This window comes from Lactuca sativa, chromosome 2, assembly GCF_002870075.4.
Source record: "Lactuca sativa cultivar Salinas chromosome 2, Lsat_Salinas_v11, whole genome shotgun sequence".
Classification (NCBI taxonomy): domain Eukaryota; kingdom Viridiplantae; phylum Streptophyta; class Magnoliopsida; order Asterales; family Asteraceae; genus Lactuca; species Lactuca sativa.
The window spans coordinates 186706766-186778854 of NC_056624.2; the positions used below are offsets into that span (position 1 = coordinate 186706766).

Below are 72089 nucleotides of genomic sequence, written 5' to 3' on the forward strand. Positions count from 1 at the left end.
CATAATAATCATATATTATTACATCTCTTGTAATCACATGTGATTATATTCACATAGCAATACAAATATATTTGTACAATATTTTTTTTAAGAACATATGATTACTCAATCATATATGATTGTTAAAAAGTAACTTTTTACAATTACATGTTGAAAGGTGTTGAAAATAAAAAAGGTAGTGATAATAAAGAAAACATGTTAAAGGAGAAGGTATACAACAATATATATTAATAAAGTAATCACATGTAATTATAATTTATATAAGCACATGTGATTTCATTCACAAATTATTAACAGTTTCTTCAAACACATGTGATTAATCACATATCTTATAATTAACAAAACAATGTTATTAAATACGTTATAATCACATGTGATTATAAATGTTATTACATACCTTATAATCACATGTGATTATAATCACATATAAATATAATATCTTTGTGTAATTAATTCTTTTAATCATATATGATTAATAATTTTTTATAAATATATATCAGGTGTAGAGGGGAAAATATGGAGGGGAAAATTGGTGAAAAGAAAGAAGGAAAAAGTATATATTTCTATATATATAAAGTTATGAAAAAATATATTTTTACAATCATATATGATAACTAACATAATTTACTTATATGCAGAATTGATAGGAACAAATGTTGTTCGAGGAGAAGGTACCAATCATATTTATCTGATAAAAATATTATATTGAATGATAATTACTTTTTATGTATATGTATTGATTAATTTAAATTCTATTGTATGTAATTTGAAGTTTTTAAAAATTATTGATTAATTTAAATTCTATTGTATGTAATTTGAAAATTTTAAAAATATTTTGATGTAATTGATTAAATATTATGAAACTATTCCTTAATAATTATCTATAATGTTGATATGTTTTAGTAAAACATATCAATATTTATCTATAATCACATGTGAACATAATCAATAAAAAGTATATTGTACCTATATAACTAATCACATATGATTATAATCAACAAAAACTATTTTGTTTTACTATAACCATACACAATTGATTACAATACATAAAAAGACAGTCAATAACGATCAAGGTTTTGATGACATGAATTTGCATGATGAAGGTGTTGAAAATGAAAAAGGTGGTGATAATGAAGAAGAACAAAATGTTGAAGGAAAAGGTAAACAACAATATATTTTACTTATAATCACAAGTGATTTTTCTACTAACTTATTTTGTTTATGTGGTTTTTGAAGAAGATGTGAACAAAACAATAACAAACGTTATTGAAAGTATTTTTGAAAACACATCAGAGTTTGGCAGTACTGAAATGTTAAATGATGATGAATTCAATTATGTTTATGAAAAGACCATGAAAGAATACCAAGATAAAAAGAAGAGAGTATGATGCCCTCATATGATCTCAAGATAAGTCAGATGACACCTCCAGAGATGACAGAGGTAAATATTATTTTGTCTGTTCGTACAAAATCATATCTTTATGAATGTAATCACATATAATTTTATTATTTCTTAAACGTACAATCATATGTGATTAAATATTATTTTGTCTGTTCATTTAAAATCATATCTTTATGGATGTAATCACATATGATTTTATTATTTCTTAAACGTATAATCATATGTGATTAAATATTATTTTGTCTGTTCGTACAATATAATATCTTTATGAATGTAATCACATATGATTTTATTATTTCTTAAACATACAATCATATGTGATTAAATATTATTTTGTCTGTTCATATAAAATCATATCTTTATGAATGTAATCACATATGATTTTATTATTTCTTAAACGTACAATCATACGTGATTAAATATTATTTTGTCTATTCGTACAATATCATATCTTTATGAATGTAATCATATATGATTTTATTATGAGAAAATACCGTAAATAGTCAAAAAATGGGGGGTGTTTTCAAAAAATAGACATAAAAATGGACTTTTCCAGCTATAGGCATGCATTCCGCGGAAGTAGCTCCGCGGAGCTCCGCGGAAAGACGTCATCTCCGCGGAATGGATCTTGAGGGTTTTTTTTTTCACATCGATTCTTCGGGGGTTATATTAATTCTCCAACTAATTATTTTCAAGTAAAGATTATAAGAGTATGATAATCTTTTCTTAAAAATAATTAGTTTGGGAAATGAATATAAACCCCGAAGAATCGATGTGAAAAAAAACAGTAGAGATCCATTCCTCGGAGCTACCTCCGCGGAATGAGTTCATTCCTCGGAGGTAGCTCCGCGGAATGGATCTTTAGTGATTTTTTATACATTGATTTATTTACGATTTTGCCATTCCGCGGAGCTACAGTGGATTCCGCGGAGCTCCGCGAAGCTACCTCCGCGGAATGCATGTCTATATCCGGAAAAGTCCATTTTTATGTCTATGTTTTGAAAACACCCCCCTTTTTTTTGACTATTTACGGTATTTTCTCTTTTATTATTTCTTAAACGTACAATCATATGTGATTAAATATTATTTTGTCTGTTCGTAGAAAATCATATCTTTATGAATGTAATCACATGTGATTTTATTATTTCTTAAACGTACAATCATATATGATTAAATATTATTTTGTCTGTTCGTACAATATCATATCTTTATGAATGTAATCGCATATGATTTTATTATTTCTTAAACGTACAATTATATGTGATTAAATATTATTTTGTCTGTTCGTACAATATCATATCTTTAGGAATGTAATCACATATGATTTTATTATTTCTTAAATGTACAATCATATGTAATTAAAACTAATTATCACATTATTTAAACTTACAATCATATGTGATTAACAGTAATTATTAAAATTTTAAATTTATGATTCTAATATTTTTCTAACTGTTATAACCATATATCAATTGCAGAATACTGCTGAACAAAAAAAAAAGATGAAGGTGAAAAAGAAAATCTGGTGAAAGATGCGCTAGATCCAAAAGTGAAGATCCACCCAAAACAAAATGTAACTTTGGAACATCAAAAACAAAGAAAGAAAAAACCAGCCGAAGTAAGGTGATCTCCATATAAAGAGAGAGCAATTTGCTTGAAAAAATTAACAAAAGAAGAGGAAATGCTTGGTGAATGGTTGTTCCATTTGCAAGGAACTGTATAGTAAGTTATTAATATTTGATTAGCATTTACACTAAATAAACTTTAACATACTTGTTTAATATTCGTAAATCACATGTGATTATACATTCTAATATTTGATTAATCATATGTGATTAAAAAAATATGTTAAATATACTTGTTCAACATTATATTTACAGTGAAATTACATTTTTTTTTTATATTTACAGTGATCAGCTGTTATTCACAATAAACAAAAGAGTCGTATTCCGATATGTATTTGAAAGTTTTTTTTTTCAAAGAATATCTATTTTCAGATGTCATAGACTCATGGTCTGAACTGCTGAACTACAATGAGAAAGACTGAGACATTAATAATTCTCCATACAGAGTTTTCTTGTCTGTCCAAATGACTGTAAGTGAAACATATATGATTCTATCACTAAAATAATATTATCTATTTCAATTCATATATGATTATACACTAAAATCACAAATCATTTAACATATAGACAAAGTATATTGAGGATGAGCAACTTCCTAAACCAAAAAAAATGACAAAAAAGTAAAAGAACAAATGGAAAATGAAGCAAAGGAGAAAGACGATTACAGATACAATCTATTCAGAAAATAATTTGTAGATTGGTTCAATGGACATGAAGAAAAAATAAAATTGAAAGATGTTTATTTGGTAAGTTATTCAATATCAAATTATTCTTTATACATACATATATATATATATATATATATATATGTGTGTGTGTGTGTGTGTGTGTGTATATATATGTATGTATTCATAAATATGACAATAAATATTTAAATGCAGATATTATTCCCTGTTTGTCGAGAAGAACACATGTTTCTCTACATTTTCAACATAAAAAAATCCAAACATTGTCATCTTGGATAACAACAGATCAGACGCAACTGCTGAAGGAAAGTACATGCCTGTACTTAAAAACCTGGTATGTAAAAATCAACTGTGATTAAATAAGAAAATCATATAATTAGATAAAATAAATCATATATGAATAAATCACACGTGATTATATAAATTGTGATTATATAAATAAATCACATGTGATTATACATTTGAATAAACATTTCAAATCATATCTGATTATACATTTGAATTAAAAAATAATCAAAACATTATTTCATATTTGTAATAACATGTGATTATGTAGATATTAATAATAACTTTTTATGTTTAATTTTATGTGGTTAACGTTCTTATTTTTTTTTTAATTTTCGGAAAAAATACTTCTTGAGATATCTGCATGAAATAAATCATCCAAGATGTTATGCCCTTCAAGACCGAAATATCAAACCACAAATACCAAATCTGTTATGTAAAACTAAACATAACAAAAAGAGACTATGGAATATTTGTGATGAGATACATGGAAACGTATATGGCTCAACCAGAATACAAAACTGGATTCCCAATGGAAGGAGCTCAAGATGCACTGCTTGATTTGGTGAGAACCAAATATGCTCATGCATTGATAAATTCTGAGATTAATTTCATGAAGGATGATGTCATGGAACTTGTATGTGAGTACAACAAACAAAATAAAGAGAAGAAAGAAAGAGATCAAAGAAATGCTTGTGCAGAAGTCCATCAAAGGTTGAGTGATTGCCAATAAGGATAATGAAAGTCAAAGTGGTGAATGAGAAGATGAAGATGTGGGAAGAGGTTTGATGCGAAGGTCAAGATTCAAATACTGAAGTTTGAAAGATTGTCTGTAAATGGATGATTTGATTGTTTGTTTGTTTAGACAATGTTTAGTTTTCAATTAGATGGATGCTTGCTAGTTTATTAAGACAATAATTTGGTTTTAATTAGATAAATGTTTGAACATATATATGATATCATGGATTTGTGAAAATTAATATAGATAAGTATTTTAACTATAAATTAAAGTTTACAGAATGTTTCACTTTAAATCACATATGACTTTGATATTTCTAACAGTTATAAAATACCTTGTTCTTTGTACAATAAGATGTGATATCGACAATCACATGTGATTATATACGTAATCACATGTGATTAGAAAAATAATAAAATATGATCATTGTATGGTTTATACTTCAACCACATATGATTATTATGTGCAATATATACATACAAAAAAAGAAAAATCACATATGATTAAACATGTACACATTATAAAAATAATACTTATATTATCATATGTAATATAGTTAGATTATCATGTGCAAATATGGTATTATAAAATCACATGTGATTATATACATAATCACGTGTGATTAGAAAAATAATCACATGTGATTAGAAAAATAATCAAATATGATCATTGTATATTTTATACTTCAACCACATATGATTATCATGTGATTAGAAAAATAATATCATATGTGCAATATACACACCAACGACGTATGTGCATTATCTTTATAATCACATGTGATTGATCAGAACATTATCATATATAAACATATATAAATGATATAAATAAAAAAATAAAATACTTTATATGTTGCTTTTACTTCGTGTTTTTGGTTCTTGTGAATAACTTTAAAATTTTCCCATCCATCTCCCTCCCCAAAATCTTTAAACTCACAAAACCACCCTCCTTTATAAATCTCCTTTTGAACTTCAAAAAAAAACTTTGCTAGTATACACCTTTGCTGCATGGTGTTCTATCATACGTGGTGACCTCCAAGAATACTTTGCTCCCTTGGTCTTACGATCAAGTTCACGTTGTGTATAACGTTGTTTTTTTAACGGCAACGTCATAATTCATCTTGAAATTTAGAAAGAAATTTTCAGTTTTTGAATATGTATTGAAGAATGAATTGATACTCCCAGACCTTGATGTTGTCTTCATCAACCCACACCTTGGAAAATCATTGAAATATGCAGGTACCCATGCTTCCTTATTTTCAAAAATATCTTTAAACCATTTCTCATCTTTAAGATTAAATTCTTTCATCAAAAGTTCCTAACTCCTCTCGAAAATATGACGCTCGATATAAATGTCGCAAACAAGTTTATTGAACATTTCTTGAAATTCGTGCTTTTAAGAAATTCCACAGATAGCTGTAATAATCACATGTGATTTAAATATTATAAATTAATATTAAAATATAAAGGTAAAAATCACACGACATAACTTTAAATCCTTTAATCATATGTGATTATAAATGTAATTACATATGATTTCGAATAACCATGTGTTTTTATACTCATAATCATTTATGATAGAATAAACATATGATTTAGACAATCACATCTGATTACAATATTGAAACAAAATCACATATGATTTAAATATGTAAACATTAGAAAACAAATCACATATGATTCAAATCTGTTCAAACTGAAAAATCATATGTGATTTAAAAATATATGTTATGTAAAATCACATAGATTTTAAAAAATGTACTTTTTTTTGGCAGTTTCTTCATGATATGCCACATGCACAATCTATGCTTGGATTGAGAAAAACAGACTCAACTGCTTGCTTTAATGTTGCATCTTGATCAGTTAAAACAAGTAATGATTGTTTATTTGAATGAACCTTCATAAATTGCTCAAGAAGCCATTTATACGAATCCACATCCTCCGTGCTTGACAACCCGACTCCAACAGTAACAGATGATTTATGATGATTAATGACAGTGAATGGAACAAACACCAATGAATACCTATTTCATGTAATAATCAAAATAAGATTAAACATATTTATAACATAAAAATAAATCACATAAGAATACTTTATAATAAATGATAAATCACATATGATTATAATCAAAATCACATTACAAATACTTGATGAGAAATTATTCAATCACATATGATTACAATCATCATCACATCAGTATACTTCAGAGTACTTATTAAGCATTGATAAATAATATGTGATTTGAAAATAACTACATCAGACTAGTTGTAAAGCATTAATCAATCATCAATCTCATATGATTGTATATGATCAATTAGATATGATTATAATCATAATCAAAATACCATACATGTTCAACATTAGTCAATCATATAGCATTACAATAATAATCACATCAGTATAATTATTGAAAAAATATAAATCACATCTGATTATAAACATAAATACATAAAAAAAACTTACTTATTTGTACGAAATGTTGCATCAAGTGATAACATCTCCAAATTCACTGTAGTATGCTTTATCTGTTTCATCGGCCCAAACCACTGCATTTAATACATTATTCTCATCACATCTATAAAAAACGAATAATTCGGATAGTTGTTTTTCCGATCATTCATCTTGTTCACAATAAGTTGAGCATCTTTGAATTCAATAATAGAGCCCATATCCCTCTTAAAATTTATGTAATCTACAACCTTGCCCCTTACATATTGAAAACCACCTTTCAAAGTTGATTTCAGTTTGTAAGCTTTTATAGCACCCACTTTTGCAGTAGACTCCCGAACAATGAACTCCTTGTCAGAGTATGAAAGAGTCCTTGTACTTTTCAAATGAAATGTATCTTCAAGCTCGTGGTTGTGATTTTCTTGAAACTTATCAAACTTACACTCACTTGTTCCTTTGACACGTTTCACAATAATTTTAGCTTTACAATCTGTAACCCTGTAGATTGTATTACGTTCTGTTGGATTCAATTTTGGTTTACCCATCCTGTTACAAACCAAAAACCTATGCTTTATTATATCACCAACTTTCCTTAATGTGTTCAAACGAACATCAAAACCAACTTTCTTTGCATATCTTTTATAAAAATTAATTCCCTCATCCACATCTTTGAAGCTCATTTCCTTAGTAGGTTTAAACTCTTCAGGAACATCTGGTTTGATATCATGTAGAGCCTCTAACATATAAAACTCTGATACACAACTTGAGCTAGTCCTACTATTTGAATTTCCATCATTAAAAGAATTAGAACAGTCACCTGTATGATCAAATATAGAAAACATTTTAATAATATATTATTATAAAAGAAAATTTTGAATATACATAAATCAAAACAATATAAAATCACATGTGATTAATAATGAATTTGTTATATAATTATATATGATTAAAATAAATAATTGAACATATATAAACTACAAATATGTCAATATTTATTCAGATATAAAATAATGGATAATCAGATATGATTAACACTATGTTAAACATAATTATAAAAAGACTAATTGATAATAACAAAAGATTAACAAAACATATTAAATCAACAATAATTAATTACTTGTAATCACATCTGATTGTATAAGGAATTTATTATTAATCAAATGTGATTGTATAAGGAATTCATTATCAATCACATGTGATTGTACATTACATACATTGATATATATTCAATTCTAAAAAACATTAATAATGAAATACTAATTAATAATCACATCAGATTAACAAAAAAGATTAAATTAACAATAATGAATTACTTATAATCACATCATATTATATAACAAATTCATTATCAATCACATGTGATTGTACATTACATACATTGATATATATTCAATTCTAAAAAATATTAATAATTAAAAAAAACTTGACATATAATAATAATAAAATAAATAAGTATTTAAATTTTTTTACCTGAAACACTAAAGTTTTGGATTTCATGACTTGATTGTTCAAAATCTTCATCCATATAGTTTGTGATTTGATGACTTAGAATGTTCAAGATCTTCATTAACTTCTTCATTACTAATTTCGTTTTCATTTCTGAATAAATTAACATTAGCGCTTGTAAAAGACATTATGAAACAATAGAACCTGTCATTAACAACATAAATAATTATTATTACAAAATATATTAATAATATATGATTTAAAAAACTATAACATATAATGTAAATATTCAAAAAAAAAATTATGATTATAACATATATAACTCATAGGCGATTTTAAAAATATATGACTAAAACATTTATAATTATAATATATTAATCAAATATGATTGAAAGAATTATATTATACTTTATAACAAATACAAGATTTCGCACTTTTTTAAACAGATCCTTGCAAAGCTTTTTGTCATCGTCAAATCAGCCCCTACTTATTAAAAAATTCTAAGAGGAATTTCATCAAACAATTGGTGTGCAAAACAAAAAACTCCAAATCTGTCACACCCCAAAACCGAGAACGATGGAATACGTTCTGGGATGGAAGACATCATGTCAAGTATCACAACATATGCAGTATAGTAATCAAAGTACAACAACCATTGCATTAATAGTAATAATTTTTACATAGGTTACATTCCATAGCAACATCAAAGTAAATACAGAGAATAACATAGATGCAGCTTGGTACTAGGTTGTCTTTGCAAAAGCTCCCGGGATGTACCTGTCTATCGATGACCTGAGAATACAAGTTATTTTGAAAGCGAGTATCAACATATTTAAATGCTCGTGAGTTCATAAGTATTTAATGACATTAGTATAAATACACATTTTTATTCAAGATAACCTCATGAAAGATAATGGTATAGAATCTACAAAGTATTAGAATTCTTTCCAGAAAATCCTATATTTTCTAAATAAAAGCAGTCTTCTACCAAGACCCAATTGTTTATGTTTAAGGAGTAATTTCCCCAAAAGTACTATCATTATCAAAATATAGTTTTTTTTTTTTTTTTTTTAAGGAGTTATGAGAAAACCCTCAAGTAAAAATAATAAGGGGATAATCATATTTTTCCTCAGCAGGAACACTGCTGGCTTAAAAGTAAATAAAACTTAAACTCCAAGAGGATATTGAAAGGACAATACACCAAGCTTAGTCTAAGACAAGACAACACAGACTCCAGACAGTATCAAATGAACGATACAACTAGCAAAGTCTATAACAAAGAAACACAGACTCCATACAACATCAAATGAACGATATAGATAGCAAAGTCTAAAACAAAGAAACACAGAATCCATATAACATCGAATGAATGATACAGCTAGCAAAGTCTAAAACAAAGAAACACAGACTCCAGACAGCATCGAATGAACGATACATCTAGCAAAGTCTAAAACAAGGAAAAACATAGACTCTAGGAGGGTATCGAATGAACGATACGCCTGACTCAGTCTAAATAAAAGGGTGGATAAAAGGGTGAATGTGAACTCGTATCTAACCATGTTGATTGACGATCGAATCCTTGATGACCCTCCAGGTTATGCGATGTATAGTGACATCTGTCACCCATTGGGCCTTACCGGCTCAGACTGTAGCTAGCAGTCAAGGTGTGGGAGTGTCTGTCCTGCATAGATCTATACACATGATGCCCGCTCTCCCTCTAGGAGACTCTGGTTACACGGAGATGACGCTTGGAAGCGGCGTATCGAGAAATAGTACGTCACATTCTATTTAAAGTAGTATAGTAATAGTATAAACTCACGGATGAACTGACTCTTGTGGAATTCTTCATACTAGAATGAGTAAATATAATCTCCTAACTATTCCTATAATAGTTACTAATGTTTCAGGTATATGAATGATGAATGGAAGGATGCCCTTGCTACCCAAAGGAAATGAACTGGTTTATGGGAACCTTTATGTCTATACAGGTATACATGATATATAATTAATATTTAAACGACCTTCGGATGGATAGTCGATACCCACCAGACCACATCCCAACGAGGAAAAGGAAATAAGTCGAGCTAGCCGTGATAATTCCTTTAAATATTATTTATATAACTATACAAATATAGGCATGCATTTAACTAAATAAAAGTCAAGAAGAAAACTTTGGTAAAACCTTTGGAAAATCTTTACAAATAGGAATTTACGACGTGATGTCAGTTTATAAAACAAGATTTGAAAAACCTTTGAAAAACCTTTGGAATACCTTTGATAACCTAAAAGAGAAATTCATACTTTAAGCAAGATTTGAAAATGAGATTGGAAAACCTTTTGTTGGATGAAGCAGATTAACATGTAAAAATCCATTTTCTATACAGTTATTAATCAAATGATTGATCTAATAACTCTATATTTTAACTTGTATCCCCCCCATAAAAGCATTTAAAATCATTTAAAAGGTTGATTCAGGGGTATGAACTCACCTGCAGCGAGTGGATCGGATGGAAGTGTCGGTTGAGTGCTCGGTGTCAAGTGAAGACTTGAACACACTTAATGACCCTAGTAACATATGAAGACATATGTTTACATATAATTAGTGATTATAACACTAATTAAACACGTATAAACATCCTAATGCGAAGAAAAACACTTTGGTCAAGTGCTAGGAGGCTATTGGGTTGCAATAAAGGAGTGTAAGGCCTTATACGGGAGTGTAGGGTCAAATGACCATGTTTGTTGGAGTTTGCGGCCCAGGGGAGTTTACTCCTGGCCGTAAAATCTCAATTGGGTCACCAAACAAGTCTTAAAACTATTATAACTTAAGTAGTTAAGTGTTCCAAGGCCTAAATAAGAGATTGGGTGTGTTTAAGGTCCAAGAGTGGCCTTGTATAGGGTTTACGGCCTAGGGACCACTTCCCCATGAGTTTACGGCCGTAAACTCATGGTGTGAAGTGCCAATTCGTTGATTGAAGTCCCTAACTCATCGAGGTATAATTCTAGGTTAAGGTCCTATGCTAGGTAAGGTGATTAGGGAACACTTTGCACCATTTGAGGGAGTTTACGGCCTAAGAAGATCTTGGGCCGTAAACCCTCATTCAACCCTCCAAAACTTGATGTTTAAGGTCCTTAATGTGTAACAGCCCGGAATCTCAGGTATTATTAAAATTATGTTTTTGGGGTGATTTAAGAGGGGACTCGGCGAGTTGGAGCCTAGACTCGCCGAGTAGGATCGCGGACTTGGTCGCGGGATCACGACGGGACTCGACGAGTCCAGGTATGGACTCGGCGAGTCGACGCTGTTCAGCAGAAACCCTAACCGTTCAGTTTGAATCGTATATAACGCCTCTTAGGCCGTCATTTTCAGTCTTTTGGTCGATTGAGAAGAACCCTAATCGCTGTGGACGTCTAGAGCAGGAGAGAAAGCTTTTGGAACTTGGAAGAATTGGTTAGACAAGAAGAAGAAGAAATTGGTCAAAGGAATATCAAGGAGGATCGAGTCCTGAGGTTTGGGGGACACAGAGAGAACGTCCTCAGGTAATACTCGGATCAATTATGTTAGTTAATGTGCCTATGAACCTAGGGTTTATGAAAAACCCATTTAGTGATTAGATGGGTTATTATGTTATTACCCAGATGTTATACCCACAGTAAAGAGATGTTTAGACGTCCAGAGGGTCCCATGGTTGTATATCTTGGGACCATACGTAATTCAGGAAGCAGTTACTCGTCTGCATGGCATGGACTCGCCGAGTAGCTTGAAGATTTACTGGGACTCGCCGAGTTGTTCTTCAGACTCGGCGAGTGGAGTCGGGGTGGCCCCGCGATTCTTCCAGGAGTAACTCGTCGGGTCGATGAGGGTACTCGACGAGTAGATAAGGAATCTCAGAAAGTTGGAAGACGTCTAGACTCGCCGAGTCGCCATGGTACTCGCCGAGTCCGGTTGAGCTGACCGTTGACCGTTGACCAGAGTTGACCTAAGTCTGACTTCTTAGGGATAGTCACACTTAGAAGAGATAAGTATTAATGAGTTACGTAATGTTATAGGGAGGTTGTAGCTCGTCGGTTGTGCACGAGTCATTTCAGGAGTTGCTAGCTTTCAGCATATACGAGGTGAGTCTTCTCACTATACTGTACCCGGAAGGGTTTGACTGTGTGACCGGAAGGTCGAATATGTTATGTGATATGTATGCTATATGTGGTAAGTTAATTGTTATATGTGCTATGTATGATATGTGGGCCGGAAGGCAATATGTTATGGGCTGGAAGGCGATTATGTTATGGGCCGGAAGGCGTTGTATTGAGGACCGGAAGGTCAGGGCCTGGAAAGGCGTATGTGTGTAAGTGTATATTGGGGAACTCACTAAGCATTTATGCTTACAGTTGTTGTGTATGTATTTCAGGTACTAGCGAGGACCGTGGGAAGGCGCCGGCATGATCGATACACACTGAAGATTGTTTTATGATCTTGGGAGTTTGAATAATTGTATTGACCGAATAATTAAACTATTTATGCCTTGTTTTTAATGGAAACAATTATGTTTTAAAAATGAAAAAATTTGTTTGAAAAATTTGAGTTGTTACAATTGGTATCAGAGCCTTGGTTTGAGGGATTCGGGTGCACCTTAGGGGGGTATCTGAACTCAAACCGAGGATTTGAGGAAGCTTTTCAAATAAAGGCATAACTTTTGTAAATGGTTTTGTGGTAAGCAAGAAAGAAGCAGTGTGTACGATCAGTCAGCGCCCGAACGGTAAAGATCCCCAAAATACCTTACAATATTATATGATATGAATTGTTATGCATGCTAGAAGACTAGGTATTCATGATAGGACTAGAGTGGCCTGAATTGTGATGCCTTAGTCTAGGGAAGTTGCCTATATGAGATGCTTTGCTAGTATGCGGGTAGATAGAGCGTATCAGAAGTAGAGTACTCACTATCTGGAGTTTGGGGAGGAGGACTTGGGATGAACATTGATGCGGTGTGGTCGGTAGTATTGGGCCCGTACTACCGAGGACACCGGGTCAGTGGGAGGCCCAAGTAAGAATCCCTGAATATCTGGGACTGAGTAGGGTTGCGTGACGAGTATGATTATACTCGGTAGAATCTCTGATAGTTTTATGTTGTATTTCAGAGATATCATGGTTAGACCGCGGCACGGGGCAAGTACGAGCGGTGTGAGTGACGAGGATATTCGTCAGATGATCCACGAGGAGGTGGCGGCGGCGATCCGGGCTGAGATCCCGGAGATGTTTGGGTCTATCAAGACCACCCTGATGGAGACGTTCGACGAGCGGTACGCCGCATTGACTGAGGCTGCAACCGCTGCAGCTACCGCAGCTGTGGCCGCTGCTAGGCCACAGGGGGGTGATTCATTGCTGTTCCGAGAGTTCAGCAACACGAAGCCACCAGAGTTCGATGGGACGCAGGATCCGATTGCTGCGATGAGGTGGATCGCAGATATAGAGGGGTGCTTCTACACTTGTTCATGCCCGGAGCACCTGAGGGTACGGTTTGCTTTGAACCAGCTCCGTCTGGGAGCCAAGGACTGGTGGAAGTTCGTGACGGCGAACTTCACTTTAGCAGAGACTGCGGCAGTGACATGGGAGGGGTTCACTACCATGTTCAGGGATGAGTACGTTCCCCCGGTGGAGCGGGAACGATTGGTTCAGGAGTTCTTAACCCTCAAGCAGGGTACTGATTCGGTGGCGGCGATCACGCGGAAGTTCCATAAGAGGGCGATGTTTTGCCCCGAGCTAGTGGCCACAGAGCAGGCTCGGATGAGCCGGTACTTAGGTGTTCTGAGGAGGGAGATCCGGGAGTTTGTGTCAAACTCCACTTACCATACTTTTACTGAGCTTCAGGCGAATGCCAGGAAGCGTGAGATCGAGTTAGAGACTCAGGCCAGGGAGGAGGCCGAGTCTCAGCAGGCAGACCGGCGACCGGCTCAGTCTCAGCCGGCAGCCAAGCGGATCAAGTCCGCCGATTCGAGGACGGGAGGTTTGAAGAACCGCACTTGCGTAAAGTGCGGTAAGGGTCACGATGGGGCGTGTCGAGCCGGTGCTTGCTACAAGTGTGGCAAGGAGGGACACATTGCTAGGGAGTGTCCCAAGGGATTTACGGTTTGCTTTCATTGCAACCAGACCGGCCATCGGAAGGCCGAGTGCCCTCAGCTTCGTCAGGGATCTGCACCTGTTGCCAGGACTACTGAGACTCGACCGGTGAAGGTCGAGGCCCCGAGGGCTCGTGGGAGAGCCTTTCAGCTGACTGCGGAGGAGGTCCGCGCTGCGCCCGATGTTGTGGCAGGTATGTTGTAATTCATGTATTTATTTTAATGTCAAGATGTTATGCTTATGTTATTATATGCGTAGGTACTTTCCTTGTGAACTCTGTGCCTGCCTTAGTGTTATTTGACTCGGGTGCGAGTAGGTCCTTTGTGTCCTTAGCCTTTAGTCAGCATATCGGCGTTAGTCGTGAGTCGTTGAGTCGACCTTTGAGAGTTTCTATAGCTGACGAGAAGGTGATTTGTGCTACGGAGGTTCTTCGGGGATGTGTACTAGAGATTTTCGGGATTGGATTCCCAATTGATCTGATTCCTATCGTGATGGGGGATGTCTGTGTCATCGTGGGCATGGACTGGCTGAGCCGGTTCGGCGCTGTCATCGACTGTGAGCGTCAGTTGGTGACTATACGAGACCCTAGAGGGGGAGTCCTTTCGGTGTACGGCGAGGGTACCCGTTCGGGATCAGCTTTTTGTTCGGCCGCTAGGGCGAGGCAGTGTCTACGGCAGGGCTGTAAAGGTTTTGTGGCGTATGTGATGGATACGCGGGAGGTTTCCGAGAAACCGAAGTCAGTTGAGGAAGTTCCGGTGGTGCGCGAATTTTCAGATGTCTTTCCCGAGGAGTTGCCGGGAGTACCGCCTGTGAGGCAAGTAGAGTTTAGTATTGATCTGGTTCCGGGGGCAGCACCTATTGCTAAAGTGCCCTATCGTCTTGCACCTCCAGAGATGCAAGAGTTGTCCTCGCAACTCCAGGAGTTGCTGGGGAAGGGATTCATTCGGCCGAGCAGCTCGCCATGGGGAGCACCTATTCTGTTCGTCAAAAAGAAGGATGGTTCACACCGGATGTGCATTGATTACCGGGAGTTGAACAAGCTAACGGTCAAGAACCGTTACCCGTTGCCGAGGATCGATGATTTATTCGATCAGTTGCAGGGAGCATCTTGGTTTTCCAAGATCGATCTGAGGTCAGGTTACCATCAGGTGAGAGTACGGGATGAAGACGTCCAGAAGACAGCGTTTAGGACGCGATATGGGCATTATGAGTTTGTGGTGATGCCTTTTGGACTCACCAATGCCCCGGCTGTGTTCATGGATCTCATGAACAGGGTATGCAGGCCGATGTTGGATCGGTCGGTGATCGTATTTATCGACGACATTCTGGTGTATTCGAGATCGAGAGAGCAGCATGAGGAACATTTGAGGGAGGTCCTTGAGGTATTGAGGTCGGAGAAACTTTATGCAAAGTTCTCCAAATGTGAATTCTGGTTGCGGGAGGTCCAGTTTCTAGGACATGTGGTTAATCAGAAAGGGATATTGGTCGATCCGGCCAAGGTTGAGGCGGTGATGAGTTGGGAGGTGCCGAAGTCACCCTCTGAGATCAGAAGTTTCCTTGGGTTGGCAGGGTATTATCGGAGATTTATCAAGGATTTCTCCAAGATCGCTGTGCCACTCACCAGATTGACCCGGAAGGGTGTTACGTTCTCATGGGGGCCCGAGCAGCAGACCTCCTTTGAGACACTTCGCCAAAGATTGTGCGAAGCCCCGATATTAGCTCTTCCAGAAGGGATGGAAGATTTCGTGGTATATTGCGACGCATCGATTTCGGGATTGGGTGCAGTGTTGATGCAGAGGGGTCATGTGATAGCTTATGCGTCGAGGCAGCTGAAGCCTCATGAGGCGAGATATCCCACGCATGATTTAGAGTTGGGGGCAGTAGTGTTCGCTCTCAAGATTTGGCGTCACTACTTGTATGGGGTTCGATGTACGATATACACGGACCATAAGAGTTTGAAGTATTTGATGGATCAACCCAACCTAAATATGCGTCAGAGGAGGTGGTTGGATGTGGTCAAGGATTATGATTGTGAGATCCTGTACCACCCAGGCAAGGCTAATGTGGTAGCCGATGCATTGAGCCGCAGGGCGGAGAGCGCTCCATTGCGAGATGTGTGCTTGAGACTGACCGTGATGACTCCTGTATTGGATGATATTCGTAGGGCACAGGCTGAGGCTGTGCGACCAGAAATGCAGAAGAAAGAGCGGGTTGTGGGGTTAATCTCAGAGTTTGTCAAGGATAGCCGAGGCCTTATGACGTTTCAGGGTCGGATTTGGGTGCCGTTCGTGGGCGGTACGCGTATTACGTTGATGGAAGAGGCTCATAAATCGAAATTCTCGATCCATCCCGGTGCTACAAAGATGTATTTGGATTTAAGGAAGGAATATTGGTGGCCCTGTATGAAGAGGGACGTGGCATGGTTCGTTGAGAGGTGCTTGACCTGCCGTAGGGTTAAAGCTGAGCACCAGAGACCGCATGGCAAGTTACAGCCATTGGAGATCCCCGAGTGGAAGTGGGAACAGATCACTATGGATTTTATCACCAAATTGCCAAGGACTGCTAGGGGAGTAGACGCAATTTGGGTGATTGTGGATAGGTTGACGAAGAGTGCACACTTCCTTGCCATCAGTGAGAGTTCTTCAGCGGAAAAGTTAGCGGAGATATACGTGAAAGAGGTGGTATCTCGGCACGGAGTGCCGATTTCGATTGTGTCAGACCGCGATGTGCGCTTCACTTCCAGGTTCTGGAAGAAATTCCATGAGGAGCTGGGTACTAAGTTGCATTTTAGTACCGCATACCATCCCCAGACAGACGGTCAGAGCGAGCGGACAATTCAGACACTGGAGGACATGCTCCGAGCGTGTGTGTTAGACTTCGGGGGTAGTTGGGATGCGTATTTACCATTGGCGGAGTTTTCCTACAACAACAGCCATCATTCGAGCATTGGTATGCCGCCTTTCGAGCTGTTGTATGGTAGGAGGTGTCGGACTCCCATTTGCTGGGGAGAGGTGGGACAGAGAGTGATGGGCAGCACGGAGATCATACTCCAGACGACAGAGCAGATTCAACAAGTGAGACAAAGATTATTGACTGCCCAGAGCCGACAGAAGAGTTATGCAGACAGGCGCCGATCCGAGCTTGAATTTCAAGTCGGCGACTTCGTTCTCCTGAAGGTCTCTCCTTGGAAAGGAGTGATTCGATTCAGGAAGAGGGGCAAATTGGGGCCCCGGTATATTGGGCCATTTCGTGTGGTTGCAAGGGTAGGCCGGGTAGCCTATCGGTTGGAGTTGCCAGCGGAGTTGGGTCAGATCCATGACACTTTTCATGTATCGCAGTTGAGGAAGTGCATAGCCGATGAGTCGGCAGTGGTTCCATTGGAGGATATTCAGGTGGATGCAAGCCAGAATTACGCGGAGAGACCAGTGGCGATCAGGGATCGGAAGATCAAGGTTCTGAGGAACAAGGAAGTACCTCTGGTGTTGGTTCAATGGCAACACCGTAAGGGATCAGAAATGACTTGGGAACCGGAGCGCGAAATGCGGGAGCAGCATCCGGAACTATTTGCAGAGTGAGACTTCGAGGGCGAAGTCTAATCCAAGTGGGGGAGAGTTGTAACAGCCCGGAATCTCAGGTATTATTAAAATTATGTTTTTGGGGTGATTTAAGAGGGGACTCGGCGAGTTGGAGCCTAGACTCGCCGAGTAGGATCGCGGACTTGGTCGCGGGATCGCGACGGGACTCGACGAGTCCAGGTATGGACTCGGCGAGTCGACGCTGTTCAGCAGAAACCCTAACCGTTCAGTTTGAATCGTATATAACGCCTCTTAGGCCGTCATTTTCAGTCTTTTGGTCGATTGAGAAGAACCCTAATCGCTGTGGACGTCTAGAGCAGGAGAGAAAGCTTTTGGAACTTGGAAGAATTGGTTAGACATAAAGAAGAAGAAATTGGTCAAAGGAATATCAAGGAGGATCGAGTCCTGAGGTTTGGGGGACACAGAGAGAACGTCCTCAGGTAATACTCGGATCAATTATGTTAGTTAATGTGCCTATGAACCTAGGGTTTATGAAAAACCCATTTAGTGATTAGATGGGTTATTATGTTATTACCCAGATGTTATACCCACAGTAAAGAGATGTTTAGACGTCCAGAGGGTCCCATGGTTGTATATCTTGGGACCATACGTAATTCAGGAAGCAGTTACTCGTCTGCATGGCATGGACTCGCCGAGTTGTTCTTCAGACTCGGCGAGTAGCTTGAAGATTTACTGGGACTCGCCGAGTTGTTCTTCAGACTCGGCGAGTGGAGTCGGGGTGGCCCCGCGATTCTTCCAGGAGTAACTCGTCGGGTCGATGAGGGTACTCGACGAGTAGATAAGGAATCTCAGAAAGTTGGAAGACGTCTAGACTCGCCGAGTCGCCATGGTACTCGCCGAGTCCGGTTGAGCTGACCGTTGACCGTTGACCAGAGTTGACCTAAGTCTGACTTCTTAGGGATAGTCACACTTAGAAGAGATAAGTATTAATGAGTTACGTAATGTTATAGGGAGGTTGTAGCTCGTCGGTTGTGCACGAGTCATTTCAGGAGTTGCTAGCTTTCAGCATATACGAGGTGAGTCTTCTCACTATACTGTACCCGGAAGGGTTTGACTGTGTGACCGGAAGGTCGAATATGTTATGTGATATGTATGCTATATGTGGTAAGTTAATTGTTATATGTGCTATGTATGATATGTGGGCCGGAAGGCAATATGTTATGGGCCGGAAGGCGATTATGTTATGGGCCGGAAGGCGTTGTATTGAGGACCGGAAGGTCAGGGCCTGGAAAGGCGTATGTGTGTAAGTGTATATTGGGGAACTCACTAAGCATTTATGCTTACAGTTGTTGTGTATGTATTTCAGGTACTAGCGAGGACCGTGGGAAGGCGCCGGCATGATCGATACACACTGAAGATTGTTTTATGATCTTGGGAGTTTGAATAATTGTATTGACCGAATAATTAAACTATTTATGCCTTGTTTTTAATGGAAACAATTATGTTTTAAAAATGAAAAAATTTGTTTGAAAAATTTGAGTTGTTACAATTGGTATCAGAGCCTTGGTTTGAGGGATTCGGGTGCACCTTAGGGGGGTATCTGAACTCAAACCGAGGATTTGAGGAAGCTTTTCAAATAAAGGCATAACTTTTGTAAATGGTTTTGTGGTAAGCAAGAAAGAAGCAGTGTGTACGATCAGTCAGCGCCCGAACGGTAAAGATCCCCAAAATACCTTACAATATTATATGATATGAATTGTTATGCATGCTAGAAGACTAGGTATTCATGATAGGACTAGAGTGGCCTGAATTGTGATGCCTTAGTCTAGGGAAGTTGCCTATATGAGATGCTTTGCTAGTATGCGGGTAGATAGAGCGTATCAGAAGTAGAGTACTCACTATCTGGAGTTTGGGGAGGAGGACTTGGGATGAACATTGATGCGGTGTGGTCGGTAGTATTGGGCCCGTACTACCGAGGACACCGGGTCAGTGGGAGGCCCAAGTAAGAATTCCTGGATATCTGGGACTGAGTAGGGTTGCGTGACGAGTATGATTATACTCGGTAGAATCTCTGATAGTTTTATGTTGTATTTCAGAGATATCATGGTTAGACCGCGGCACGGGGCAAGTACGAGCGGTGTGAGTGACGAGGATATTCGTCAGATGATCCACGAGGAGGTGGCGGCGGCGATCCGGGCTGAGATCCCGGAGATGTTTGGGTCTATCAAGACCACCCTGATGGAGACGTTCGACGAGCGGTACGCCGCATTGACTGAGGCTGCAACCGCTGCAGCTACCGCAGCTGTGGCCGCTGCTAGGCCACAGGGGGGTGATTCATTGCTGTTCCGAGAGTTCAGCAACACGAAGCCACCAGAGTTCGATGGGACGCAGGATCCGATTGCTGCGATGAGGTGGATCGCAGATATAGAGGGGTGCTTCTACACTTGTTCATGCCCGGAGCACCTGAGGGTACGGTTCGCTTTGAACCAGCTCCGTCTGGGAGCCAAGGACTGGTGGAAGTTCGTGACGGCGAACTTCACTTTAGCAGAGACTGCGGCAGTGACATGGGAGGGGTTCACTACCATGTTCAGGGATGAGTACGTTCCCCCGGTGGAGCGGGAACGATTGGTTCAGGAGTTCTTAACCCTCAAGCAGGGTACTGATTCGGTGGCGGCGATCACGCGGAAGTTCCATGAGAGGGCGATGTTTTGCCCCGAGCTAGTGGCCACAGAGCAGGCTCGGATGAGCCGGTACTTAGGTGTTCTGAGGAGGGAGATCCGGGAGTTTGTGTCAAACTCCACTTACCATACTTTTACTGAGCTTCAGGCGAATGCCAGGAAGCGTGAGATCGAGTTAGAGACTCAGGCCAGGGAGGAGGCCGAGTCTCAGCAGGCAGACCGGCGACCGGCTCAGTCTCAGCCGGCAGCCAAGCGGATCAAGTCCGCCGATTCGAGGACGGGAGGTTCGAAGAACCGCACTTGCGTAAAGTGCGGTAAGGGTCACGATGGGGCGTGTCGAGCCGGTGCTTGCTACAAGTGTGGCAAGGAGGGACACATTGCTAGGGAGTGTCCCAAGGGATTTACGGTTTGCTTTCATTGCAACCAGACCGGCCATCGGAAGGCCGAGTGCCCTCAGCTTCGTCAGGGATCTGCACCTGTTGCCAGGACTACTGAGACTCGACCGGTGAAGGTCGAGGCCCCGAGGGCTCGTGGGAGAGCCTTTCAGCTGACTGCGGAGGAGGTCCGCGCTGCGCCCGATGTTGTGGCAGGTATGTTGTAATTCATGTATTTATTTTAATGTCAAGATGTTATGCTTATGTTATTATATGCGTAGGTACTTTCCTTGTGAACTCTGTGCCTGCCTTAGTGTTATTTGACTCGGGTGCGAGTAGGTCCTTTGTGTCCTTAGCCTTTAGTCAGCATATCGGCGTTAGTCGTGAGTCGTTGAGTCGACCTTTGAGAGTTTCTATAGCTGACGAGAAGGTGATTTGTGCTACGGAGGTTCTTCGGGGATGTGTACTAGAGATTTTCGGGATTGGATTCCTAATTGATCTGATTCCTATCGTGATGGGGGATGTCTGTGTCATCGTGGGCATGGACTGGCTGAGCCGGTTCGGCGCTGTCATCGACTGTGAGCGTCAGTTGGTGACTATACGAGACCCTAGAGGGGGAGTCCTTTCGGTGTACGGCGAGGGTACCCGTTCGGGATCAGCTTTTTGTTCGGCCGCTAGGGCGAGGCAGTGTCTACGGCAGGGCTGTAAAGGTTTTGTGGCGTATGTGATGGATACGCGGGAGGTTTCCGAGAAACCGAAGTCAGTTGAGGAAGTTCCGGTGGTGCGCGAATTTTCAGATGTCTTTCCCGAGGAGTTGCCGGGAGTACCGCCTGTGAGGCAAGTAGAGTTTAGTATTGATCTGGTTCCGGGGGCAGCACCTATTGCTAAAGTGCCCTATCGTCTTGCACCTCCAGAGATGCAAGAGTTGTCCTCGCAACTCCAGGAGTTGCTGGGGAAGGGATTCATTCGGCCGAGCAGCTCGCCATGGGGAGCACCTATTCTGTTCGTCAAAAAGAAGGATGGTTCACACCGGATGTGCATTGATTACCGGGAGTTGAACAAGCTAACGGTCAAGAACCGTTACCCGTTGCCGAGGATCGATGATTTATTCGATCAGTTGCAGGGAGCATCTTGGTTTTCCAAGATCGATCTGAGGTCAGGTTACCATCAGGTGAGAGTACGGGATGAAGACGTCCAGAAGACAGCGTTTAGGACGCGATATGGGCATTATGAGTTTGTGGTGATGCCTTTTGGACTCACCAATGCCCCGGCTGTGTTCATGGATCTCATGAACAGGGTATGCAGGCCGATGTTGGATCGGTCGGTGATCGTATTTATCGACGACATTCTGGTGTATTCGAGATCGAGAGAGCAGCATGAGGAACATTTGAGGGAGGTCCTTGAGGTATTGAGGTCGGAGAAACTTTATGCAAAGTTCTCCAAATGTGAATTCTGGTTGCGGGAGGTCCAGTTTCTAGGACATGTGGTTAATCAGAAAGGGATATTGGTCGATCCGGCCAAGGTTGAGGCGGTGATGAGTTGGGAGGTGCCGAAGTCACCCTCTGAGATCAGAAGTTTCCTTGGGTTGGCAGGGTATTATCGGAGATTTATCAAGGATTTCTCCAAGATCGCTGTGCCACTCACCAGATTGACCCGGAAGGGTGTTACGTTCTCATGGGGGCCCGAGCAGCAGACCTCCTTTGAGACACTTCGCCAAAGATTGTGCGAAGCCCCGATATTAGCTCTTCCAGAAGGGATGGAAGATTTCGTGGTATATTGCGACGCATCGATTTCGGGATTGGGTGCAGTGTTGATGCAGAGGGGTCATGTGATAGCTTATGCGTCGAGGCAGCTGAAGCCTCATGAGGCGAGATATCCCACGCATGATTTAGAGTTGGGGGCAGTAGTGTTCGCTCTCAAGATTTGGCGTCACTACTTGTATGGGGTTCGATGTACGATATACACGGACCATAAGAGTTTGAAGTATTTGATGGATCAACCCAACCTAAATATGCGTCAGAGGAGGTGGTTGGATGTGGTCAAGGATTATGATTGTGAGATCCTGTACCACCCAGGCAAGGCTAATGTGGTAGCCGATGCATTGAGCCGCAGGGCGGAGAGCGCTCCATTGCGAGATGTGTGCTTGAGACTGACCGTGATGACTCCTGTATTGGATGATATTCGTAGGGCACAGGCTGAGGCTGTGCGACCAGAAATGCAGAAGAAAGAGCGGGTTGTGGGGTTAATCTCAGAGTTTGTCAAGGATAGCCGAGGCCTTATGACGTTTCAGGGTCGGATTTGGGTGCCGTTCGTGGGCGGTACGCGTATTACGTTGATGGAAGAGGCTCATAAATCGAAATTCTCGATCCATCCCGGTGCTACAAAGATGTATTTGGATTTAAGGAAGGAATATTGGTGGCCCTGTATGAAGAGGGACGTGGCATGGTTCGTTGAGAGGTGCTTGACCTGCCGTAGGGTTAAAGCTGAGCACCAGAGACCGCATGGCAAGTTACAGCCATTGGAGATCCCCGAGTGGAAGTGGGAACAGATCACTATGGATTTTATCACCAAATTGCCAAGGACTGCTAGGGGAGTAGACGCAATTTGGGTGATTGTGGATAGGTTGACGAAGAGTGCACACTTCCTTGCCATCAGTGAGAGTTCTTCAGCGGAAAAGTTAGCGGAGATATACGTGAAAGAGGTGGTATCTCGGCACGGAGTGCCGATTTCGATTGTGTCAGACCGCGATGTGCGCTTCACTTCCAGGTTCTGGAAGAAATTCCATGAGGAGCTGGGTACTAAGTTGCATTTTAGTACCGCATACCATCCCCAGACGGACGGTCAGAGCGAGCGGACAATTCAGACACTGGAGGACATGCTCCGAGCGTGTGTGTTAGACTTCGGGGGTAGTTGGGATGCGTATTTACCATTGGCGGAGTTTTCCTACAACAACAGCCATCATTCGAGCATTGGTATGCCGCCTTTCGAGCTGTTGTATGGTAGGAGGTGTCGGACTCCCATTTGCTGGGGAGAGGTGGGACAGAGAGTGATGGGCAGCACGGAGATCATACTCCAGACGACAGAGCAGATTCAACAAGTGAGACAAAGATTATTGACTGCCCAGAGCCGACAGAAGAGTTATGCAGACAGGCGCCGATCCGAGCTTGAATTTCAAGTCGGCGACTTCGTTCTCCTGAAGGTCTCTCCTTGGAAAGGAGTGATTCGATTCAGGAAGAGGGGCAAATTGGGGCCCCGGTATATTGGGCCATTTCGTGTGGTTGCAAGGGTAGGCCGGGTAGCCTATCGGTTGGAGTTGCCAGCGGAGTTGGGTCAGATCCATGACACTTTTCATGTATCGCAGTTGAGGAAGTGCATAGCCGATGAGTCGGCAGTGGTTCCATTGGAGGATATTCAGGTGGATGCGAGCCTGAATTACGCGGAGAGACCAGTGGCGATCAGGGATCGGAAGATCAAGGTTCTGAGGAACAAGGAAGTACCTCTGGTGTTGGTTCAATGGCAACACCGTAAGGGATCAGAAATGACTTGGGAACCGGAGCGCGAAATGCGGGAGCAGCATCCGGAACTATTTGCAGAGTGAGACTTCGAGGGCGAAGTCTAATCCAAGTGGGGGAGAGTTGTAACAGCCCGGAATCTCAGGTATTATTAAAATTATGTTTTTGGGGTGATTTAAGAGGGGACTCGGCGAGTTGGAGCCTAGACTCGCCGAGTAGGATCGCGGACTTGGTCGCGGGATCGCGACGGGACTCGACGAGTCCAGGTATGGACTCGGCGAGTCGACGCTGTTCAGCAGAAACCCTAACCGTTCAGTTTGAATCGTATATAACGCCTCTTAGGCCGTCATTTTCAGTCTTTTGGTCGATTGAGAAGAACCCTAATCGCTGTGGACGTCTAGAGCAGGAGAGAAAGCTTTTGGAACTTGGAAGAATTGGTTAGACATAAAGAAGAAGAAATTGGTCAAAGGAATATCAAGGAGGATCGAGTCCTGAGGTTTGGGGGACACAGAGAGAACGTCCTCAGGTAATACTCGGATCAATTATGTTAGTTAATGTGCCTATGAACCTAGGGTTTATGAAAAACCCATTTAGTGATTAGATGGGTTATTATGTTATTACCCAGATGTTATACCCACAGTAAAGAGATGTTTAGACGTCCAGAGGGTCCCATGGTTGTATATCTTGGGACCATACGTAATTCAGGAAGCAGTTACTCGTCTGCATGGCATGGACTCGCCGAGTTGTTCTTCAGACTCGGCGAGTAGCTTGAAGATTTACTGGGACTCGCCGAGTTGTTCTTCAGACTCGGCGAGTGGAGTCGGGGTGGCCCCGCGATTCTTCCAGGAGTAACTCGTCGGGTCGATGAGGGTACTCGACGAGTAGATAAGGAATCTCAGAAAGTTGGAAGACGTCTAGACTCGCCGAGTCGCCATGGTACTCGCCGAGTCCGGTTGAGCTGACCGTTGACCGTTGACCAGAGTTGACCTAAGTCTGACTTCTTAGGGATAGTCACACTTAGAAGAGATAAGTATTAATGAGTTACGTAATGTTATAGGGAGGTTGTAGCTCGTCGGTTGTGCACGAGTCATTTCAGGAGTTGCTAGCTTTCAGCATATACGAGGTGAGTCTTCTCACTATACTGTACCCGGAAGGGTTTGACTGTGTGACCGGAAGGTCGAATATGTTATGTGATATGTATGCTATATGTGGTAAGTTAATTGTTATATGTGCTATGTATGATATGTGGGCCGGAAGGCAATATGTTATGGGCCGGAAGGCGATTATGTTATGGGCCGGAAGGCGTTGTATTGAGGACCGGAAGGTCAGGGCCTGGAAAGGCGTATGTGTGTAAGTGTATATTGGGGAACTCACTAAGCATTTATGCTTACAGTTGTTGTGTATGTATTTCAGGTACTAGCGAGGACCGTGGGAAGGCGCCGGCATGATCGATACACACTGAAGATTGTTTTATGATCTTGGGAGTTTGAATAATTGTATTGACCGAATAATTAAACTATTTATGCCTTGTTTTTAATGGAAACAATTATGTTTTAAAAATGAAAAAATTTGTTTGAAAAATTTGAGTTGTTACAATTGGTATCAGAGCCTTGGTTTGAGGGATTCGGGTGCACCTTAGGGGGGTATCTGAACTCAAACCGAGGATTTGAGGAAGCTTTTCAAATAAAGGCATAACTTTTGTAAATGGTTTTGTGGTAAGCAAGAAAGAAGCAGTGTGTACGATCAGTCAGCGCCCGAACGGTAAAGATCCCCAAAATACCTTACAATATTATATGATATGAATTGTTATGCATGCTAGAAGACTAGGTATTCATGATAGGACTAGAGTGGCCTGAATTGTGATGCCTTAGTCTAGGGAAGTTGCCTATATGAGATGCTTTGCTAGTATGCGGGTAGATAGAGCGTATCAGAAGTAGAGTACTCACTATCTGGAGTTTGGGGAGGAGGACTTGGGATGAACATTGATGCGGTGTGGTCGGTAGTATTGGGCCCGTACTACCGAGGACACCGGGTCAGTGGGAGGCCCAAGTAAGAATCCCTGGATATCTGGGACTGAGTAGGGTTGCGTGACGAGTATGATTATACTCGGTAGAATCTCTGATAGTTTTATGTTGTATTTCAGAGATATCATGGTTAGACCGCGGCACGGGGCAAGTACGAGCGGTGTGAGTGACGAGGATATTCGTCAGATGATCCACGAGGAGGTGGCGGCGGCGATCCGGGCTGAGATCCCGGAGATGTTTGGGTCTATCAAGACCACCCTGATGGAGACGTTCGACGAGCGGTACGCCGCATTGACTGAGGCTGCAACCGCTGCAGCTACCGCAGCTGTGGCCGCTGCTAGGCCACAGGGGGGTGATTCATTGCTGTTCCGAGAGTTCAGCAACACGAAGCCACCAGAGTTCGATGGGACGCAGGATCCGATTGCTGCGATGAGGTGGATCGCAGATATAGAGGGGTGCTTCTACACTTGTTCATGCCCGGAGCACCTGAGGGTACGGTTCGCTTTGAACCAGCTCCGTCTGGGAGCCAAGGACTGGTGGAAGTTCGTGACGGCGAACTTCACTTTAGCAGAGACTGCGGCAGTGACATGGGAGGGGTTCACTACCATGTTCAGGGATGAGTACGTTCCCCCGGTGGAGCGGGAACGATTGGTTCAGGAGTTCTTAACCCTCAAGCAGGGTACTGATTCGGTGGCGGCGATCACGCGGAAGTTCCATGAGAGGGCGATGTTTTGCCCCGAGCTAGTGGCCACAGAGCAGGCTCGGATGAGCCGGTACTTAGGTGTTCTGAGGAGGGAGATCCGGGAGTTTGTGTCAAACTCCACTTACCATACTTTTACTGAGCTTCAGGCGAATGCCAGGAAGCGTGAGATCGAGTTAGAGACTCAGGCCAGGGAGGAGGCCGAGTCTCAGCAGGCAGACCGGCGACCGGCTCAGTCTCAGCCGGCAGCCAAGCGGATCAAGTCCGCCGATTCGAGGACGGGAGGTTCGAAGAACCGCACTTGCGTAAAGTGCGGTAAGGGTCACGATGGGGCGTGTCGAGCCGGTGCTTGCTACAAGTGTGGCAAGGAGGGACACATTGCTAGGGAGTGTCCCAAGGGATTTACGGTTTGCTTTCATTGCAACCAGACCGGCCATCGGAAGGCCGAGTGCCCTCAGCTTCGTCAGGGATCTGCACCTGTTGCCAGGACTACTGAGACTCGACCGGTGAAGGTCGAGGCCCCGAGGGCTCGTGGGAGAGCCTTTCAGCTGACTGCGGAGGAGGTCCGCGCTGCGCCCGATGTTGTGGCAGGTATGTTGTAATTCATGTATTTATTTTAATGTCAAGATGTTATGCTTATGTTATTATATGCGTAGGTACTTTCCTTGTGAACTCTGTGCCTGCCTTAGTGTTATTTGACTCGGGTGCGAGTAGGTCCTTTGTGTCCTTAGCCTTTAGTCAGCATATCGGCGTTAGTCGTGAGTCGTTGAGTCGACCTTTGAGAGTTTCTATAGCTGACGAGAAGGTGATTTGTGCTACGGAGGTTCTTCGGGGATGTGTACTAGAGATTTTCGGGATTGGATTCCCAATTGATCTGATTCCTATCGTGATGGGGGATGTCTGTGTCATCGTGGGCATGGACTGGCTGAGCCGGTTCGGCGCTGTCATCGACTGTGAGCGTCAGTTGGTGACTATACGAGACCCTAGAGGGGGAGTCCTTTCGGTGTACGGCGAGGGTACCCGTTCGGGATCAGCTTTTTGTTCGGCCGCTAGGGCGAGGCAGTGTCTACGGCAGGGCTGTAAAGGTTTTGTGGCGTATGTGATGGATACGCGGGAGGTTTCCGAGAAACCGAAGTCAGTTGAGGAAGTTCCGGTGGTGCGCGAATTTTCAGATGTCTTTCCCGAGGAGTTGCCGGGAGTACCGCCTGTGAGGCAAGTAGAGTTTAGTATTGATCTGGTTCCGGGGGCAGCACCTATTGCTAAAGTGCCCTATCGTCTTGCACCTCCAGAGATGCAAGAGTTGTCCTCGCAACTCCAGGAGTTGCTGGGGAAGGGATTCATTCGGCCGAGCAGCTCGCCATGGGGAGCACCTATTCTGTTCGTCAAAAAGAAGGATGGTTCACACCGGATGTGCATTGATTACCGGGAGTTGAACAAGCTAACGGTCAAGAACCGTTACCCGTTGCCGAGGATCGATGATTTATTCGATCAGTTGCAGGGAGCATCTTGGTTTTCCAAGATCGATCTGAGGTCAGGTTACCATCAGGTGAGAGTACGGGATGAAGACGTCCAGAAGACAGCGTTTAGGACGCGATATGGGCATTATGAGTTTGTGGTGATGCCTTTTGGACTCACCAATGCCCCGGCTGTGTTCATGGATCTCATGAACAGGGTATGCAGGCCGATGTTGGATCGGTCGGTGATCGTATTTATCGACGACATTCTGGTGTATTCGAGATCGAGAGAGCAGCATGAGGAACATTTGAGGGAGGTCCTTGAGGTATTGAGGTCGGAGAAACTTTATGCAAAGTTCTCCAAATGTGAATTCTGGTTGCGGGAGGTCCAGTTTCTAGGACATGTGGTTAATCAGAAAGGGATATTGGTCGATCCGGCCAAGGTTGAGGCGGTGATGAGTTGGGAGGTGCCGAAGTCACCCTCTGAGATCAGAAGTTTCCTTGGGTTGGCAGGGTATTATCGGAGATTTATCAAGGATTTCTCCAAGATCGCTGTGCCACTCACCAGATTGACCCGGAAGGGTGTTACGTTCTCATGGGGGCCCGAGCAGCAGACCTCCTTTGAGACACTTCGCCAAAGATTGTGCGAAGCCCCGATATTAGCTCTTCCAGAAGGGATGGAAGATTTCGTGGTATATTGCGACGCATCGATTTCGGGATTGGGTGCAGTGTTGATGCAGAGGGGTCATGTGATAGCTTATGCGTCGAGGCAGCTGAAGCCTCATGAGGCGAGATATCCCACGCATGATTTAGAGTTGGGGGCAGTAGTGTTCGCTCTCAAGATTTGGCGTCACTACTTGTATGGGGTTCGATGTACGATATACACGGACCATAAGAGTTTGAAGTATTTGATGGATCAACCCAACCTAAATATGCGTCAGAGGAGGTGGTTGGATGTGGTCAAGGATTATGATTGTGAGATCCTGTACCACCCAGGCAAGGCTAATGTGGTAGCCGATGCATTGAGCCGCAGGGCGGAGAGCGCTCCATTGCGAGATGTGTGCTTGAGACTGACCGTGATGACTCCTGTATTGGATGATATTCGTAGGGCACAGGCTGAGGCTGTGCGACCAGAAATGCAGAAGAAAGAGCGGGTTGTGGGGTTAATCTCAGAGTTTGTCAAGGATAGCCGAGGCCTTATGACGTTTCAGGGTCGGATTTGGGTGCCGTTCGTGGGCGGTACGCGTATTACGTTGATGGAAGAGGCTCATAAATCGAAATTCTCGATCCATCCCGGTGCTACAAAGATGTATTTGGATTTAAGGAAGGAATATTGGTGGCCCTGTATGAAGAGGGACGTGGCATGGTTCGTTGAGAGGTGCTTGACCTGCCGTAGGGTTAAAGCTGAGCACCAGAGACCGCATGGCAAGTTACAGCCATTGGAGATCCCCGAGTGGAAGTGGGAACAGATCACTATGGATTTTATCACCAAATTGCCAAGGACTGCTAGGGGAGTAGACGCAATTTGGGTGATTGTGGATAGGTTGACGAAGAGTGCACACTTCCTTGCCATCAGTGAGAGTTCTTCAGCGGAAAAGTTAGCGGAGATATACGTGAAAGAGGTGGTATCTCGGCACGGAGTGCCGATTTCGATTGTGTCAGACCGCGATGTGCGCTTCACTTCCAGGTTCTGGAAGAAATTCCATGAGGAGCTGGGTACTAAGTTGCATTTTAGTACCGCATACCATCCCCAGACAGACGGTCAGAGCGAGCGGACAATTCAGACACTGGAGGACATGCTCCGAGCGTGTGTGTTAGACTTCGGGGGTAGTTGGGATGCGTATTTACCATTGGCGGAGTTTTCCTACAACAACAGCCATCATTCGAGCATTGGTATGCCGCCTTTCGAGCTGTTGTATGGTAGGAGGTGTCGGACTCCCATTTGCTGGGGAGAGGTGGGACAGAGAGTGATGGGCAGCACGGAGATCATACTCCAGACGACAGAGCAGATTCAACAAGTGAGACAAAGATTATTGACTGCCCAGAGCCGACAGAAGAGTTATGCAGACAGGCGCCGATCCGAGCTTGAATTTCAAGTCGGCGACTTCGTTCTCCTGAAGGTCTCTCCTTGGAAAGGAGTGATTCGATTCAGGAAGAGGGGCAAATTGGGGCCCCGGTATATTGGGCCATTTCGTGTGGTTGCAAGGGTAGGCCGGGTAGCCTATCGGTTGGAGTTGCCAGCGGAGTTGGGTCAGATCCATGACACTTTTCATGTATCGCAGTTGAGGAAGTGCATAGCCGATGAGTCGGCAGTGGTTCCATTGGAGGATATTCAGGTGGATGCGAGCCTGAATTACGCGGAGAGACCAGTGGCGATCAGGGATCGGAAGATCAAGGTTCTGAGGAACAAGGAAGTACCTCTGGTGTTGGTTCAATGGCAACACCGTAAGGGATCAGAAATGACTTGGGAACCGGAGCGCGAAATGCGGGAGCAGCATCCGGAACTATTTGCAGAGTGAGACTTCGAGGGCGAAGTCTAATCCAAGTGGGGGAGAGTTGTAACAGCCCGGAATCTCAGGTATTATTAAAATTATGTTTTTGGGGTGATTTAAGAGGGGACTCGGCGAGTTGGAGCCTAGACTCGCCGAGTAGGATCGCGGACTTGGTCGCGGGATCGCGACGGGACTCGACGAGTCCAGGTATGGACTCGGCGAGTCGACGCTGTTCAGCAGAAACCCTAACCGTTCAGTTTGAATCGTATATAACGCCTCTTAGGCCGTCATTTTCAGTCTTTTGGTCGATTGAGAAGAACCCTAATCGTTGTGGACGTCTAGAGCAGGAGAGAAAGCTTTTGGAACTTGGAAGAATTGGTTAGACATAAAGAAGAAGAAATTGGTCAAAGGAATATCAAGGAGGATCGAGTCCTGAGGTTTGGGGGACACAGAGAGAACGTCCTCAAGTAATACTCGGATCAATTATGTTAGTTAATGTGCCTATGAACCTAGGGTTTATGAAAAACCCATTTAGTGATTAGATGGGTTATTATGTTATTACCCAGATGTTATACCCACAGTAAAGAGATGTTTAGACGTCCAGAGGGTCCCATGGTTGTATATCTTGGGACCATACGTAATTCAGGAAGCAGTTACTCGTCTGCATGGCATGGACTCGCCGAGTTGTTCTTTAGACTCGGCGAGTAGCTTGAAGATTTACTGGGACTCGCCGAGTTGTTCTTCAGACTCGGCGAGTGGAGTCGGGGTGGCCCCGCGATTCTTCCAGGAGTAACTCGTCGGGTCGATGAGGGTACTCGACGAGTAGATAAGGAATCTCAGAAAGTTGGAAGACGTCTAGACTCGCCGAGTCGCCATGGTACTCGCCGAGTCCGGTTGAGCTGACCGTTGACCGTTGACCAGAGTTGACCTAAGTCTGACTTCTTAGGGATAGTCACACTTAGAAGAGATAAGTATTAATGAGTTACGTAATGTTATAGGGAGGTTGTAGCTCGTCGGTTGTGCACGAGTCATTTCAGGAGTTGCTAGCTTTCAGCATATACGAGGTGAGTCTTCTCACTATACTGTACCCGGAAGGGTTTGACTGTGTGACCGGAAGGTCGAATATGTTATGTGATATGTATGCTATATGTGGTAAGTTAATTGTTATATGTGCTATGTATGATATGTGGGCCGGAAGGCAATATGTTATGGGCCGGAAGGCGATTATGTTATGGGCCGGAAGGCGTTGTATTGAGGACCGGAAGGTCAGGGCCTGGAAAGGCGTATGTGTGTAAGTGTATATTGGGGAACTCACTAAGCATTTATGCTTACAGTTGTTGTGTATGTATTTCAGGTACTAGCGAGGACCGTGGGAAGGCGCCGGCATGATCGATACACACTGAAGATTGTTTTATGATCTTGGGAGTTTGAATAATTGTATTGACCGAATAATTAAACTATTTATGCCTTGTTTTTAATGGAAACAATTATGTTTTAAAAATGAAAAAATTTGTTTGAAAAATTTGAGTTGTTACATAATGCTTCAAGGGTATGATCTAAGCTAGGTTCTAAGCATAAGGAAGGAGTTAGGGGACATTTTGGCACCAAATTAAGGGTTTACGGCCTAAGAAGTTCTTGGGCCGTAAACACCTTGTTCTTGTGATTTTTGGGTGATTTCAATGGTATATGGACATGTAATAAGCTTTAGTACACTCTAGGGTAGAAGTACTTACAATTTGGGGGCGAAACTTGAAGATTCTCGGGAGAAATCGGGATTTTAAGAGAGAGGGTAGAGGGAGAAAGTATCTAGAGTGGGGAAAGTGTGCAAATGAATTTCACTCAATCCTTATATAGGGTGAGTTTACCGCCGTAAATTCCATGTTTACGGCCGTAAACTCCATCTCATGGAGTTTATGGCATTGTTTTGGTGTTGGGGCTTTAGTGGTTGCTTTTTAACGCTTGTTCCTTAAGTGTGAAAGGCTCGGAATACTAAAAAGGACTTTAAATTGTGCTAAAAGATGGCGAAAATTAATTTGACTTCCAAATGAAGTGATAAACTGTTGAAATTCTATATATGAAATATTTGGGGTTGTCACAAAATCAATGTGAAATATCAGTACATGATGATCCCATTTTCATTCAAACATACAAATCACAAATTAAATTACCAGTGAAATGAAATCGGAGAGGATAAAAAAGGGGCGGTATCCGATAACTTTGTTTTTCGAATAGTTGATTTCGTAGCCTTCTATTTCAGATCTGGTGAAAACAAATATGGTAGCTGATGAAACAATATGAGAGAGTAAAGGAGAGGGAGGATGGTTGCCGAAAAGGTGGTTTCACGACCGATTCAAGGAGGTGGTACAGGGAGGCGTTTCAAGAAGATGAAAGCCGGAAAAAGATATTTTCTGACGATAATACGAGTGGAGATGGAAGGGAGAGGAAACAGTTGGCTGATTCAAGCGAGTGTCCGACGATTACGACGATTCCGACGATGGACGCTGACTCCGGTAATGGTCCAGTGGTCTAATTGGGTGGCATAAGTTCAAAAAAGGTTGAGAGACGTCATAGTAGGGTGGGGCCTTTTGTATTAGTCTAAATAAAAAATGTTCTCAAATGTTCTCATTTGAACATAACTCTCTCTCTCTCTCTCTCTCTCTCTCTCTATATATATATATATATATATATATATATATATATATATATATATATATATATATATATATATATATAGCAACAAGGGTTGGAGACGACCCACTAGTGGTGGTGGTGGTGACTGAGTGATGGGAGTGGTGTTGTCCAAAATATGTCATCTTTCAAATATTTAAAATAAATTAGGAGGGGTGGAGTGGATGAGATTTTTTTGGTATTTTCATTTAAAACAATAAAGAAAGCAATTAAAAGAAAACAAAAACAATTAAAAATAATATTTATTATAAATAAAAATAGTAAATATAAATTAATAATCTAATAAAAAGAATTAACATAATAAAAAAATAATTAAATAAAATTAATAATCCAATAAAGTAACACTTACTAATAGATAAATATGATATGTTAAAAATAATATTTTTTAATATATAATAATCCAATAAAGAAGAAATTTAAAAAAAATTAATAATCAAATAAATTAATATTTATTAATATATAAATATAATATATAAAAAATAATATTTATTAATATATAATAATCCAATAAAAAATAATACAATAAGAAAGAAGCTAAAAAAGAATTAATTAAAAGAAATAATATACAATAATTCAATAAAATGGAAAAGAAAATTTACATAGTTGGTCCTTGTAGTTTGGTAAAAAAGATAAAACCGCAGTCTGTAGAAATGGTCATTGAGGTTAAATCCGTAATTTGCCAAAACTTAACAATCAAACTGTTAAACTTAACGTAGTAGGGACCAAAACCAATACAAAAACACCAAATAAAAACCTTATTTGCTAATAAATTTTTTTGGACCTTACATAAATTTTTTTGACAAATTAGGGACCATTTTTGCAATTTTATCTTTTAACAAATCTTATGGGATGTATCACTCCCACATCTTGGATGAAATTGCCTTGGATACTCCGTTTTTCTTGGTAGTTTTTCTCGGACCTGCACTCATTTTATTTCATTTAATAAACAAGAATTGGTACTTTGAATAATTGAAAGGATGGGTCTTTATAAATCAGTTGTGAAAAGAAAATTATAAAAAGATGATGGTTTATAGAATACCAAAGCCCCTATAGCTCAGTGGTAGAGCGCCAGTCTTGTAAACTGGAGGTCTGTAGTTCGATCCTGCATGGGGGCATTTTTTTAAAATTTTTTATTCAACACTTTTTTTTTGGGTAATCAATTTAAAACTCGCTAAAACCCTAACGAGCAAATCACAAACAATACCGGGATAGATCCATTGTAAACTTCTTATGTTTTGATCTTCTACCTCTCATCAATGGCTTCCTTTCTTCAAAAGCTTGTTAGAAAAAAGCAATCCAGTACAAGCCTGATTACCAATCTAAACAGACGAATTCTCTCCCCGTCGTCCCATTTACTCGATCCCAAACCTGGACCAACCGTAGCTCCGATCTCCTTCTTCAATGGCCTACCCAAAACTACTGATGAATCAAACCCTAATCCTCCTCATCTTTCAGCTTTCTACCCGTGTTTCGCGTTTGAGAGTTTCTTGAATCCAATTTCTCAACTTGGGTTTATTCAACATGTTGTACCTGAAGAAGACATTGTTTCAGGCGATGATGAACGAGGGATTTGGGCTGATAGTGTGAAGAAGAAGAGAAAGAAGAAGATGAACAAGCACAAATTGAAGAAGCTGAGGAAGCGTCTGCGGAGGAAAACATAGTTTTCAATTTCTTCAATCTGGTGAGGATGCCAGCTTATTGTTTTTTGCTGGATTTCTTATTGATTCAAGAGAAAAATCTACCTGAATTTCTGTAACATCCCCTATTTTGATTTCACTTTCCGAAAATACCAATTTTCTTGACCTAATTTTGTTTCATTTCTCGAATTGGAAGTGCTTAATAATTCAGAACCATATGGTATTTGATCCAAACTACAACTCTTAGTCTTAGGTTGGGAGTTCAAACATCAATATCAGTTAAAATGGTATCTTTGTGTTTTGAATTTTGGAGGTTTCAGGAAAAATTTATATGAATTGAACTTACTGTCGTCTATCATGTTTGATGAGCCCTCAATTCCATTTATAGCCAAACTATGCGTACTGCAAGATCTTGTTGTTCTATATGTGTTTTTGTTCTGCATCTAAGGCGCCATTTAAATGCAATCTATAAGTTAATTCCATTTTCTGGATGCTAGAGATGATAGATTTCAGCTTTTAGGCAATGAGTTGTGGTTGGATTAACCAAAATTGCTTTTGTTGTTTGAGTATATGTGCTAAGAATAATAGTTTGGTAGACTGGCATTGATAAGCTACATAGTTCCTAAAAGTTTCATGGGGGGGTTTGGTTCACAGATTGTTTTGGAAGGAAGTGGATTCTGCCAAACTAATTTAATTATTGAAATTTGAAGAATTTGGAATATGAAGGAATTGGATTATGTCATGTCCCGTGTTTGGTTGGGAGGAAATTGAATAGGTGTTTACTTGCAAAATTCTAGGGTTATATGGGTATACAAGTATTTTTAACTAAGAGAAAATGCATGCACATGAATTCTGTGGGTTTTAAGCATTAAGATGGAATGTTAAAATCCATTGGTCATAGGATTTTGTAAAATTCCAACAGACTTCAATTACTTATTCATTTGCAACCAGATGTAATGATTGGAATGCAATTGAATTTCACTCCGGTTAAATCCCATGAAATCTGCCAAACGAAATGAGAGTCATGTACGTTTAGCAAGCAGCCATGAACCTAGTTTCTTGTATTGTATAGAAGACAAACAAGATTGTTAAGCCACCGTTTGTTATGGAGGAGAGGACTAGACAAAACATAACACAGGATCTAACAAGTCTTATCTAACTCCATTCATGCCTAACAAACGCAATATAAATGCTTGGCCATAGACCATAGTTAGAACCATATACATGATTCCATTAGTTGGTGGTTAATACTTAATAGACCGATTTTTGAAAGTTGATGGCTTTTAAGGTGTGAAACAAAATTTGTTATTTTCCTTTTTTGAGAGTAGTTTGAATCGGTAAAACAAGAACCCCATAATTCTCTCCCTAAGTTATATCCACACCTCACAATCTCTTCGTCTTTCTTTCTCTTCGTTTCAACGGTATAAAAACTTGGAACAAACTTAATCCCACCTTACAATTTTCAAATAAGCAACATATTTTCTGTATGTAAACGTAGAGCAATGCATTTTTAGTCAAATCATTTCAATAAGTAAAAATAATCCAACATGACACGCCAATTGGTTGTCCTTGCTATCATCTTCACCGCCCTTCTCAGCTTCATCACCGCCGCCCCAACACCAAGTCCCACCCCGAAGGCAGCACCATCACCGCACGGCTCCGGCAAGGCCTCGTCACCATCGCCAACCAACCACCGAAAAACTAAATCTCCAACTTTATCACCTTCATCTTCTCTACCCCCTTCTTCTTCCACTCCTTCCTCCTCCCCTTCAAGCGGTGACATCTCATCGCCTAGCCCTTCTGACGGGTCAACCGCTAGCCCGCCTTCGCCGGATTCTACTGCTTCACCGGGAGACGATTCACCACCGTCGGACTCAGATGATTATGGTGATCAACCGACATTAGAAGAATCGTTGGATGATGATGTTGAAGATGGTGCATCTGCAAGCTTAAAGTTATCAGGTGTGAGTGCTCTTGCTGCGATTGTATGTTTTTTTCTTTTCTAGATTACGATAGTAGTAGAGGATTTGATATGAGTCAAATGAAACCTTTTTTTTGTAATGTCATTTATCATCCGACCTTGGTAATATGAATACAATTAAAATTTTCACAACATTTTATTATTGTTGTTATGATATTTCAGTAAGTAAATCGTTTTGATTTTTCCAAATCGAAACTATTTGGATGAGCAAAAACCGAACCACAAATAGAAAATCTGCAACAAAAACTGAGACCGAACATAAAATCGATGGTTTGTTTCCTATTTTTTTAAAAACTGAAATATTCGGTTCGATTTTGGTTTTAGGAATTAGAAACCGGCAAAAAAACGGAACCGCACCAATATTTATAAACTGTTTATAAATAATTTAATTTACATTTTGGTTTTAGGTAAAGGTTGAAAATTATTGGATAATTAAAAAAAGGGAGAATTTCGTATATACATTTGTTAAGCTTCAAAATATCGTATTTAACCAATCTAAAATCTAAATATCATATTTATCCTTCATAATCTTTTAAAATATCGGATTTGTCCAAATCAATTTTTTAAACATTTTTAATTAGTTTTTATTTTTTATAATCATATTATTTTATCAAAAAAATCTAATTGACTAAATTACCCTTCAATATTAGAACCATACATTGGATCAGATGGACAAATTTACCTTTCATTCCTTCATCCTTCCTAGTCCTTCCTTGCTCTTCAACAACAACAAATAACCGTTTAATGTCAAAGAAAGGATTTATGTTAAAAAAGGATGCACCATGGAGGGCACCCCCTACAGCCGTCAAAACCCTCCTCCAAATCCACTATTCCCATGTTATCTGCCTCTCTCAAAACCCCCACCGACTACTCCGTCTCCATCATGGTGTGTTTGAATTTTGTGCCTCTGTATCCTTAAATTTAGTTAATTATGAGTGTGTGAGTTCCATATATTTTCATAGAACAGGGGTGTTCCTCTATTTAAATGAAAAACTGAAGTTCAGGAAGAGTATTTTAAAAACTTTCTTTGCTGAAAGGGGATTGGGTGACTGTAGTTGTAATTTGTTTATCAATTGTGTTTGTATCATCTATTGTGGGTTTGCGTTTATTTTTTAATCTTTTGGGTTTTGAATCAGAATTCTACATCACACGAATCCAACTAGACATGTGTTAGGAACAAATACCTTGTTGATTGTAGCATATTCCAATTTCGTTCTCATCACCATTTCTAAAAAAAATTAAAGCGATCCATACTTCTAATCACGATTTGAATATTCCATTAACTAATAAAAAGTTAAATTTACATAATGATGTAGTTGATTGCAACATATTTGGCCAAAAGAAAGGCAAAAAAAACACAGTTCATATGTCGATCCATATGTTGGTCGTCCACTAGGCACTAGAAGTCACATAAGGTATACCTATGATTTAGAAGGCAAGGGTATTATGGTCTATTTGATTATTTTTTATATTTAATGATTTTAAAATATAAAAAAGAATTATTAAATAATAAAAACGGTTTTAAAAAATAGATTTGGGCAAATCCGATATTTTAAAACATTAGGAAGGGCAAATATGATATTTAGAGTTTAAGTCGGATAAATACGATATTTAGATGTTTAATAAGGGTATATACGAAATTCTCCCAACAAAAGAAGTTGTTGGATTTTATTTTATAAATTTGGAAAATTGAAAAGGAAACCCATTTTGATCGGATAGTTTAGAGACAAAATTGCAAAAATGGTCCCTGCGGTATTCATTTTTTTGGGGTTTTAGTCCAAACCTCGACTTTTTTGGATTGATTGTCATTTTGAGCTAGTTTATATGCAGTTTTGGTCCCTGTCCAAACTAAAAAGATTATTATACCCTTAATGAATTTAGTTTTCATTTTTCTTTTATTTTTTAAAATTAGTATTATTATTAAATATAAAATTGGGCCTCTCTCTCTCTCTCTCTCTCTCTCTCTCTCTCTCTCTCGATAATCCACTTTACAATGGAGGTATCCTAAAAAAAGCTACAACAATGGAAGCTGTAACAGCCTTATTACCAAATCTCACTCATTCAAATTCCTCGAATCGCTCCATAGATCTCACACCCAAATCTTCCATGTATGGTTCTTAATGAAATCTCCAATTCACAGCATCCGGGTCTCAACTTTTTTTGCTCATCGTCTTCCCCATAGACACTTACAAATAAAGATAACCCAAAACCGGAAACTCTAGATTTGCTCATCGTGTTCTTGAGTAGAATCTATATATATCCTAAATAGCTGTTTCAATCCCAAATAGTTGTTTATGAACAGTTTTTGTGTGTATTTTGGGTGTATGTCCTCGAAAGGAATTTCAATGAATGAGTTGGTATAAAAAGAATCAAAGGGATGAAGTTGTAGTGGAACGTTTCCTTTGTTCTTCAAGAAGGGATGAAGTTGCAGTGGAGGTGGATAATGACGGCACTTGTTGGTAATTTTTGTGATGACCCATGTTCATCATCGTTTTTCACCCTGTCGTTTCACCCCATCGTTTTTCCATTTACCTTAGCAAAAAGGAGAAGCACCTGCTGGTATTTTTTTGATGACACTTGTTCATCATCTATGTTGTTCGGGGATTTTTTTCATCCAGATTCAACAATGGGAAAACCCCCTGTTCGTATTTAGGGTTCTAAGTCCTAACCATTCCAGATTGCATCGATGTGGGTTTGGGTTTGCCTCTCCTTCTTTTTAACGGATCCATGGAATAATAGATTGAAGACCCACATCGGAGTGAAATGGGTCGATTGAGAATGAAGACGAGTGAAATGGATGATTAAGATGCATAGCAGAAGGAATGAAGGCTAGTGTGTGTTTGTTTGTTTGTTTGTCGAGAGAGAGAGAGGTGGGTCCCATAATTAGAAAATGTATCAGAAGTGTATTTTTGTCTTTTTAGTTTTATGAGAGACCAAAACCACAAACAACGTAGCTCAAAAGGACCGACAATCTAAAAAAGTCGGAATTTGGACCAAAACCCCCAAAAAAAATACATACCACAGGGACCATTTTTGCAATTTTGTCTAGTTTAGAAGATAAATCTATATGTATAGTTATTATTCTAAACTAAGTATGGCTTTTGAAAATAATAAAGAAAATATAATAATTCCCTTGATTTTTTAATCTTGATAATCAAATTTGGTAATTTGATTGTGTTTTTCTAATAAGCCACAAAATTTTTTAAGGGGAAATTACTAAATTAGCATATAACATTAATTATCTATCTAAAAATAACAAAAAAAAACATATTAGCCAAAAATAGTTCACGAAATAGTAGATTGGCTAGGGTTAACTATGGTCAATGACTACGGTCAATGGTAGAAAATTACTCTTTTGTGGCAATGGGCTACTGTTTTCCGGTCTGTCTATTCTTTCGTGGCCAATTGGCCCATAATATATAATATATAATTTTTCAAATTAGGTTATTTTGATTATTGTTTTCTTGGTTTTACCTATTTTTTTCTCTCAATGGAGCACCGAAGAACGAGTTACGTCCATTTTTTATCAAAATTTTACCGTATTGTTGATTAGTACTAGTTTTTGTATATGGGAATATTTTTTTTTTATAAATAAAACGAAAAAATATATTAAAACTGTAGGTTTCATACGAAATCCACGGTGTACAAGTGCACAATGCACAAATTGTGCAGTGTGAACTTGTACACTATAGGTTTCGTATGAAGCCTACTGTTTTATTTTTATTCTTTTATTTTAAATTTGTTGTAACCTCGTAAGCCATCATATATATGTTATGATTTCATGATTTTTTTTACAAACTTAAGAAAAAATTTAATGAAACCATAGTTTTTTTGGTGGCTAAGAGAAAACCATAAGTTTTCAAAAAAACTACGGTTTCACAAGTTTAAAATGAATTTTTTTATACTTATCATGAAATAGTAGACCATTTAGCGAAATAGTAACTCACTCTAACTACCTACGGTTTCGTGAGCTATTTTGGGATAATTCTTAATTTTTCGCTAAAAATGGTTAATTACTTCCTTAATTAAGCTAAATTAATAATTGCCCCAATTTTTTATGATTAAATAAACTATTTTACTAAACAAATATTAAATTATTTATTTTTCGTAACGGAAACGGAAGATGTAGATATGAAAAGCAATTATTTATATCCAGTAGAATAAAAGCAAAGAGAATATCATATGAATGGAGTGTACTTTCCATTTCCATTTCCATTTCCAATTCCAAATCCATGCGCCTTAATTATTAATGTTGAAATCTCGTGGCCTCATGGACCCACTCCATGATTGACGGCCCGATAAGCCCACTCCTTCATTAATTCCTTTCCTCCTATTACAAAATTAGAAAATAACAACAAAGTCTTTAACTAAAAAATAAAATATCAAAAGTATTTCTTCTCAAAACTGTTTTCACCTTTATTTGCAAGTTGATCAATCATCACAGTAGTGTAGCTAGATCTGTGTAAAGTGTAACATTTGGATCATACTTTTATGCATGAGTTGCTTGTTTATGGATCCATGGGTATTTAATTATTATGTTTTAAAGTTGCATTTATCAATTTTATATTGTTTGAACTTTAAGATTAAATAATCAGTTTTAAGTATCAAATTAATACTATTTGTAACAAAATTGACGATACAGATTTGTCGACATTTTTTTTTAACACATAATTTCACCTATGTTCATGACGATAGTTCAACCCTCGACTTCAAAGATAGATGACACTACCTATACTTATTAACACATTTGTTAATAAGTATTTTGTGAAAAAATATTGATATAATACATTATCATATCTTAAATTTAGACATTTAAACAATATATATGTCAATCTATTTTTAGCTTTAAATTCCAAGATTAATCACATTATATTATAAGTGATTATTTATTATTATTTTATAATAACTTCCAAAAAAGAGTACATGAAACTCTGAATTGGCTAAGATTTCTATATATATTTATATTTATGTATGATTTAAAAAATCTAAGACAAGACATTCGATATAATGTTATTTGGCTAGGTTTCCTTAAATGGAATGTAATTTTATTTTATAAATCATAAGCTTAAATCTTACTATAGCTTACATATTTTCAACAAAAGAAAAAAAAAAAAACCAACAGTACAAAATACTTTGAAGAAACTAAAGAACTAAACGATAGACATTCATTTGCTCAACTCTTTCGCACTTAATTTCTCAATTCATATGAAAAAAACATCATCTTGATCATATGCAAACCAAGCACAAAGGTTGACTTTTTAGTCAAGATAAGTAAGAAAAACGTAAAACATCAAAGAAAGTCAAATCGCGTTCTTCATATGTAAAGCTACAATCCATCCATGATCAGCAATCAGCATTGAGAGCCTTTCCAGCAAGCAAGTGCTCCGGCAGTCCTAGTCATCGCCCCCACAAGTGAAGATGGTCTGCCACTTAAGCTTGAAGCTCTTGCATATGATGAAGCCGCACCTTTTCCCGACTCCAAGAAATATGCTCCATTCAGCATCAAATCCCCTTCCGATCTCCAATTCCAATTCTTCCATTCGCTTTCCTTTGCATTCTCATGCTTTGTCACCTGATATTTGCATTAATCCATCATTAGTATCAATCAATATATGAGTATCAATATCACTAAAAGTATCATCGGTATCCATACTTGTTTTCTAAATCTGATATTGGGTGCAGTAAATCTATTGCCTTGGCTATAGATGGTAGGGGAAGCACTGCCTCCGATTGCATACATTTCCCAATGGGTGTAGTCATTATTCACTACATGGAAATACCCATGTCTACATCTGCAACAAGAATATTTTACATTATTCAAAAAGTCAAAAACTTTATATAAAATCATGCATGCATATATCACGTGCTTGGACTGACTGTATGGTTGTACCTAGGCATTCTCTGAACAAGACCTTCACCAAAATGATTAAACGCAATGGTAACTTGCATCTGTTTATCCTGCGTATAACTATCACTGTGTCCCAACAACATGACTTTATCATGATGAGTCATGTAATTGTTAGATATGGTGATGGCTGTGGATCCATGGATGACATCAATGAGTCCATCATGACAATTAGACAATGAACAGTGATCTATCCATATATGCTTGCTTGACTCTATGGTAATCCCATCACCATCGGACTGAGTCCACCATCCGGAATGATGTGGTGAGTTTCTGATGTTGCCATTTCCGGCCTGCTCACAGTCATGTATATGAATCCCATGGATGATGATGTTAGTAGCATCATGTATGGTGATGCATGGACCATTACCAATATGAACATTGGTACCCCTTCCGTCAATGGTTTTGAACGAGTTCATCACAAGCTCTTGACGTAATTGGATCACCATTTCACGTTGAAAGATGATCCACAACGGTTCATCTTGAATCACGCCATATCTGAGTGTTCCCGGAACCGGGTTCACCGGATTATCATTCCGGGGATCGGTGACGACGTATATCCGTCCGTTTTTCCCGCCGATGGCGTCCTTTCCAAATCCAATTGCGCAGTCAGCTAGCCTTTGACGATTGGTGGCCCAGTTCGGGTCACACCTCCAGCAGTCGTCAATTGGGTTGCCGTTGCCGCAGGAGAGGTAACCCAAGTTTCTCCGGGAGCCATTGATGCTCCGGTTGACTTCTTCCACGACTGATTCAGGGTTTTTTTGGGATGAGGAAGAAGAAGCGATTGTTAGTAGAGACAATGAGGAAAGCAAAAGGATCAATGGCAGAAATGTGGTCGCCATTTGTGGAGGAGGAGAGGAGAGTGGTGAGATCGAAGAGTGTGTTGTGGGGGTGTTTTTATACTAACAATGGCGCCGTGATAAATGGCGCAATTAATTTGGTATTGGAGACCAATGTGTAATTTGAGGGCGGATTGGGGTTAATTTTTTCTTTGAGTTCCCATTGTAGTCGGTTTAATCGGTTATGTTTGATCTCTTAACAGTTTGTGGTCCAAAAATTAAATACTTTATTATATTCAATTATTCATCATATCGAATCATATGCAACCAGTTTAATCTGTCCCATAACCATGGAACAAACAATTAATAACATGCAATACGGTTTTCTTTTTCTCATAGATATGCCAAATTAAGTCCAAACACAAACACAAAACTTAAAATATCAAATTGCACAAGTAGAACTTAGCCTTTTTAAGTTTGTAAGTATTTTGGATATAGAAATGGCCCAATATATAATTTTGTGTAATTAAATAAAGATTAGAATTTAACAGTAAAAAAAGGTAAAAACGGCATGCATTTGTATGACTTTTGGAGTTGCTTATTATCATGAGACCCACTCTTTGACTGTTGCCAACAAAAGCAACTTGTTTTTATTTTTGTCGGCTCTTTAATAAAGTTAATACATAGTCTTCGAGATAAGAAGCGCAAATTACATGTGAAAATAATGTATTTTCAAATAAGAAATTCAGCTACTAGTGGCTCAAGCTTTATTTTAGTAATCGGATCCCTTATTCGATAATAAAATTACAATATGTATTATAAGATTTAGAGGAAGGTCAATTGAGAGAAAAAAAGTTGAGAACTATAGAAGAATGAAGTGTTTACAACATTCAAATTCATCCCAAGTCTCCTTAGATTTCTTTCCTAATTTTCCTTCTGTCATTGCATTTTTATCTTACGGTTCATTAGGGTCTAAACCCTTAGCGCATTGTGCATGCATTGCTTCTCTTGCTATGGTATTTCCACTCCTTCCTCGATTCTTTACATAGAATGTAGATCAAATCTTATGATTCATAACCCATCATAGGGTTCTATCTCTTACCAGGGAGTGGTTCTTTACATTTGCATAATATGTATCCCTACTTATTATCCTTCACTCTCGTTCGATTCATACCATAGAGTACATCGGATTTATCCTTCGCTTTTATTGTGAAGGTTCTTTGTGAGTACATCGGATTTAATCCTCAACATCTATATTACAATCTTTATAGACCATTCTGTAAATGAATAGCATATTGATTGCTAATGCAATCAACAGTTCATCTTCTTTCTATGTTCGTGACCCTCTCTTCAATCTTATCTTCTCATAATGTAGTGTTCTTGTCGTTTTTCTTTCTCTAAATCGAAATTTTGTTTCAACCCTCTATCCATCTCTTAATTAAATTCATTTACTCTTGTCACATTACCAGACTCTTCATTAGCACCGATACTTGGGTTGATATCGTTTAATCATTTCTTACTTCCTTCAAACTGCCCCCTTTTTGTTCTTAAGGAGTCATAAAATTCTTTACTCTTCTTACTTATGCGACCTTTCCATTTTTTTTACCCTGTCAATCTTCTCAATTTTAATCATTCTATATTAAGACTTATCATCACCAAAGTTAAGGGAATTGTCTAATCTCTTATAGGCTCTAGGCATCATGCCTCGATTCAATATTTCTCACCATTTCTTATGACTATTCCAAACTCTCATTGCCTCATTAGAAGCTTTTTATAACTCTATGCCCATCCGTGTGTAACATTCCAAAATTCAAGACCAAAAATTTCATTTTTAGTTAAGTTATTATAAAACTAATAGTATAAAAACATCCGTAGTGTCATCCCAAATCAAAACCATATGTTAATAATCAAAACATGTCATAATGAAACAATATCATAATATAATCCCAAAGATTTCATTTGCGGAAAACATAGTGTGATGCGCTGCGATCATTCCGCTCCTTTCCTTTTGAAAAAGAAGTACCTGAAACCAAAACTAAAAATCGTAAACATGAAGCTTATTGAGTTCCCCAATCATACCACATACCATACAATACACATACTGCCTAGCATATCCGGGTACTGGCCTACCCTTTCGGTCTCTTTCAACCGGTAACTGCCTAGCATATCTGGATGTTGGCCTACCCCTTCGGTCTCTTTCAACCGGTAACTGCCTAGCATATCTGGGTGTTGACCTACCCCTTCAGTCTCTTTCAACCGGTAACCGCCTAGCATATCTGGGTGCCGGCATACCCCTTCGGTCACTTTCAACCGGTAACCGCCTAGCATATCTGGGTGCTGACCTACCCCTTCGGTCTATTTTAAACGGTAACCGGAGACTATTTCACCCCTACCACAACAACTGTAATGCCCCGTTCTAAGAGTAGTTAATTATGGTTCCCCGAGATCAAAAGAGTAAGGGTGTTTTGGTCTTTTATGGGTAATGGGTTCTATTCGAGAAGGTTTTGGGTCGGGGTGTGTTGCTAGAAGCGTAGGGCTTCTCGCCACCTTTTCGTGGATATAAAGTTCGTCGGAAGCGGACTTAGAATAAAGGAGCTATGGCACTTTGAAGGTATTGTCACTTATGGCACTTATTAGAAAGAGTTGACAAGGAAAGGCCATGCATGCAAGGGACACGCGTGGGTACGCCCAACATAAGGCTGGGTTACGCCCAACGTAGAGTGATTAAATGAACGTGGGTGTTAGGGGCGTACGCCCAACGTACGTCCAGTATCCAGAAACCCTAATTTTAGGGCCAACCACTATATAAGGAACCTTATGGTTCCAACCCCAGCCTCCATATCTGCCCTCTTACCCTCAGAAAACCCTAAGAAGCCGTTCTTTCTCCATTGTTGTGGGTACTTGACCTTAGAAAGCTTGGTTTGGCAAAGGAGAGCCTAGAAGAAGAAAGAGGAAGTTGTCAAGGAAGGAGTAGGGTGGCTGGAGCTCGTAGATCTGGAAAGGCATCATCTTTTGGAGCCCTTTTGAGGTATAAAGTCTCTTGCTTGACAATCATATTGTTTAGATCTATGTGTTGTAGAGTTTTGGCACCATTCTTGTCCCAAAAACCCCATCTTGATGCATGATGCGAGTTGGTCGAGATTAGCGGTCCTTCCAGACCTTAGGAGAGGTCTTGAGTGAGAAAACTGAGGTCCCAATGGTTTTGGATGTCCCATGTAAGAAGTAGGAGGGTCTTAATGGGTTAAGACCTTGGGTTAAGGACTTTATGGGCGTCCCAAGTAATAAAGTTTGAGACTTTATGAATCCTAGGCATATTTGGTCTATGGATCTGAAGTTTGGGCTTAAGAGCTTAAGCCATTAAGAACTTATGAAGGATTGTAGTTCAGCGAGGTTACGCCCCGCGTAAATGGTAGTACACCCATCGTAGTGGGTATGTGTCCCGATTCCAACCCACAATCATTGGTGTACGCCCAGCGTACCAAGAGGGGTACGCCCCGCGTACTCCCTCTGTTGGGTTGTGACTTTGGGCCTTAAGTGTTTGGGCTGTCATTGGGCTATTAGGGCTTGGGTCGTGATTGAATATTATGGATGGAGTATTTTGGGCTAAAAAAATTTTATGGACTTTGGATCTACGCCCATTTGGTGAGGTGGGCCCAATTTAGTAAATTGGGCCAATATTGGGCTGTGCAAGAGGATTTGACTTTGGGTCTTGGCCCAATGAGAGGATGATGGAGTTAATGAATATTGTGGGCCCTTGGTCTAGCAAGTTGTGATGGTTTCTTATGTGATGATTTTCATATGATAGTTGGGATTCCCGGCGAGTCAGCAGTCAGAGAGTTGCAGGATTCCGGCAGTTGCAAGGTGAGTTCCCCTCACTGTACTCAAGGGTCTAAGGCACCAAGGCCGACCCTTTAAATTGTTGTTAGAGCCGTTATGTTATGTGATGATATGCTTGCTAGTATCCTGGTATACCAAATAGTGTTATGAGGATATGCTTTGTTTGTTTAGTATCCTAGAGAAATGGATGGTTGTATGACGGCTAGTTTTGTTGGATCAGCGCCCTGGTAGTTGGGTAGTGATTATTTATAGACCGTTAGTTGGTCTTGCCTTATGTACACTGGTAGGAGGTTACCTGCGGGTTATGTATGTTGAGCAGTAGCAGAGGGTATTCCATCCTGGTAGGTGATGGGTTTTGGTCATAAGACATCCTATGTGCTCATACAAACCCTAAAGCTTGGATCTAGGTTTCTTTATTGTACATACTTTGAATCCAAGACTTTGAATCCTAATTCTAGCATATGGAAATCAGAATTCACATGTAAATAGGTTTAAGAACATACCTTGATTGTTATATAGCAATAACAATCTAATTCCTTCTTGAATTGACCTTGGAAAGCAAAGAGTCACAAGTGTCACCCCTCTAATGGCTTACAAACACCATAAGCAAGTGGAGAAGGTATAAGGAGAGAGGAGGGAGGTTAGAATTCGTATTTGGGACCTCTTGGGAAGGGGATACCCGAATTCATAACCCTAGGGGTGTTTATATAGGTGTAGAGATAGGGTTTCAGTCATTATCCTTATCTAGTTGATTATCCATTCAGCAACCAATAAGATAATCCTTGAATCCTTATCATACTCGAATTCTAAGGCTTTCCAACCTTAAATTCGTTCACCATACTTATAAGATAATCCTTACCTTATTTTGTAACTATCACATAATTACAATTCAGCCCCTCAAGTTTAATTAATTACATTTGATCACAAAACTAATTCTTAATTAATTATCGACCAATATCAATTAAACAAATATGATTTCTCCTTTAATATATTATTCTTATAACATATTAATAAATCATATTATCCTCTCTCTCTCTATATATATTTCTCCAATCAAGTTGCTTTGGTGAAGGCAACCCAAAAGGACCATGCACCATCGGGTCAAGTACATACCAAAATAGTTATGGACTTAGACACTAATCCAACAGTCTCCCACTTGGATAAGTCTAATAACTATTCTGCGTATGACTTCGGATCCCAATCTGCAATCGTAGCTTTCCAAAGCCGCTGTCAACTCTGATCATATCAAATACGCGTGTCCTTAGATAAGGGATCATATATTCCTCCATTCTAGATATCATATGAGATATGATTTCAAATCATTCTCTTTGTACTCTATCTCGATTCCCGATTTATGACGACTGACTAATTGAACAAATCAAATTAGCCCTAGCCCGGCCGAGCATTTACGTTTGTCATCACTAAACCATCGAGGGGCCCAAAGATATCGCTTTTATCCTACTTTGGATAAAAGGAACGGATAAACTTTGATACAATGCTTGCTTGCACTCACGCACCGAATCACACACAACAATATGTTTTATAACACCAAGTTACTGGTGCGTTTACATATTATCAATGTGCAACCGATTTGCAAGATACAACTCACACATCTCGGTTTCAAGAATATAGGATGTTATCGTCTCACCAATCACTCGTGATACAATCCATGGAGTGATCCAAGTGAGCGTGGGTTTAATCCAATGCTCAAATCATATTCATAAGCACTCATGAACGTTGCAGCAAACATTTGCTTATGTCCAATACTCTTTTAGACAATCCACACACCAATTCACGACAGTCTTCATTCATACCTACTTCCAACATATGAACGACTGTGGCCCGTTTGAATAATTCGATTATTCTTAATAAACTCAATTATTCTGGAAGTCAAAACATGCAAATGTGAAACACAAGAATAATACTAATCCCATATGGCCTCAAACCTTTGAGTATAAATAAAACACCTTTTATTTATCACCATATTGATTACTCATTATTTGTCGTTTCGGGTAATCAACTTCTTACTTGAATTCCAACACTTGTCCCATGCTCCTAGCGTGCACACAATGTTTACCTATGGTTCTTACTTTGAGAAATAGATCATATTGAACACAATTCCAATCATTCTCATTTCTCAACTCCAAATCCTTTTTCCACAAGTTAAAGAATATCAAATTCTTGCTACTTATAGAATATGCTAGATTCTAGCATTCTATGCAACTTATCCTTTCGTAATGTCACTGCACCAAAGTCACAAAGACTATTGTCAATGATATTACAAAGTCCTCTATTGGAGATTGTTACAAGACAATTCCATATACGTGATGTCTCTCACTCAAAGTACATTCTTTGAACATCCTTTTGCATAGAAGTTTCTAATCTAATCATAGATTTCTCAATAATCAATTTCCAATATAGACACACTTCCATATGTTCCATATGACAACTCATTTTTTAATAGAATCTTATCTATTCGTAATGACGTCGATATGGTCCATTCAATATAAGAACATTTCCATATCTTCCAATACTATACTTCCAACTACTCACAAGCGACCAATCCTCGTTGAACTTTGGATTGTCCTTTGATAGTTGTTTAATTGTTTTAGTCAAAACCGATTCTAGTCCCTTTTCCCTCTAAATGCGCTAGACATTTGGAAAATTTTAGAATGGTCAAACATTAAAGCATTTGCAATCGATCCTATACCCGAAGCGTATGGGACACGACGCATAATGTTTTATTTGCTATGTTCTCAAAATTCGAATTGTGAAGAGGAATGCCGTAATCATAATCGAAATTTTAAGAACACACTATTTACCTTTGACTAAATTTATTAACATTTCTCAACCTAATCCTTTAGATTTGAAATGAAGCATAATATTCTCTCCCTTAATTATAGCAAAACAACCTTTCAACTCTTACAACTTTGCAAAGTATGACTCTTGTTTTCTATAATTAATATTGCTAACCTTGCAATACTTTCCTTAATAATCATACAATCATAACATTTATGCTCCCACTATCTTGATGATTATTATAACACATAACACTTATGCTCCCACTAGCTTCGACATGTATTCTTAAACATCTTAACTTCCAGAAAGACAATACCTATTGAATTTCTTGAGTCCATGTTTCTAATACATAGTGCTTTGATAATCTTTTATCAAGGTTTCTTGAACTTATACACATTTGCCTTCGATAGTCCATATGTGTGTCTAAACAATGAAGACTAATTGCCAAACCTCACAATTCAAATTATGGAAAGGGATGCCGTAACCATAATTGAATTCGAGAATGCAATTTTACAATCACTATCTTTTTAAAATCTTTCTTAGTGAAAGCATTTTCTCACAATCATTTTCATGAAGGAGGAAATCTTATGACACTTAGATTTAAATAGTGTATATGTTCCTATCCATCTGAATTTGTCAAAACCAACGTTTTACGACAAATTCAAACTCATATGGATCGAACTTTCTTAATCTTGATTTCTTGCCTCATGGTAGCACAGCTGCCCACCACGTCTTCCAAGTAGTTAAGCATCTCACCCTTTCTTATCAATGTACCTTTCATTGATTAAGGTGCCTTGCCTTTTATGCATTCAAGATGAGAACTCATAGAACTCATATGCATAATTAACTCAATTGAAACAGCACATAATCAAAATAATGTCAATACGATAGGTTGTCAACCTCAACTCGTGTGCTAGTGATGATTGGTAAGGTTTATTTGATTTGTTCTTGAAACCTTTCAAGACCATTAAGACTCCCACTAACTCCTTGACATATACGATTCTTTTGTCAATAACCATTTCTTGACAAACAATTATTCAAGAGTTAGTGTAGCTTTTATCAAAACACTTCATAAATTGGTACTAGTTGGCCTTTGGCTTATTCAAGACATCACAACTTCCCACATTTGATGAATGTTATAAACCTTTAATACTTTTCACTCATTGTCACAATCTTAACTTTAAGATTTATCATTGGAACGAAGTATGATTGACTTCTTGATTTAACCATTTCTTCAATTCTTGATTCCTCTTCTTAGACATGCAATTGTACTAAGACTCACTTAGAGGATCAATTGAGACATGGTTCTTAATCATTAAGACTTATCATAAAGCATAAAAGCGACTCTCCCTTCTTCTTAGAATGGAAAAACTTTTATCTTTCTGCCTACTTGATTCTTCTTATTCGTTCTACTATTGATCTAAACCCTTTAATCAATTCAGAATTACACTTAATCTTGTAAGTATAATCATATTTACTAAACCTTTAGTAATTCATGACGAATGTCTTTGTTACTCTTATGGTGGTCTTGATCAACACGCAACTTTGTGTACTCGATCTTCTAGTCCTTCACTTGACACTTTGTCAATGAATTGGTCTAATTTCCAAATATGAAATTTCTCATTCATCGTGCAACCAAGTTACATGATTCCAAATTTCTATCCAATTGGAACTTTGGGCGATGAGAAACTCTCCCTATTTGGTAAATTCTTGACATTTCCATAAATAACATAACTAAGAATCATATCCATTTGTTGTAGAAATATGCAAACACCAATTTTCATAACGATTTCATTGCAAGGAAATAAATAAATAAATAAGTCAAACAAAATTTATTTTATTTATAAAAAGCAGCGGAAAACATATGTCCTTACAATGCAAAATCCATTGAAAACTATGTATTTCAAAAGAAAATTTTCTAACAACTCTATCATAACTTTCTAAGCTCAAAATCTAATCTTCAAGTTCATGCGATCAAGATCCATTCCTTGTGATTAGATTCATCTTGCTCTTTCACCAAGCTTCCTTTCTTTTCACCGATCCTGTAAAACATTCAAATGCAATCTTATTACATTATGTATTAAGAATTAATGAATAGGAACTTAATGGAGTTATATAGTGGATTTTACCTGAAGCGCAGCCATACTCTTTGACTCTCCCATCTTCTGGACTCTTCAGGCTCTTTGGGCAGACTTGTATCCAACGCCCTTTCTTTTGGCAGTAAACGCAGGTCGGTTCTCCTAGAACGTCCTCAGAAGCATGGTCGGTTGACTTTCCCAACACATACGCTCCATTGCTTCGCCAAATCATTTCTGATTCAGCAGCAATGAGCATGTAAGTTAGGCCAATGAGGTTGTTGTCATGATTCATCATATAATACTTTCTTTTGAACTCATTATATGATTCAGGAAGTGACTGCAAAACCCAATTCACAGCCAACTCATCTGGGAATGACACACCCAACATTATCAACCTATCAATGTGTGATTTCATTCTTAGAACGTGGGCACACACGGGTTTACCATCTTCATGTTTCATTTCCAATAGGGCTTTAGTGATATTGAACCTTTCAATTCTTCGATCTTGTGGGTTGGGGAGAACAATAGGAGGAGGAGGAGGAAGTGAAGTATGATTTCTCGTTCCTCGATTGAATCGTGGAATACCATCTTCATGTGGAATGCTTGTTCCACGGGATTTGGGAATACCATAGTTGTTGAACTTTGACATCTACAAAACGGGAGAAAACGAATTCAAGTTAGTTGATTGATTGAGTCCTTGGTAGATCACCCAAATGAAATTCCAAGGTTAGGACCCAACACAATACGCTACAACCTAGAAAAGGGATGCCGTAATCTAGTTGCAGAATATTTGAAGGTAAGTGAATGACGATTCACTAATTTCCACCATGAAAAACGAAAAAGAAATTTAAGTTTTAAATCTATGAAAACTCCTAGATCCTTTGAGATACATTGAACTTTCAATGGCATGTTTATATCTCGATATGCCCCTCTTGTTTGTGACTGGGATGCCGAGGATCACAAAGCGGGTGTGAATAACCATGCAAACTACATGGTGCCCTCACATGTTACAATCACCTATTCGATGTGCCGGTAAACCACACACGCTCCACCGAACTATGACAAACATTGAGTCACCCTTTGCTACCTTTGCTTAGAACCATTTAGTGTGCCGGTTAACCACACACGCTCCACCAACGTCTTCGCAAGGGCACAAAGTGTAATTTCATGGAATTGCATCAATTCACTTTTGCTTAAGTAACTAAGATTGGGAATTTTATGAAAACATTTAGTTACTTTATATTTCATTATACTTATAATGGAAGGTTTCGTTCTATCCTACCCGTTCGGCTAACGACCCTCCACTAGTCAAGAGTGCGGTGGGTAAGAGTGGATACCCATTCAATCGCCATTTTATAGGCAATATCCTTAAACACCCCTTATAGACTAGCTTCGTGAATGAGGCCTACTAACGGTAAGACTGACTTTTAGTTATACATATATAATGTTAGACTTTTAATGTTATATATAGTATAAGGTGTATTTTAATACTTTTAAAATACTAGGTGGTTCAATTTAACAATTATACTTTTAATTCACTTAAATTGTAAACCTAAACTTTTATGGATTTATTAAATCTCTTTTAATTATACACCTTAATTAATTAATAAAACCATATTGGTGTGAATTGAACTTTTTCAAAACAATACTAGAGTTTTAGAATTTAACATTTCTAATTAAACTTTTAATCAACCTTTAAATTCCAAAACTTGAGGGCAAGTTTTGAAACATTTCAAACCATAAGGGTTTAGAATTTAAATATGCATCAAAATTAAACTATTTAAATCAAACTTTAAATTCCAAAACTTGAGGGCAAGTTTTGAAACCTTTTTCAAAACATTAGGGTTTCAACTATTTAAATTTCAAAACAACAAAACTTTTGGGGTTCAAATTTAAACTATAAAACCTAAAGGGCCAAATATGAAACTTTTCACAACAACAAGGATCAAATAACAAATAATTCAAATTAACATTTAATCACATAATTATCCATATTTGATGATTTCTTGCAAAATAATTTATCAATTTACTTAAAATAATTAATCAATTATCTTATAAGGAAACAATTATCCTATTAATTGATAAATATCTTCAATTAGATTAAAAATATAGTCAAATATATCATATAATCGGATTAATATTAATCTAACATGATAAGGTAATTATCCATAAGCAAAAACAGCAAGAAATCCCGAAGTACCCTCCTTCTGACGAGTTGACTCGTCGAGTCAGCCTTGGATTCGTCGAGTCACCTTGGACTCGGCGAGTTCAGCCATGGACTCGGCGAGTCCAGCCTCCAGAATGCAAAAAATCGTATTTTTCAGTTACAACAAGCATCAATACAATAGAAACCAATCAAGGTACTGGCCTACCCTTTCGGTCTCTTTCAACCGGTAACTGCCTAGCATATCTGGATGTTGGCCTACCCCTTCGGTCTCTTTCAACCGGTAACTGCCTAGCATATCTGGGTGTTGACCTACCCCTTCAGTCTCTTTCAACCGGTAACCGCCTAGCATATCTGGGTGCCGGCATACCCCTTCGGTCACTTTCAACCGGTAACCGCCTAGCATATCTGGGTGCTGACCTACCCCTTCGGTCTATTTTAAACGGTAACCGGAGACTATTTCACCCCTACCACAACAACTGTAATGCCCCGTTCTAAGAGTAGTTAATTATGGTTCCCCGAGATCAAAAGAGTAAGGGTGTTTTGGTCTTTTATGGGTAATGGGTTCTATTCGAGAAGGTTTTGGGTCGGGGTGTGTTGCTAGAAGCGTAGGGCTTCTCGCCACCTTTTCGTGGATATAAAGTTCGTCGGAAGCGGACTTAGAATAAAGGAGCTATGGCACTTTGAAGGTATTGTCACTTATGGCACTTATTAGAAAGAGTTGACAAGGAAAGGCCATGCATGCAAGGGACACGCGTGGGTACGCCCAACATAAGGCTGGGTTACGCCCAACGTAGAGTGATTAAATGAACGTGGGTGTTGGGGGCGTACGCCCAACGTACGTCCAGTATCCAGAAACCCTAATTTTAGGGCCAACCACTATATAAGGAACCTTATGGTTCCAACCCCAGCCTCCATATCTGCCCTCTTACCCTCAGAAAACCCTAAGAAGCCGTTCTTTCTCCATTGTTGTGGGTACTTGACCTTAGAAAGCTTGGTTTGGCAAAGGAGAGCCTAGAAGAAGAAAGAGGAAGTTGTCAAGGAAGGAGTAGGGTGGCTGGAGCTCGTAGATCTGGAAAGGCATCATCTTTTGGAGCCCTTTTGAGGTATAAAGTCTCTTGCTTGACAATCATATTGTTTAGATCTATGTGTTGTAGAGTTTTGGCACCATTCTTGTCTCAAAAACCCCATCTTGATGCATGATGCGAGTTGGTCGAGATTAGCGGTCCTTCCAGACCTTAGGAGAGGTCTTGAGTGAGAAAACTGAGGTCCCAATGGTTTTGGATGTCCCATGTAAGAAGTAGGAGGGTCTTAATGGGTTAAGACCTTGGGTTAAGGACTTTATGGGCGTCCCAAGTAATAAAGTTTGAGACTTTATGAATCCTAGGCATATTTGGTCTATGGATCTGAAGTTTGGGCTTAAGAGCTTAAGCCATTAAGAACTTATGAAGGATTGTAGTTCAGCGAGGTTACGCCCCGCGTAAATGGTAGTACACCCATCGTAGTGGGTATGTGTCCCGATTCCAACCCACAATCATTGGTGTACGCCCAGCGTACCAAGAGGGGTACGCCCCGCGTACTCCCTCTGTTGGGTTGTGACTTTGGGCCTTAAGTGTTTGGGCTGTCATTGGGCTATTAGGGCTTGGGTCGTGATTGAATATTATGGATGGAGTATTTTGGGCTAAAAAAATTTTATGGACTTTGGATCTACGCCCATTTGGTGAGGTGGGCCCAATTTAGTAAATTGGGCCAATATTGGGCTGTGCAAGAGGATTTGACTTTAGGTCTTGGCCCAATGAGAGGATGATGGAGTTAATGAATATTGTGGGCCCTTGGTCTAGCAAGTTGTGATGGTTTCTTATGTGATGATTTTCATATGATAGTTGGGATTCCCGGCGAGTCAGCAGTCAGAGAGTTGCAGGATTCCGGCAGTTGCAAGGTGAGTTCCCCTCACTGTACTCAAGGGTCTAAGGCACCAAGGCCGACCCTTTAAATTGTTGTTAGAGCCGTTATGTTATGTGATGATATGCTTGCTAGTATCCTGGTATACCAAATAGTGTTATGAGGATATGCTTTGTTTGTTTAGTATCCTAGAGAAATGGATGGTTGTATGACGGCTAGTTTTGTTGGATCAGCGCCCTGGTAGTTGGGTAGTGATTATTTATAGACCGTTAGTTGGTCTTGCCTTATGTACACTGGTAGGAGGTTACCTGCGGGTTATGTATGTTGAGCAGTAGCAGAGGGTATTCCATCCTGGTAGGTGATGGGTTTTGGTCATAAGACATCCTATGTGCTCATACAAACCCTAAAGCTTGGATCTAGGTTTCTCTATTGTACATACTTTGAATCCAAGACTTTGAATCCTAATTCTAGCATATGGAAATCAGAATTCACATGTAAATAGGTTTAAGAACATACCTTGATTGTTATATAGCAATAACAATCTAATTCCTTCTTGAATTGACCTTGGAAAGCAAAGAGTCACAAGTGTCACCCCTCTAATGGCTTACAAACACCATAAGCAAGTGGAGAAGGTATAAGGAGAGAGGAGGGAGGTTAGAATTCGTATTTGGGACCTCTTGGGAAGGGGATACCCGAATTCATAACCCTAGGGGTGTTTATATAGGTGTAGAGATAGGGTTTCAGTCATTATCCTTATCTAGTTGATTATCCATTCAGCAACCAATAAGATAATCCTTGAATCCTTATCATACTCGAATTCTAAGGCTTTCCAACCTTAAATTCGTTCACCATACTTATAAGATAATCCTTACCTTATTTTGTAACTATCACATAATTACAATTCAGCCCCTCAAGTTTAATTAATTACATTTGATCACAAAACTAATTCTTAATTAATTATCGACCAATATCAATTAAACAAATATGATTTCTCCTTTAATATATTATTCTTATAACATATTAATAAATCATATTATCCTCTCTCTCTCTATATATATTTCTCCAATCAAGTTGCTTTGGTGAAGGCAACCCAAAAGGACCATGCACCATCGGGTCAAGTACATACCAAAATAGTTATGGACTTAGACACTAATCCAACAGTAGGATGATAGGGCCCTAGTGTGTTGGTTATGTAGAGCGTTATGCGATTGCCTGCTATATGTGCATGTCTGCTAGTGTAGATTGACATTCCAACCCGATGGTTGTGGGCCAGGAGTATTCCATCCAGGTAGGATGATTGGACTCGTAGTATGTTGGCATTCCGACCCGATGGTTGAGGGGCCCGGGGTATTCCATCCGGAGGGATGATTGGACCCATATTAGTAGTAGTTACTGTTTGTATAGGAAGTGGGGCATTCCAACCCGTTGATTGTGGGCTAGGAGTATTCCATCCCAGTAGGATGATTGGACTCATAGTATGTTGGCATTCCAACCTGATGGTTGAGGGGCCTGGGGTATTCCATCCCAAGGGATGATTGGACCCATAATAGCTATTGTTGTATGTATAGGTGTTTGGGCATTCCAGCCCGATGGTTGTGGGCCGAGAGTATTCCATCCCGGTAGGATGATTGGGCTCGTGTTATGTAGGCATTCCAACCCGATGGTTGAGGGCCGGGGGTATTCCAACCCGAAGGTTGATTGGACCCGAAGTATGTTGTTCTTGCTTGTATGTGTGTGTTTATGTGTGTATGAGTACTTTGGGGGAACTCACTAAGCTTTCGGGCTTACAGTTGTGGTTTATTGTTTCAGGTGTTTCAGGAGATCATGGCAAGGCGAAGGTGTGATCGTACCGCTCTTCATGCTTATGCTTTATGTGATAGGATTTCGGGGAAAATACTCTGATGTTTAAACTATTTTGAAAACAAGATGTATGATCGTAACGGTTTTTGAATGAATTAAAATGTTTTAATTTGGTTGAAATTTTTGGTCGTTACAAGTTTGTATTAGAGCCTTGGTTTGAGCGAATTGGAGGAACATTCGTGTGAATCCAGTCTCAAATCAAGGAGAGGTTTTCAAAATAAGTAAAGGAGGACGCAGAGGGTACGATCAGCCGGAGCCGGTAAGTTACCCCTAAATACCATACAAGTTATTTGTTTTGAGATATGTTAGAACAATATGTTAGTACTAGGCTAGGAATCTTCAGGAATTGCATGATTTATGATGCCTGCTAGCCTAGGGTTTCCTTGTTATGAGCTATTCAGTGTTTCTCTAGGGGTAAGGATTGAGTGCTTGCTGTGTATGTTTGTGCTTAGGGCGTTGTGGTGATACTTGAGACAAATATGGGTAGGTGTGGAAGGTAGTATGGGCCCGTACTACTGAAATCACAAGACCCATACGCGTGTCAAGGAAGTCACAACCCCTAGGTTGTTGATTTGAGGTTAGTTCTCGGTGGTTATGCGTGGAATTTGAGATTTTTATGGTTCATTCCAGTATGGCAGATGCGAGACGTTTGGAGGCAGGATTCGGTTCGGGATCGGGATCAGGAGAGGGTGGTTGGGATGGACTCGTATCACCCGAAGTCATTAGCCAGATGAGTACGGGTAAGTTGGATGCTAGGATTCGTGATATCCTACATAAGGAGGTTGCTGCTATGTTCCGAGCTGAGTTGCCGGAACTGTTTGAGTCGATCAAGACCGCCATGGCTGAGTATTTTGATGAGTGCTATGCAGCTCTTGCAGAGATAGCGGCCGCGGCATCCACAGCGGCAGGGGGAGGAGCCAATCAGAGTTTTCAGTATCAGGATTTCGACAATACGAAGCCCCCTACTTTTGATGGATTTCAGGATCCGATCGTCGCTATGAGGTGGTTGTCAGACGTGGAGGGTTGCTTCTTCACGTGTCCATGCCCTGCGGATCAGAGGGTGAGGTGTGCTCTCAACCATCTAAGACTCGGGGCAAAGGATTGGTGGAGGTTGACTATGGGATCTTATTCTGATGTGCAGCGGGCTGCGGTTTCGTGGGATTAGTTCCGGGAGATGTTCAGTACTCGTTATGTTCCGCAAGTTGAGAGAGAGAGAGGTTGGCTCAGGAGTTCTTGGAACTGAAGCAGGGTTCAGAGTCGGCGAAGGAGATCACCAGGATGTTCACTGAGAGGGCGATGTTTTGCCCGAAGTTTGCCTCGGAGCAGGCTCAGATGTCTCGATATCTGAGTATGCTCAAGAGGGACATCAGGTAGTTTGTATCCACACAGAGGTGTAGTACCTTGTTGGAGTTGCAGGAAGCCGCTAGGTGGTGCGAGTTAGAGATTGAGCTCCAGTTAAGAGAGCAGAGGCAGGCCCGGTGCAGTCGCAGCCTGCACCGAAGCGGATGAGGCCCGTTGATTATCCACAGGGAGGTCAGAGGAGTCGCACTTGCGGGAAGTGCGACAAGGTTCACGAGGGTGGTTGCCGTTCTTCATCGGGGTGCCACAAGTGTGGCAAGGAGGGCCACATAGCCAGGGATTGCAGGCAGTCGACTCCAGCGGCAGGGGTCCGACTTTGTTATCATTGTGATCAGGTGGGCCATATGAAGGCTCAGTGTCCTCTACTGGCTGCAAGGTCAGTGCAGGCCCCAACGCCAGCCACTTTAAGACTTATTGACGGAGGTCAAGGTCGAGCAGAGCCTTCGAAGGCTACAGGGCGTGCTTATCAGCTTGTGACTGAGAAGATCAGATATGAGCCAGAGGTGTCAGTCGGTATGTTTTTCTGCTTTATCTTGTTTATGCTGTGATTGTGGGTTGTCGTTTCTTGCATGAGATGTTTAGTGTTGTATGTATTAGAGGTGAGCGAGCATTGAGGATTCTTAGTGGGTTATCATCCAGTGTGGAATTCGTGAGAAAGGAAGGTTATGGTTCGAGAATTTGAGAACTTTCAGCAGGAACTCAGTTTCCTCGAAGTTCGGGGTATCCGTGGGTTCGATTGAGCATGCGTGTTAGCTTTTCCGCAGCAGGTGGTGGTAGTACCCTAAGTGGGGGAGAATTATAAATTTTTGGATAAGCCGTTGGTTGTAGAAGGTTGCCTGGAGCGTTTTGAGCATCGGTCATGGGGATGATGCGAGGAGGCGGTTCAAGTAAGGGCTTGCATGTGTCGAGGAAATGCGGCAGGTTATGTGTGGGTCGCTGGGTATGCGACCAGCCTCTGAGTATGTATGCATGATATGGGATAGCGGTGAGCACCGCTAAGGGGTAATGTATAGTGAGGATCTGTCGCGATGGCAAAGTTGGCTGATGTGTAGGCATGTTTTCAGTCTCCTTGGAAGAGGAGAGGGATAGTGACTCCAGATTGGAGGTTTGGTCAGAGGAAAGTGGGATAGCAGGTAATAGACTCGGGAGTAGTCTGGACCGGTAACGAGAATTGTGTAAGAGATTGTAGTCGGAGGTCAAGGACCTAGAGATCGTGATAGAGAGGTATGAGTGGGGTTACACTCGGATGGGGCGAACCGAAGGGTTCGAAGGGGGGACGCAAGGACAGGGTCCTTGGTTCCAAGTATGGTAATAAGTTGAGTTATGTATATGGAGGTATTCCAATCTGGGGTATTCCATCATGAGGATGACCAGACCCTATGATTGATTGGACCTGATGTGTTTGGTATTCCAACCCGAGGGTTGATTGGACCAAACATGTGTAGGAATGTGTGGGTATTCCATCCTGGGGATCAGCGGACCCGTCGTAATCATACCTGGTATTCCAGCCCGAGGCTGATTGGGCCAGGCGTGAGTAGTGGTTTGGTAAGAGTATCGATGTATGTTCGGTCGGATATGAGTTAAGAGAGAGACCAAGTGTGGTCGGCAGTAGAGCAGGACTTGTGGTCCTGTTTTCAGGTTGGGAATTCGGGTTCCCATGGTTGAGTAGTTCCTTTCCACAGAAATGGGAAGAACTAAGGGGATGGTTGGTTTGGACGGCCCGTCTAGGAGACGGATCCAATTTAACTTTCCGGTGTCAGGACTTTCGGAGAGGTAAGTATTGAGTTTGCATGAGAAGGAGTAGGTATCTCTTCGAGAGGGAGTTCCAGCGGGACTAGTCTCCCTTGGTGGTCGTCACGCTTTAGGGGCGTGAATGTGCTTTTCAGGTTATGGATAGCCAGAGTTGGCAATTGGCGATTTTGAGGGCGAAATCATATTAAGTGGGGGAGAATTGTAATGCCCTGTTCTAAGAGTAGTTAATTATGGTTCCCCGAGATCAAAAGAGTAAGGGCGTTTCAGTCCTTTTATGGGCAATGGTTTCTATTCGAGAAGGTTTCGGGTCGGGGGTGTTTCTAGAAGCGTAGGGCTTCTCGCCACCTTTTCGTGGATATAAAGTTCGTCGGAAACGGACTTAGAATAAAGGAGCTATGTCACTTTGAAGGTATTGTCACTTATGGTACTTATTAGAAAGAGTTGGAAAGGAAAGGCCATGCATGCAAGGGACACGCGTGGGTATGCCCATCGTAAGGCTGGGTTATGCCCAACATAGAGTGATTAAATGAACGCGGGTGTTGGGGGCATACGCCCAACGTACGTCCAGTATCCAGAAACTCTAATTTTAGGTCCAACCACTATATAAGGAACCTTATGGTTCCAACCCCAGCCTCCATATCTGCCCTCTTACCCTCAGAAAACCCTAAGAAGCCGTTCTTTCTCCATTGTTGTGGGTATTTGACCTTGGAAAGCTTGGTTTGGCAAAGGAGAGCCTAGAAGAAGAAAGAGGAAGTTGTCAAGGAAGGAGTGGGGTGGATGGAGCTCGTAGATCTGGAAAGGCATCATCTTTTGGAGCCCTTTTGAGGTATAAAGTCTCTTGCTTGACAATCATATTGTTTAGATCTATGTGTTTTAGAGTTTTGGCACCATTCTTGTCCCAAAAACCTCATCTTGATGCATGATGCGAGTTGGTCGAGATTAGCTGTCCTTCCAGACCTTCAGAGAGGTCTTGAGTGAAAAAACTGAGGTCCCAATGGTTTTGGTTGTCCCATGTAAGAAGTAGGAGGGTCTTAATGGGTTAAGACCTTGGGTTAAGGACTTTATGGGCGTCCCAAGTAATAAAGTTTGAGACTTTATGAATCCTAGGCATATTTGGTCTATGGATCTGAAGTTTGGGCTTAAGAGATTAAGCCATTAAGAACTTATGAAGGATTGTAGTTCAGCGAGGTTACACCCCGCGTAAATGGCAGTGCGCCTAGGGATGTTATTCGGGTCGAAACCAAACTGAACTGAACCAAACTCGAATAAACCGAAAACCGAATAAGGGTAATTGTATGAACCGAAAACCGAACCAAATAAGCAATATAGATTCGGTTCGGTTCGGGTATTATTCGGTTCGGTTCGGTTCCGAACCGAATAACCCAAATAACATGTACAATATGATTAAGGAGCCAAATAACCCGAATAACCCAAATAACCCAAATAACCCAAATTACATTTACAAATAACACATTGAAAGATTGAGTAGTAGATTAAGATACAAATACTTACTTGAGTTTCTTGATTTGGAACCCAATTTTCCATGACTTGAATGGAGTTTGATCACAATAGAAACTAGAAAACGAGGACGAGGAGACGATTTTTTTTCCAAACGCAAGGGCCGATTTTTTTTCTTATCGTTAATGGACTTTGAACTTTGAACTAGTGATGACCGATCAAAGATTCAAGGTTATTGCAACTCACAAGGGCAGCAGATGCAACTCGCAAGGATGAGAAAAACCTCAATCGATCAAAGAGTAATGTCGTCGATTTGGTGTAATACGCTACTCTCGATTTGGTGTAATACGCTACCAGATGATCGAATATCAATTTCGTTGATTTTTTATGGTGTATTACATGGGTATTTTGGGTAACGATCGATAGAACACAAGACCGAATAAGCAATCGTGCAAGGGAAAAAAATGTGAATATTGATATTCGGTTCAGTCCTTTTGGACCGAATAAGCCCTTATTCGGGTAACCCGGACCGAATAACCCGAAAACCGAATAAGCCTTATATAGATACCCGAAAACCGAATCAAATTGCTTATTCGGGTCTAATTCGGTTCGGTTCGGTTCGGTTTTCGGTTCGGTTCGGGTTTTCGGGCCAAATTCTCATCCCTAAGTACGCCCATCGTAGTGGGTCTGTGTCCCGATTCCAACCCGCGGTCATTGGTGTACGCCCAACGTACCAAGAGGGGTACGCCCCGCATACTCCCTCTGTTGGGTTGTGACTTCGGGCCTTAAGTGTATGGGCTGTTATTGGGCTATTAGAGCTTGGGCCGTGATTGAATATTATGGATGGAGTATTTTGGGCTCAATAATTATTATGGACCTTGGATCTAGACCCATTTGGTGAGGTGGGCCCAATTTAGTAAATTGGGCCAATATTGGGCTTTGCAAGAGGATCTGACTTTGGGTCTTGGCCCAATGAGAGGATGATGGACTTAATGAATATTGTGGGCCCTTGGTCTAGCAAGTTGTGATGGTTTCTTATGTGATGATTTTCATATGATAGTTGGGATTCCCGACGAGTCAACAGTCAGAGAGTTGCAGGATTCCGGCAGTTGCAAGGTGAGTTGTCCTCACTGTACTCAAGGGTCTAAGGCACCAAGGCTGGCCCTTTAAATTGTTGTTAGAGCCGTTGTGTTATTTGATGATATGCTTGCTAGTATCCTGGTAGACTAGATAGTGTTATGAGGATATGCTTTGTTTGTTTAGTATCCTAGAGAAATGGATGGTTGTATGATGGCTAGTTTTGTTGGATTAGCACCCTGGTAGTTGGGTAGTGATTATTTATAGACCGTTAGTTGGTCTTGCCTTATGTACACTGGTAGGAGGTTTCCTGCGGGTTATGTATGTTGAGCAGTAGCAGAGGGTATTCCATCCCGGTAGGATGATAGGGTCCTAGTGTGTTGGTTATGTAGAGCGTTATCCGGTTGCCTATTATGTGTGCATGTCTGCTAGTGTAGATTGGCATTCCAAACCGATGGTTGTGGGCCAGGAGTATTCCATCCAGGTAGGATGATTGGACTCGTAGTATGTTGGCATTCCAACCTGATGGTTGAGGGGCCTGGGGTATTCCATCTCGAGGGATGATTGGACCCATAGTAGTAGTAGTAGTAGTTACTGTTTGTATAGGAAGTGGGGCATTCCAACCCGATGGTTGTGGGCCAGGAGGATTCCATCCCGGTAGGATGATTAGACTCATAGTACATTGGCATTCCAACCCGATGGTTGAGGGGCCTGGGGTATTCCATCCCAAGGGATGATTGGACCCATAGTAGCTATTGTTGTACGTATAGGTGTTTGGGCATTCCAACCCGATGGTTGAGGGCCGGGGGTATTCCAACCGGAAGGTTGATTGGACCCGAAGTATGTTGTTCTTTGTTGTATGCGTGTCTTTATGTGTGTATAAGTACTTTGGTGGAACTCACTAAGCTTTCGGGCTTACAGTTGTGGTTTATCGTTTCAGGTGTTTCAGGAGATCGTGGCAAGGCGAAGGCGTGATCGTACCGCTCTTCATGCTTATGCTTTATGTGATAGGATTCCGGGGAAAATACTCTGATGTTTAAACTATTTTGAAAACAGAATGTATGATCGTAACGGTTTTTGAATGAATTAAAATGTTTTAATTTGGTTGAAATTTTTGGTCGTTACAACAACATAATACCCTAGCATATACACATAAATCACATACTACCTAGCATATATGGGTGATAACCTACCCCTTCGGTATCTTTCAACCGGTAATTGGGGACTATTTCACCCTTACCAGTACCACATAACTACATAGCATAACATACCATACTAGCATATAAGCATAACAGATAGTGGCATACTAGACAATTATCACACAGACAATCATCTAGATATAAAAAATTACTAGTGGGTCGACATTGGTGCCTTCGACCCACTTCTACCGTGAAGGTAACTCACCTCATACTGCTGAAGTCCCTCAGACAAAACACTAGCTGCTGGATGACAAATTCCTGAAGTGTCAACATCAAATTAATAATTGGGTTCCAACACATAACCATAAGTCCATGTTTAGGGTAAAATACTACTTTACCCCCCCCCCCCCCCCCCCAACTTAGCTTGATTCAAGCCCAAGGCCCAATCCAAAGGCCCAAAAGTCAAACAATGAACCAAAGCCAAACATATGGCTCAATTTTCCAAATTGGGTCCAAACCACTACATGGTCTTAACCTAAGGCCCAACCATTTATTCCAGTCCAAACATTTGGCATTCCAATGATCCAACATCTCATAATCCTCAAGGCCCAGTTATGGCCTATCTTGTTGGAATAGTGTCTAAGGCTGCAACTATATTAGGTAAGTATTTGACCCGGTTGTGCATGGTCCTTTTGGGTTGCCTTCACCATAGCAACTTGATATGATGATTTATTAAGAGAGAGTAAATATTATTAATATATTATGAGAATAATATAAATTGTTATTTGATTAATATAAGTCATAGAATTAATTGGAATTAATTTGGTGACTTAAAGAGATTAATTAAATAAGAGGGTATAAACTGTCAATTGTTTGATAGTTAAACTTTAGACTGTAAATCCATATAGATATGGATTGGACGGATTCTAGGAGCTAAAGGATAGCTCAAATCGTCCAAGAGTTATCTAAGGAATGGATTTGGATAGCCTTAAGAGAAGATTATCCAGTTAGGGTTTAGGTTGTAACCCTTAAGGAGTCTACAAGTGTAAATAGACCCTATGGCTAAGGGAAATCGGCACTTCATCAAGAGCAGAGAAACCCTGGCCGATTTCCTCCCTTCTCCTCTCTCGCAAATCATCCTCCTTGCTATTTGGTGTTTGTAAGCCATTAGAGGAATGACAACTGTGACTCTAGAAGCTCCAAGACAACAAGATCAACAAGGAATTCTAAGGTATGATTCGAGATCTGTTTCAATATTGTTATTACACCTAAATAGTCATTAGAAGTCTTGGATTCAAAGCATGTTTAATTAGAAAGCCTAGATCCAAGCATTAGGGTTTTGCATGCGCACATAGGAAAGTTCTTATGGCTAAAACCCATCAGTGGTATCAGAGACAGGCTTGGTTTTCAACATAGGAAAGTTCTTATGAAACATAACTGCAAAATTCGATTTTGTGTTTCTGAGTCATGGACTCGGCGAGTTGGCTTGACTCGGCGAGTCCCTTTGTGCACTCGGCGAGTCCAAGTGTCTGGAATGGCCAGATTCGGGATTTCTTCATGATTATCTTATGGAAACTTACCTTAATCATATTAGATCAATCCTAATCCGGTTTTTTGATATATATGACTATAATCTTGATCTAATTAAAGATATTTATCAACTAATAAAATATTTAATTTCCTTATATGATAATTAATTAATTATTTTGGTTATTTTGGTAATTATCTTGAAAGAAATCTAGAATAAATCAAATATAGATAATTAGGAAATTAATTGTTAATTGAAATTATTTGTTATTTGATCCTCCATGTTTTTAAATGTTTAAAACTTGTCCTCAAGTTTTGAAATTTATATTTTGTGATTAAAAAGTTTTAATTTAGACAACCTAAATTTCAAACCCTAGATTTTTAAAAGGTTTAAAATATAACCCTATACTAATATAATATTACAAGAATAATATATATATATATATATATATATATATATATATATATATATATATATATATATATATATATGTATAACTAAATGCTAGTTTTACCGTTAGTATGCCTCATTCACGAAGCCGATCTATAAGGTGGGTATAAGGTTGCGGCCTATAAAATGGCGCTTAATGGGTGTACACTCACACCCACCGCGTGCTTGATCGGTGGAGGGTCGTTAGCCGAACGGGTATGATAGGGCAACCTCATCATCTCATTAAAAGTATAATAAGTAATACAAAGTAACTATACATATTCATTAAATTTCCCAATCTTAGTTACTTTAGGAAAAGTGAATTGATGCAATCCCATGAAATTACACTTTGCACCCTTGCTAAGAAGTTAGTGGAGCGTGTGTGGTTTACCGGCACACTAATTGGTTCTAAGCAAAGGTGGCAAAGGGTTATTCATTATTTATCATAGTTCGATGGAGCGTGTGTGGTTCACCGGTACATCGAATAGGTGATCGTTACAATGAAGGCACCATGTGAATTTGCATGGTAATTCACACCCTCTTTGTGATCCTCGGTATCCCAGTCACAAACAAGAGGGGCATATCGAGATTTAAACATGCCATTGAATAGTTTCAATGAATCTCATCCGAACCTAGGAATTCTCAATACATTTAGGCTTATAGTTAGTTTTATGGTGGAGAATTAGTGAATCGTCATTCACTTACCTTCAATTTATTTGCATTTTAGATTACGGCATCCCTTTTCTAATATGTAAATGTTATTGTTGGATCCTAGCCCTAATTTTTCTTATTGGGTGATAATTAGGGATTCTTATTCTAATCTATCTTTGTCCTTTCTGTTTGTAGATGTCGAACGCAAACAACGCTGCTGCTAGTTCTTTCACGTTGATGAGCCTTTGCCAAAAGGTCACCTTCGATGGAACTAACTTTAGCGAATGGATAAGATACATTCGCACCATTGCTCGCTATGAGGATAAGGAGTATGTCCTCGATGAGAAGCTCGAGAAGATCAACCTTGAAATCGCTACTCCGGCTGAAATTACCGCTTTTGAAACTCATGAGCGAGATGCAACGAAGGTACATCGCATCATGATAGCCACCATGAACTCCGAATTCCAAAAGTCCTACGAGGACATGTACCCGTACGAGATGCATCAAGACTTATTGGAGAGATATCACCAGAACGCGAGACAAGAGCGTTATGAGATTTTCGCTAACATGATTTCCACTAAGATGGGTCATGGAGAATCTCTTACCGTGCACCTGCAAAAGATGCAAAGGTATGTCGACCGCCTTCGCAAGTTAAATGTTGACTTTGGGGAAGACTTGGCGATCGACATGGTGCTTCACTCCTTGCCTCCGATGTACAATCAATTTAGGATGACCTACCACATGAACAAAGAGGAGGTCACCCTAAGCAAACTCCAAGGTCTCTTGAGGGTCGCTGAGAGCAACTTCAAAGACAAGTCTGTTGCACCAACTCCCAATCCACCTGCTGCTCCTGTCATGGCTATTGGTCAAGGAAAGGGAAAGAAGAGGAAGGTTTCGTCTAAGAACTATCGCAAGGTTAAAGCCCGAGATGGTGCCTCTTCTAGTGGGACCAAAGTTGATCCCGCTAAGCCCTGCCCTAACCCGAAGGAGGCAGAGTGCCACCACTGCCACAAGATAGGACATTGGAAGAGAAGCTGCCCAGAGTACCTGCAAGCCATCAAGGAAGGAAAGATCAAGCCATCTTTCGCAGGTATTTCTTGGGTTCTTGATACCGGTTGTGGTTATCATATTTGTTCTAATGTGCAGGGACTAAGAAGAAGTAGGGATGTGGAGCAAGGAAGAATCAATCTAATCATGGGGAACAGAAGATCGTCGCCTGTGACCAAGATTGGAGTGTATTCTTTAGTGCTTAGGAATAATTTGTGTTTAGATTTGAACAATTGTTGCTATTCGCCAGAAATGGTTAGAAAAATCATTTCATTTCATGGTTTATATAGACAAGGTTTTAGATTTTCTTTTAATAATGAGAATGGTTCTATTTTAGCTTATCTAAATGGTGTCTTTTACTTTGAAGCTATACCATGTAATGGAATTTATGAAACTGTTATGATTGTTGATAACTTAGGAAATGATGTTTTAAATATAGATTCTGCCACTAGTATGGATAAAGCATTCTTGTGGCATTGTCGTCTTGGACATGTCAACAAGAAACGCATAGCCCAACTCCAAAAGGATGGAGTGTTGGAGTCATTCGACCTTAGGGAAGATGACACATGTGAGTCTTGTTTACTTGGAAAGATGACTAAGTCACCCTTCACGAGTACGTGTGAAAGGGGTGAGGGTCTATTGGACCTAATACATACCGATGTATGTGGACCGTTTAGATCAATCACGAAGGATGGGAACCGCTTCTACGTGACCTTTACCGATGATTATAGTAGATATGGGTATATCTATTTAATCAAGCAAAAGTCAGAAACCTTTGAAAAGTTCAAAGAGTTCAAGAATGAAGTGGAGAATCAATTGGGCAGGAAAATCAAGATGCTTCGATCCGATCGAGGAAGAGAGTACCTAAGTCTTGAATTCCACGATTATCTCAAGGAGTGTGGAATAGTTTCGCAATTGACGCCTCCTAGGACACCGCAGTTGAATGGTGTGGCAGAAAGGCGTAATCGAACCTTATTGGATATGGTTCGCTCTATGATGAGTTGTGCTTCACTACCTATCTCTTTTTGGGGGTATGCCTTAGAGACTACCGCCGATATCCTTAACCGAGTCCCTACTAAGAAGGTTACCAAAACACCTCACGAGATGTGGACAGGGAAAGCTCCCTCGTTGTCACATATCAAGGTTTGGGGTTGCGAGGCTTTCGTAAGACGAGATACTCACGACAAGCTCGAACCTCGAAGTGAGCGATGTATTTTCATCGGCTACCCACATACATCCTTTGGATATCTCTTCTATAGACCGAAGGACAATGTTGTCTTTGTTGCGAGGAGAGGAGTTTTCTGAGAGCGGGAACTCATAAGCCAAGGAGACAGTGGGAGGCAAATCGAGCTTGAAGAGATTCAAGAGTCGATAGATGAAGGAACCTCTACCGCTGACACTCAACCCGAGGAGGAAACTCCGGTTGAACCTATTGACAAGTCCTTACCTCTTAGACGTTCCGATAGAATTAGAGTTCATCCCTAGTTTTATGGTTTTCATATTACTACCGAAGGGGACACGTATATTAGTGATGGTACACTAATAAATCTTGATGAACCTAACAACTATAGGGAAGCCATGGCAGGCCCGGAGTCTGCGAAATGGAAAGAGGCAATGGATAGCGAGATCCAATCCATGTATGACAACCAAGTTTGGAATTTGGTTGATTATGTGCCTGGACGTAAGACCGTTGGGTGCAAATGGATCTTCAAGAAGAAGACCGACGTGGATGGAAACGTACACACATATAAAGCGCGATTGGTTGCGAAGGGGTTTACTCAAACTCCCGGAGTTGACTATGATGAGACCTTCTCACCAGTTGCGAAGATGAAATCTATTAGAGTGATGCTAACAATTGCCGCATTTCATGATTATGAGATTTGGAAAATGGATGTCAAGACCGCTTTCCTTAATGGAAAGTTGGCTGAGGATGTTTACATGGCTCAGCCAGAGGGTTTTGTGGATCCGAAGCATCCGAATAGAGTGTGTAAGCTTGAGAAGTCCATTTATGGACTTAAGCAAGCATCTCGCAGATGGAATCTTTGCTTCGATGAGAAAGTCAAAGAGTTTGGATTTGTACGAAGCGAAGATGAATCATGTGTATATGTCAAAGCCAGTGGGAGTATAGTAAGCTTCCTCGTTCTATATGTCGATGACATATTACTCATAGGAAACGACATCCCGACTCTGCAGGAGGTTAAGTCCTGGCTCGGGAAGTGCTTCGCTATGAAGGACCTCGGAGAGGCTTCTTACATTTTGGGAATAAGGATAGTAAGAGAAAGAAGTAAGAGACTAATTGGACTTAGTCAGAATACTTACTTAGAGAAGGTACTAAAACGTTTTAGTATGGAGAACTCGAAGAAGGGAGAATTACCAATACAAAGTAATGCCAAGTTGAGTAAGACTCAAAGTCCGAGTACCGAAGCTGAGATAGCAGAAATGAGCCGAGTACCATACGCTTCCGCAGTTGGCTCAATCATGTACGCTATGACTTGTACTCGCC

At 40.2% G+C, this 72089-nt stretch overlaps 5 protein-coding genes and 1 non-coding gene across 6 annotated transcripts; 4 read left to right on the top strand and 2 right to left on the bottom strand.

Moving 5' to 3' along the window:
• Positions 1 to 6516: 6516 nt before the first annotated feature.
• On the bottom strand, positions 6517 to 8764 carry LOC111909910 (protein FAR1-RELATED SEQUENCE 5-like). The gene is made up of 4 exons (XM_023905692.1): positions 8656 to 8764; positions 7368 to 8002; positions 7201 to 7283; positions 6517 to 6760 (listed from the first exon to the last, which is right to left on the bottom strand). The coding sequence occupies exons 1-4, from the start codon at positions 8762 to 8764 to the stop codon at positions 6517 to 6519; spliced, it is 1071 nt and encodes a 356-aa protein (XP_023761460.1).
• An 11911-nt stretch (positions 8765 to 20675) lies between these two features.
• On the top strand, positions 20676 to 26421 carry LOC128132098 (uncharacterized). Its single transcript, XM_052768136.1, has 2 exons — positions 20676 to 21550; positions 26260 to 26421. The coding sequence occupies exons 1-2, from the start codon at positions 20689 to 20691 to the stop codon at positions 26292 to 26294; spliced, it is 897 nt and encodes a 298-aa protein (XP_052624096.1). The 5' UTR covers positions 20676 to 20688; the 3' UTR covers positions 26295 to 26421.
• An 865-nt stretch (positions 26422 to 27286) lies between these two features.
• Positions 27287 to 33042, top strand: LOC128132099 (uncharacterized). The gene is made up of 2 exons (XM_052768137.1): positions 27287 to 28161; positions 32871 to 33042. Exons 1-2 carry the CDS (start codon positions 27300 to 27302, stop codon positions 32903 to 32905), a joined length of 897 nt encoding a protein of 298 aa, XP_052624097.1. The 5' UTR covers positions 27287 to 27299; the 3' UTR covers positions 32906 to 33042.
• A 2205-nt stretch (positions 33043 to 35247) lies between these two features.
• On the top strand, positions 35248 to 35319 carry TRNAT-UGU (transfer RNA threonine (anticodon UGU)). The gene has a single exon. It is a non-coding gene; the product is annotated as a tRNA-Thr (tRNA).
• A 2069-nt stretch (positions 35320 to 37388) lies between these two features.
• Positions 37389 to 38328, top strand: LOC111909908 (classical arabinogalactan protein 4-like). The gene is made up of 2 exons (XM_023905691.1): positions 37389 to 37826; positions 38230 to 38328. Exons 1-2 carry the CDS (start codon positions 37389 to 37391, stop codon positions 38326 to 38328), a joined length of 537 nt encoding a protein of 178 aa, XP_023761459.1.
• Positions 38329 to 42965: 4637 nt separating this feature from the next.
• Positions 42966 to 44696, bottom strand: LOC111909907 (pectate lyase). The gene is made up of 3 exons (XM_023905690.3): positions 43713 to 44696; positions 43476 to 43614; positions 42966 to 43394 (listed from the first exon to the last, which is right to left on the bottom strand). Exons 1-3 carry the CDS (start codon positions 44567 to 44569, stop codon positions 43173 to 43175), a joined length of 1218 nt encoding a protein of 405 aa, XP_023761458.2. The 5' UTR covers positions 44570 to 44696; the 3' UTR covers positions 42966 to 43172.
• Between the last annotated feature and the right edge of the window lie 27393 nt (positions 44697 to 72089).

Excerpts from the sequence above, each read along its gene's own strand:
- LOC111909910 (XM_023905692.1), bottom strand. The coding sequence starts at position 8,764 with ATGAAGAAGTTAATGAAGATCTTGAACATTCTAAGTCATCAAATCACA. Across the intron at positions 8,003-8,655 it reads CCAAAACTTTAGTGTTTCAG|GTGACTGTTCTAATTCTTTT; the intron begins GTAAAAAAATTT and ends TTGATCATACAG. Across the intron at positions 6,761-7,200 it reads GCAACATTTCGTACAAATAA|GTATTCATTGGTGTTTGTTC; the intron begins GTAAGTTTTTTT and ends TACATGAAATAG.
- LOC128132098 (XM_052768136.1), top strand. The coding sequence starts at position 20,689 with ATGAGGTGGATCGCAGATATAGAGGGGTGCTTCTACACTTGTTCATGC. Across the intron at positions 21,551-26,259 it reads TGCGCCCGATGTTGTGGCAG|GTACTAGCGAGGACCGTGGG; the intron begins GTATGTTGTAAT and ends TATGTATTTCAG.
- LOC128132099 (XM_052768137.1), top strand. The coding sequence starts at position 27,300 with ATGAGGTGGATCGCAGATATAGAGGGGTGCTTCTACACTTGTTCATGC. Across the intron at positions 28,162-32,870 it reads TGCGCCCGATGTTGTGGCAG|GTACTAGCGAGGACCGTGGG; the intron begins GTATGTTGTAAT and ends TATGTATTTCAG.
- LOC111909908 (XM_023905691.1), top strand. The coding sequence starts at position 37,389 with ATGACACGCCAATTGGTTGTCCTTGCTATCATCTTCACCGCCCTTCTC. Across the intron at positions 37,827-38,229 it reads TGAGTGCTCTTGCTGCGATT|GTAAAGGTTGAAAATTATTG; the intron begins GTATGTTTTTTT and ends TTTTGGTTTTAG.
- LOC111909907 (XM_023905690.3), bottom strand. The coding sequence starts at position 44,569 with ATGGCGACCACATTTCTGCCATTGATCCTTTTGCTTTCCTCATTGTCT. Across the intron at positions 43,615-43,712 it reads CTTGTTCAGAGAATGCCTAG|ATGTAGACATGGGTATTTCC; the intron begins GTACAACCATAC and ends TTCTTGTTGCAG. Across the intron at positions 43,395-43,475 it reads ATATCAGATTTAGAAAACAA|GTGACAAAGCATGAGAATGC; the intron begins GTATGGATACCG and ends TGCAAATATCAG.